The sequence below is a fragment of the Hemitrygon akajei genome, unplaced genomic scaffold (genome assembly GCF_048418815.1).
Source record: "Hemitrygon akajei unplaced genomic scaffold, sHemAka1.3 Scf000066, whole genome shotgun sequence".
In the NCBI taxonomy this organism is placed as follows: domain Eukaryota; kingdom Metazoa; phylum Chordata; class Chondrichthyes; order Myliobatiformes; family Dasyatidae; genus Hemitrygon; species Hemitrygon akajei.
In genome coordinates, this window is record NW_027331952.1 from 3,818,407 (window position 1) to 3,890,495 (window position 72,089).

The window sequence follows — 72,089 nt, forward strand, 5'->3', positions numbered from 1 at the left end:
TGGTTAAACTGATCCTTTAACAAACCCAGCTCCTCTTTATCTCTCCCTGAAAGGTTATCTGGAAGCAATTCACATAAATTTGCAATCTTTGAGATCAATAATTGTACTTGCAATTTTCTTTTCTTTGCTATATCACTACTCTATTTCTAAAGAATTTGGCTGATTCAAATTTTAAAAGTTGCCAATTTGTAGAGAAATTATTCTCTACCATCGCTTTAGCAAAAAGTAGGTTGCCAACATTTTAATGTGCAAGGAGACAACTTCATGCCCCAAAATTGAATTATTTAATTTCCAATAAGATTTCAAATTGGATTCAGATGAAGACAATGCAGTTTATATGTGGATAGCTTTAAGATCTGTTAAAGGTGAGGGGAAAAATAAAAGTGACATTATTTTTCCTTAAGCTATCGGCTAGTAACCATTAATCTAGTCAAGACATGCATGTAATAGATTTATTAGTCCAAGTATAATTTCTAAATCCAGGAAAGCGTTCCCTCCAAATATCTATGATATTAAACTTCTGAATAAAGCTAGTAAAGTTATAAGTAGAGTACTGCCTTGGTGGCATCGATCAATATTTTCATCTAATACCAAATTAAGGTCTCCTCCCATAACAATAATTGCATCAGGAAATTTAGAGAGCCAATAATCAAAACGTTTTTCCAAAATCTCAAGTAATCCATCATTATCATTTCTAATATTATGACCATAAATATTAGCAATAAGAAACATTTTACCACAATATTGAACAATCTGAAACAAAAAAAAATGTCCATTCTTATCCGCCTCAGAGTGCAAATCCTCCCCTTTCAAATTAAACATCAGAATAAGAACCCCTGCAGAATGTTCAGAACCATATGAAAACCAAACATCATACCCCCACTGGGATTTCCATAGTTTGTCTCCAGTCAGAGAGTGTGACTCTTGGATTAAAAAGTTCACATGTTTATGCTGTGTTAAGAAAAAAGACTAAAGCCTTACGTTTAACAGTGTGTTCAAGTTCCCTGGTATTAAGAGAAAAAAGTGAAAAAGATAGTCTTATGAGAGACTATCTATATACACAAAAAGAATTCTTCATCTCTAATAATTAAAGTAAAGAACTATCCCAGTCCTATATAAACAAAGACCAGACTCAAATATTAGTAGAGATAGTAGACCAGCCGCCAGGCCAACATGTTCTGCTCGCATCTCTTTTCCATCAATGAAAGCTCGGGTCCCAGCAACGAAAGCACGCTTCCCATCTTTTCCAGCCGCCTCCAGCAGCGGCCACAGCTTCTGTCGGGCCAGCTGCTCAGCTGCAGTCAGGTCCTCGGCAATCTGCAGGCTCTGCGAGAACAAGTATTCATATTTCTGGCATATTTCCATTCCAGATCCTCATGGTTCTGTTTGAAAATCGAATAATGGTCACCCGAGGATTCTTATCCCCTCTTCTCCTACTGAGACGATGTACAACATCCACATGTAGTAGAATCTCCTCCTTGGCCTCTGGTGCTACTGCTTGGCATATATGTTACTTTATTTTTAATATCTTATCCGTTTGCTCTGGAATGCCATGGATTCTCAGATTGCAACTTCTCTGATAACGCTTGGCCTCATTCAGTCTCAGCTCCAAAGTCTCAATTCTCTTCTCGTGGTCCGTGCAAGTCCCTTTAATCTGCATGACATCAGACTTCAGTGTACTCACCTCTTCACGGATAAAGTCAAGGGATTTCTTAACGTCATCAATGGTGTCCCAGACTGAAAGCCGCCATCCCCGCGTAATTCCCCGGGTCAGGTGCAGGAGTCTCGAACGTGAACATCCGGCGGCAGCAGCGCCGCCAGACAGGAGGCAGAAATACGTCACGGGACTGGGATCACGCGATGTTGCGGGGAGTGGGACTGCAACCAGTTCTGTAAAGATAGTTGGGTATTAAACCTGGCGCGTGGCTATTAAAGGTAAGAGTGGGAACTAAAGGGGAGAGTGGGAGTTAAAGGGGAGGGTAGGGAATCAGCAGAATGTCCCCATCCTGTGGGCACGGATGTTCACACATTCATTTGTTCACAAGATCACAGTCAGTTCAGGTCTGGGTTCCTGCAGAGATCTCAGTTCCTTCTGCCCAGTACAAGTGAACCGATTGTACGCCAGCCTGAAACAGATGGAGGAATAAAGATGAAATAAACAGATTACACAACAGTGTCAGTAACAGGGGACCGGGGTTAATGCTTCAACAACAGTCACAGACAAATATCACCAGAAAACCCGCGGATCCGCTGATATTTTAATCACATTGAACATTAACACAAACACTCACCCGATCTGCTTCAGACTCGGGAGAGTCAGTATGAGGCACCGGAGTGCGGGGACAGATCGGTCTGTGAGCGAGTTTCTTCCCAGGTCCAGCTCTGTCAGTGATGTGTTTTGGCTGAGAGCGGAGATGAGATCCTTGGCACCAGAATCTGTGAGTCCGACATCGATCAGCCTGGAGATGAGAGAGAGTGAGGGTGAAGGACACAGAGAGACAGGAGACAGTACAAATCCCCAGTGTTTATCTGTAACACAATTACTGATCACATTAATGACACCCAGTGACTGTAAACACAATCTCCCACAGTCTGTTACTTACACCAGTTTCTGTATTTTACACCCCTGGTCCCTCAAAGCCGCAGAAACCAGTTTCACTCCTGAATCTCCCAGTTCATTAGCACTCAGGATCAGCTCCGTCAGTATTGGATTTGTACTGAGAGCGGAGGCGAAATCTTTGGCACCAGAATCTGTGAGACCGACCTCACTCAGCCTGGAGATGAGAGAGAGTGAGGGTGAAGGACACAGAGAGACAGGAGATGGTACAAATCCCCAGTGTTTATCATTAACACAATTACTGATCACATTAATGTTCAGTGTCAAACACCCAGTGACTGTAAACACAATCTCCGACAGTCTGGTACTTACCACAGTTTCTGTATTTTACACTCCGGGTTCCTCAGAGCCTCAGACACCAGTTTCACTCCTGAATCTCCCAATTTATTGCCCCCAAATCTAAACACAAACAGACAAATTGATGAACAAAGTAATTCAAACCGTGGGTCTGAAGTAATATCTCCCACTCATATATTTCAGGAAACATTAAACCCTTCAGTAAATCACTGATCGGAGTTCCTATCACTATCAATGTCCCTCACTGCCCAGCTCCAGGGTATTCACCGAATGTCAGTAATTTAGTCTGTTGGTGTGACCATGTAAACTTCACATATTTCGTCTCATTCCCCGATGGTTAGAAAAGTGTTCCTGACGTAACAGGGTCGGAAGGGGCAAGGCAGAAGGATGGGAGGAAGTCCCACGGTGAAGAAGATTTGTGAACGGGAAAGGGTCGATAGGAGATGGTGAATGAGATCCCACCTGAAGAAAAAGTGTAGGAAGACTGAACCTGCAGAAGGAAGGGAGATGGGGAAGAGAGATCCCTCAGGAGGAAGGGGAATGGGGAAGAGAGATCCGACAGGAGGAAGGGGGGATGGGGAAGTGAGATCCCACAGGGAAAGATCCCAATGGGAAAAGATAATCACACAAGAATGCAGAAATAGATTGCACGGGAGGGGTGTGTCTGAACTGAGGCCCACAATCGGGATCTGGGTATCTGGTAGTGAGCAAAGTCAAACAGGTTGAGTGATGGTGAAAGTCACACACAGGGAAGGGCAGGGGAGGACAATCTCACAATGGTATTTCTTTCCTTATCACTGATAAGGTGATGGTCTGCTGATGGTCTCTTGTCCCTCACCGGGAAGGGGGTGTGAAGTTCTGACCCACGTGCTGCAGTCAGTGACGGTCTGGGTGTCAGTAACAGTGAGAAGGAACATTGTCAATGCATGTGTCACACGTGACTTACTACCATTAAACCAATGGTCGTTGTTTCACTGATCTGATGAAATCTCCAACATCCCTTCACAAGAAACCACAGACCCTCCCATCCTTGGGGAATTACTGACCGATACCCTGGTCATTTGTCACAAATCTTTGCAATCTGATTTAAGACAGTTTAACCGAAATTCCTTTACATTGAAACAACACAATGGAACAGTTTCTCTGTTCAGAGTGAGAAGTAAATCAAGTTACCTCAACTCCTGGCACTTGTGCAGCCCGGGTCCCAGCCGCTGGATTCCTTCACACTGAATGCGGCAGCCCCACAGGTCGAGGAGTTTTATTCTATCACAGAGTCCAATAACATGACACAGGACCGCACAATCAATCGGGGTCAGGGTCATTTCACAGAATTTAAGTGTTTTCATGGATCCCAGTGTGGCCTTAGCCAGCCCACGATTCTGAGACTCAAACAGGTAGTGCAATGTGTTCAGGAGCCTCCTTTTACCAGATTGACTTCTCGTGTTTCCACTCTGGCGTTTAATCTCCTCCTTCACCCAGTCAATCACCCGGCAGGTTGTTTCATGAGGAAATCGACCCAGAAACTCCTCCAGGCCCCGAGCTGTCATTGGGTTGGAGAGACCAGCAACAAAACGGAGAAATACCTCAAATCGCCCATCTGTAGTGTTGTGGGCTTCAGTGAGGAATTTCAGGATATCCCCGGGATGTGGATTCAGGAATTGTGCGACTGCAGCTACAAACTCCTGGATGGTGAGGTGTGGGAATGTGTACACCACACACTGAGCAGAATCTTCTCTCTCCAAAAGCTCCATCAGGAACCCGGACAGGAACTGGGAAGGCTGCAGATTGTAGTTGATCAAATCTCCATCTGTAAATATTATCTTCTTATCGAACACTCCTCTGAAGGCCATCTGACCAACCCTGAGTAACACATCACGGGGATTCTCAATCTCACGGCCGTGGTTTTTCAGGATGTTGTAAATATAGTAGGAGTACAGTTGGGTGATGGTCTTGGGAACTCGCTGTGGGTCCCTGACTCTTTGTCTGAAGAAGGGACCCAGTGTCAGAGCGAGGATCCAGCAGTAGGAGGGGTTGTAGCTCATGGTATACAGGATCTCGTTCTCCTGCATGTATTTGAAAACAGCTGCAGCCACTGTCTGATCTTCAAAATGCCTGAAGAAGTATTCCTTCCGTTCCTCACCAACAAATCCCAGGATTTCAGCCCGGACACTGATCTCTGCTTTTTCCAATAAATGCAATGCAGTGGGACGGGTGGTCACCAGCACTGAACACCCTGGGAGCAGCCTGTGCTGGATTAAACTGTACACAATGTCAGACACCTTGCACTTGAATTCAGGATCTGTGCATGTGTACTGAGGTTCTGTGTCTCTCCGACTGCCAGCAAAATTGATTTTGTCATTGAATTCATCCAAACCATCAAATATAAACAACAATCCCTCTGGATTCTTCCAGACCTCTCTTAGGATATTCCCAAAGTAAGAATATTGATCCAGAATCAGTTCCTTCAGGTTTATTCGACAGTTAATGGCATTTAAATCCCGGAATTTGAAACTGAAGATGAACTGGAATTGTTGGTATATTTTCCCTGTGGCCCAATCATAAACAATCTTTTGAACCATTGTTGTTTTTCCGATTCCTGGGACTCCAGCCACTGCTGCCGAACTCCCAGATTTGGATTTACTCCGGGAAAAGCTGCTCTGGAACAACTGATTAGTCCTGATTTTTTCCAGCTTTCTGCAGAGATGTTTCTCTCTCAATTCTTCATGGTGTCTGCCTCTTGCCAGCAGTTCATGTTCCACCAGTGTCCGATCTCGAACAGTAGAAATGACCGTGAGCTCAGCGTATCGATCAACCAGCTGGAAAACCTTCACCTTCTCCCTCATCAGGATCGTGTTCACTCTCAGTGTTTCAGTTTGTGACCGCAGAGTCTCCTTGTGCTTCTGTTGAACATCTTCCATGGGAACAAAAACATGGTCAAAGTGTTAAATGGCTCAACTGACAAAGTACTTTATAACTTTATAGCGATTCAATATTCAGTGTTTGAGATTACATGAATCAATTCAATGCTTCCATGGATATTAGGACAAAAAGTAAAATTCTGTTCACAGAGACCAGAACTGACAATGGTGAATGTCCCAGAAAATGTCCAATCCTCATGTTCTGGTACTAATGACTTATGAAGGTGGACATACCCCTGATATCCGATTGCAATTCTGACTGCACTCCCGTTACAACATTTCACTATATTTAAAGCATAGCTTGCATCATTATCAGATGAGGTTAATGTTGATCTGGTATGGACATGTGGAGAGAAGGTCACTGCATTTTGGCAAGGCTGGGGAATCACAGGTGTCTACTGCTCTTGCATCAAAACAGGAGCAGAATAAACGTAAAATACTCAAGTTGGGTAGCATCTGTAGAGAGAATCATGGATCGATAACTCATCGGAATGACAGGAGGGCAGTGAAGTCTCGGCAACTGCTACTGATCAGTCTGGCAGTATTATAAGGTCCCTGTCAGTGAGGGTCGACCATGGATTTGTGTCCCAGCTGACTTGATCCACAAGCCAGGACACGATGATATGGAATGCAAGCTGTTGCCCATGAAGCATGCTCCCTCTCCACGTATCCGAGAAACACAATGGAACGGCAGAGACCGATGCCAATCACGGCTGCCGAGACCCATCTGCCCTGCGGCTAGTGTAAGGCGTCAGTATTCTACCTTTCTCCCTTTCTGCTGTCGGAAGACACGCTTCCGCAGGGGTTAGTACCTAAACTACACTTGAAGGCCAGGAGCTGGACTTGGTTGTCAGAGGCTATTTGAGTTGCATGCCACTAGGAGCATTTAATAGGTCGTGGGAGCCTATCCCTCCTGCCACCCCTGGGTAAAACAATCATAAGCAACCAAGGGGCTCTATTATTGACAACAACAAATCTGTTAATTAGTCTATTATCGTCACATGTACCGAGGTACAATGGAAAACTTTTCTGCATTTGATCCAAATGGATCATTTCATCACATCAGTACAAGGGAAAACAGAACAGAACAGTACAGGGAAACAGTGTCGCAGTTACCAAGAAAATGCAGTGCAGGCAGACAATAAGGTAGAAGGCCAAAGGATCATTGGCAGGTCAGGGTTTTTGTTTTTGAACTATGCTCCTAAACTATAGAATTCAACATCTAAAGCTACAGCACTGTGTAAATGTCTGACTTATGAGACTAAGCCTTTCGCAAGTACTGTGTAAGTGATGCAGACTCTGGTGTCACTTTTAAACACCAGCTCAAAACATTTTTATTGAACGTTGCTTAAAACTGACAACATTTTGTCTTTTATTTTCCATTATGATGCAGTTTGAATGAGATTGTCTGGATGAAAATTCTTTATAAATAACTATTATTATTTGTAATTTTTGTCAGCCTGAACTGGTAAAACCTAAGGCATGGGACTAGCCAGGCATACTCATTTCTTAATTGATAGGAACATTCGAACTATTCTAGAGTTGTTTAATATTGTGGCTTTCGGAAGATGTATTTATTTTCTGCTGTGTGGTCCTAATTGCTTAGTACTATTCTGTAGTGATTTTGTGATTACCCCAGTTGTCGATATAGCCATTGGGATAATGCATACCTTGTTCATGTTCCACATTCTTTCTATTTCCTCTTTTAATTCAACTTATTTCTGGTGTTTTTCACTTATTGATTTCTGTACGTTACACATATGAAATGGCTGTATCTATTAAATATGGTGTTTTTCTTGTTTATCCTGCAAAATTATATCCAGACAGTGATTATGGATTGTCCTGTCTGTGGTAATGAATCAGACACAGTATGATTTGTAGGACTCTGACTTTAAGTGTGCGGCAGGCTTATATTTATGGAATGGTATGTTGTCTTTCATCAGTTTGTATATTAAAGCAATATTTTTTTGAAACACCAGACCTATTACCGTGCCCCTCGTAACTAATTACCACTAACTTAGATAACCACAATATACTTACAGAAGAGCAGAAAGAATACTTTTAGGGTATGAAAGGATTTGAAGAACAACTGATCAGAAGTTATGATATTGTATATCTTGCCCAGAGGAATAGCAGAAATCTTTCATATTGCAAGATTAACTATCAACTATTTTTGTGAACAATCTTTGCCACTTGATTTTGCCTGTGTAAGTATATAAACATGTAACAATTACAGGACAGAAACAATCCATCTCGGCCCTCCTAGTCCGTGCCGAACGCTTACTCTCACCTAATCCCATTGACCTGCACTCAACCCATAACCCTCCATTCCTTTCCTGTCCATATACCTATCTAATTTTGCTTTAAATGAAATTCCCCCTCATGTTACCCTTAAACTTTTGCCCCCTAAGTCTCAACTCATGTCCTCTTGTTTGAATCTCTCCTACTCTCAATGGAAAAAGTCTATCCACGTCAACTCTATCTATCCCCTCATAATTTTAAATACCTCTATCAAGTCCCCCTCAACCTTCTACGCTCCAAAGAATAAATACCTAACTTATTTAATCTTTCCCTGTAACTTAGGTGCTGAAACCCAGTTACATTCTAGTAAATCTTCTCTGCACTCTCTCTATTTTGTTGACATCTTTCCTATAATTCGGTGACCAGAACTGTACACAATACTCCAAATTTGGCCTTACCAATGACTGGTACAATTTTAACATTACATCCCAACTCCTATACTCAATGCTCTGATTTATAAAGGCCAACGTACCAAAAGCTTTCTTCACCACCCTATCCAAATGAGATTCCACCTTCAGGGAACTATGCACCATTATTCCTAGGTCACCCTGTTCTACTGCATTCTTCAATGCCCTACCATTTACCATGTATGTCCTATTTGGATTATTCCTACCAGATCCTACCAATCTGATCAGTAATCAGATTGTGGTAAACTACTGCAGGATCCCATAATGTGTTAGATTGCCTCTGGTCTCTCTTGGCATTTATCATCTTGAATTTGTTTGTATTTTATTCTGTCTTGTTGATAACTGTATGTATCAACTACCTGGTCCTGTATTGCTACAAGGATCCCCTCTGTTTCGATGAGTGAGGGACAGAATCAAATGTTCTTTGCAAATTAATCTTACAATATGAAAAAGTCTGCTTTTCCTCTGGGCTAGATATACAATTTCATAATCTCTTAGCAATTCTTTGAATTATTTCATACCATAAAAGGACTCCTTCTGCTCTTCTGTAAGTATATTGTGATCATCTAAATGAGTGGTCATTAGTTATGAGATGCACAATAATGCAATTTTATATACAAAGTTTGTATAAAATTGTTTTATTATTATTTAGAACCAATAATAACAAAGTGGGTGACCATACAATAGTCTTATTAATACAGCATTAAAGCTGTCCTTGAGCCTGGTGATACATACCTTCAGCCTTTTGTATCTTCTACCCCAACGGAGTACAAGAACAGAGAACATCAGTTAGGGTTGAGCAGCAAGGCTTTGAGCAGGGTTAGCATCTTGCTAACTTGATGGAGTTCTTCAAGGATGTGACAAAGGTGATAGAGTAGATGAAGTTACTCATGGATATTGTCTACTTGAATATTGGCAGAGTGTTTGACAACGTCCCACATGAAAGGCTCATATAGAAAATTAACATGTTTGGGAACTGTGGTGAATTGGCCTTTTCGATTCATTTCCTTCAACACAGCAGACAGATGGTAATGAGACTGAACCTCATTGCTGGTGATCTTTGTCCAGTGATGTTCCATGGTGAACCACACCAGTGTCTGCCATGTATATACATTTTTATTTATAAATTACCCAAAATCAAATGATTATGGGACGGTCAGTAAGGTTGAAGATGATACAAAGATTGGTGGTATTGTGGATACGGCAGAAGACTAGCAAAGGCAACAGTGGGAAATAGATTACTTGCAGACATGGGCGTAGAAAAGACATCTGGTGTTTAAACCAGCCACAAGTAAAGAGTTGCAACTTCAAATGTAAAGACTCAGTGCACTGTTAAAGACAAGACCGTTAGCAGCATTACTGAACGGAGATATCTATGGGCCCAAGCTCACAGATCCCCAAAAATGGATTCAAGGGCTGGTATGGAGTGTCTAGACCAACGCCTTAGCCAAATCGCAGGACAATTCAAGTTGTAAACAATGAATGTCACAGGCTTGTCTTTATTAGTTCAGGAGCTGAGTTCAGAGTTGGAAACTTATATTACAGGTTTACATAACTTAAGTTAGGCTCAGAATTCACCCTCCAAAGTGATGCCTTTGTGGCCAAGTTTGCAGATTAGTCTGTCCCAGTACATAGAGAGGTTTGGAGAATGGGCAAAGATGTGGTTGATGCAATAGAGTGTAGGGTACTTTGGTAGAAGGCTAAAGGGTTAGACCATTTTCTAAACTGGGACCAAACTCAGAAATCAGAGGTGAAAAATTACTTATGAGCTCCCGGGAAGGATTTCCCAAATGTTAATTTGCAGATCGAGCTGGTGGTAAGGGAGGCATGTACAATTTTAGCATTCTTTTCAAGAGGACAATAATCTAACGGCAAGGAAGTAAAGCTGAATCTTGATAAGGTATTGGTTTTGACCCTATTTCCAAAAACGATGTGCTGGCATTGGAGAGGAGATTAACGAGAATGATCCAGGAATGAAATTCGAAAGGAAGTTCACCGGAATGATCCTGGGAATGACAGTGTGAACACATGAGAAGTAGATTATTAATGGAGATTACAGAATAACGGGGGATCTCATTAAACCCATGTAGGAAATTGAAAGGCCCCGTGTAGGCCCCGTGTACACCCTGTGTAGGGTGGATGTGGGGAGTATGTTTACTATCATAGATGAGTCTAGGATCAGAGGACACAGCCTCAATAGATGTACATTGATTTTGCACAGAGATGAAGAGAAATTTATTTCACTGGCAGGTGGTGAATCTGAGAAAATATTGCCATAGACACCTGTGGAAGACAAGTCATTGGGTATATTTAAAGCTCAGGTTGATAGGATACTGATTAGTAAGAGTGACAGAGTTTACAGGGATAAGACAGGTGCATATTGGAACCAAATGGCCTAATTCTGCTCCTAGCAATTCTGGCCTTAGGCTGAATCTGGAGTATTGTATTTACTTCTGATCGCCCAACACTTGGAATGATTAGAGAGGATGCAGAATAGATTCACCAGGATGTTGCCTGGATTTAGAAACATAGAACACCTACAGCAGAATACAGGCCCTTCATCCCACAAAATTGTGCCGAACAAGTCATTACCTTAGAACTACCTAGGCTTACACATAGCCCTCTATATTTCCAAGCTCCATGTACCCATCCAGGAGTCTCTTAAAAGACCCTTTTGTTTTCAACTCTACCACCGCCAACCCATTCCACGCACTCACCACTCTCTGCCTTAAAAATAACTTAGCCCTGACATCTTCTTTGTATCTACTTCCAAACACCTTAAAAATATGCCCTCTCGTGTTAGCCATTTCAGCCCTGGGAAAAATCCTCTGACTAGCCCCACGATCCATGCCTCTCATCACCTTGTACACCTCTATCAAATCCCCTCTCATCCTTCACCGCTCCAAGGAGAAAAGGGCGAGTTCACTCAACCTATTCTCATAAGGCATGCTCCCCAATCCAGGCAACAATCCTGTTATGTACCCCTAGGGTTCATATTTTCTGTGGACAATCACTCTAAAATGTCGGGAGAATAAGATTGGCTTTTGGACACTGTTTGAACTGCGCTGCTATTAAGAGAGAGAGAGTCGTCCAGCGCAATGAGAGAGAGAGAGACAGACAGAAACTGCTCAAAAGATTGATGTTATGGTTTCTCTGCAAATTGTTTACCTTTCCGCAAGGACACTTGCCTGCTTGTAAAGTTCTTACAGAGAGAGGAGGGCAGAGCAGGTAGATGGACAGCTGGTGTCCAACATGTGGGGAGAAACACCAGGCCCACCGGGACACAGACAGACACACAATTTCGGACACTGAACGAGCTTTGTTGCACCCACAGGCAGGTGGGGTTTTTGGAGGATTGATTTGGGGAAAACGATCAGTGGCTCACAGTGTGAAAAGGTGCGACTGGTGGGGAATTATTTGTGTGTCCATCCTTGCCTGGGTGATAATTCCACCATGGTCATACGCATTATGGTCATAGTCGGTGACTTTAAAGGAAGAGAAGAGGGGAGAGGAAGGTTTGAACCAGAAGAAACCTAGTGACAAAGAGGTCACTGTTTGGACTCTCTCCTCTGTAGCCCGTAAGGGTGAGTCTGAGTTCCATTTGTTATGACCCCAGCCCCCTCCTTTGTGAGAATCACAAGAGCCCTAGTGAAGGGGGGGTCAATAACCCAAGAGAAGAGAAAGATACGTGCGGTGTCCCTCATTTCACGGCGAGGCAAAAGCTGGCGACTGTGGTCATTGTCTCATGGAGACACCTTTGTGAATTGGGAACTGTACTACGTGTATACCCTCAGGGCAACGTGGGTGGAGAGACGGAGAGAGATTGCATCATCCCAACCTGATTGACATCTGAGACCCCGTGAGTTCAGATAAAAGAGGGGTTGTAAAGACGGCCCCCCAGACGCACCAGAAGACACGCTAGAAATCCTGTGACAGCGTTTAATAGCGACAGCCGGTGGGGGGGTTCGTGTGCGTCTTTTCCTTGCCTCGGATTGGCGACCTCACCACGGAAGAACGGCTTTAGCTACAGGAGAGGCCACAAGTGAGCGGCCATTCCCCAACGAGACTCCGACGGATTGAACTCATAAAGGTTGGAAAAACCCGCCGGGTAACTGTTCCATTCTATCTCTATCTCTCCAACAAAGTGTACCACCGCGACACCCAAAAGACGGCAGCTGGTGGAACTGCAGTGACCGCAAGAGACTTTTAGATATACATCGGACAATATATATATTACCCCTAGACAACGATAGAGCTTATTTCTTATTGATTATTACTATACCTGCGCTTTAGATGAGTATTGACGACGTATGTTATCTGAATGTTTGTATTAACCTTACTTTTGTGCCCCTTTATAAATAAAAACGTTTAAAAATGGTACCATCAGACTTCAGCGGACCTCTCTATCTTTGCTGGTAAGTGATCCAGTTACAGGATACGTAACAACTTGGGGCCTCGTCTCGAGATTTGATACCAAATTGGGAGGTCAGTGAATTGGGTTTGTAAGTCAAAAAATTTGGATCTGGTACGCGGGTAGCCAGACGGGAAACCAGCAAAGATGGACGTGGATGAATTTATGAAAAACCCGACTCTGGGGGCGCTAGAGGGGGCTACAAAATTAGACTTGGTAAACCTGGCGAAGGGGTTAAGCCTCACAGAGGTGAGGTCATCAATGAAAAAGCGGGAAGTGCGAAGGGTCATAACTCAGTATTACTTTGGGAAGAAGGTGTTTGCAGCTAAGGAGTTGGAAAATATCCCTGAAAAAGTACCAGCTAGTGGGATGGATCAGATAGAGTTGGAGAAATTAAGGTTGGAACATGAATTTAAAATAAAGCAGCTGGAAGCAGCTGAGAAGGAGAAAGAACGGGCTGAGAGAGAGAAAGAAAGGGCTGAGAAAGAGAAAGAAAGGGCCGACAAACAAAGGGAGCAGGCGTTCCACATAAAGGAGTTAGAGGTGAAACGGGACCAGGAGCTCCAACTAAAGGGTTTAGAGGTGAAAAAAGAGCAGGACCAAGCTGAAAAGCAAAGACAGCATGAAATTCAGCTAAAAGGGCTAGAAGTAGCCCAGAAAGAGAAGGAACGAGCCGAGAGAGAGCAGGACCGAGCTGAAAAGCAAAAAGAGTATGAGGAGAAACAGAAACAGAGGGAACATGACTTGGAGATGGAGAAGTTAAAGAAAGAGCGAAGAGATCTAGGGTTAGATCGAGAGGAGAGGTTTAATGTTAGTCGGGAGTTGAGGGTAGTGCCTCCATTCGAAGAGTCGGATGTTGATAGTTATTTCTTGCTTTTTGAAAAGGTGGCAGTAAATCAGAAGTGGCCCAAAGAGCAGTGGGTGGCGTTGTTACAAAGTGTGTTAAAAGGGAAGGCACAACGAGCATATGCGGCATTGGCCATCGAGGGAGGGGAAGCGGAGAATTATGCCAAAGTAAAGGAGGCCATTCTCCGGAGTTACAAGCTAGTACCTGAAGCTTATAGACAAAGGTTCAGAAATTTACGGAAAGGGTGGAATCAAACGTATACCGAGCTAGCCTATGAAAAGGGTGTGCTCTTGGACCATTGGTGCACCGCGGAACAGGTGGACGGGGATTATGGGCGTATCAGGGAGCTATTTTTGATTGAGGAATTAAAAGGGTGTGTTCCGGAGGAGATCCGGATATGTTTGAATGAGAAGCCGAATAAGTCCATCTCGGAAATTGCTAGGTTCGCAGATGAATATGCCCTAACCCACAGGACAAAGTTTTCCTCGCCAAAAGGTTACCCGAGAGATCGTGGGAACGACCGAGGAAGTCCGCCGGCTGAGGCAGAGGTCTCGCCGGGAGCTAGTGGTAAGGTTGAGGGGGAAAGGCCAGGCAGCCCGAGATTTCCGGGCTTGACTTGTTTTAATTGTGGGAAGGGAGGACATATTGCCTCTAGGTGCTTTGCTCCGAGAAAGGAGCCAGAAAAAGGGAAAGCAGCGGTCCCTATCGGGTGTGCCGTGAAAAATCAGTAAATCGACGAGAGAGCCCCGGGTAGAGAGAGTACGAGAGGGGTCAGAGACTTGGCTGTCACCCAGAACCGTGTCCGTGAAGGGGGGAGACCCACCCATTCCCGTCCGAATCTGGCGAGACACCGGCGAGACAGATCAACATCTGTCATTGATCTGCCGTGAGATACTAGATTTCGGTCAGAGAAGGGGAATGGTCGCCGTGAAGGGGATAGGTACAAGAATAGAAATGGTGCCCCTACATCAGGTAATTATGGATTGTGAGCTAGTATCGGGACCAGTCGAAATAGGGGTGCCATCAGAATTCCCGAGAACTGACGTGGACGTCCTCCTCGGAAATGATTTAGCCGGGGGGCAGGTTTGGTCAAGGGTGACACGGCCCAAATAGCCTGTGAGGATTGCAGCCCCACCCCTCGCATCTCCAGTCTGTACCACAGGCGCGAGCATTCGCAGCCTGTCGAGAAAGGCAGCTGAGTAAGCGAGCAGTTTAAATCTGGCCAGTATTGATTTGGCCGAGACGGTCCTACCGACCCTGTACCACGAGGGTTCTGAGGGAGGTAAACCGAAGAGTAGTAAAGTGAAAGGGGTTAAGGGAGAGGAGCGAGATCTGCCCTTAGCGAAGAGAAAGGTCCTAGAGGTAGGAAATAAAGATGAGAAACGGAAAAAGCTGTTAAAAGGTCCAGAGTTGGACATGGATGATCTGTCAGGGGTGGCAGCCCTGTTTGAAGAAGTTGAGAGTTATCAAGGTGTTCCCGATAATGAGATGAAGGCAGTCCTAGATGTAAAGGATGCCATTACCTTGGAGAGGTCTGCTGGGTTGGCAGACGAGGTTGTTTCAGCCCGCGGGGTTGAGTTTGCTCCGGAAGGGAGTTGCCCAGAGAGGAACTGGGAGGATCAGGGGAATTTAGAATTTGAAAAGGGTACGGGTACTGAAAGCCTGGAAGAGGCAGATGTCCCGTTTGAGTGTGTCCAAGATGTGGATGCACGTGGTACTGAACCTAGTAATGGAGCTCAGAAAAAGTCTGAGGTATTTGATTCAGTTGAAAAAGAATGCAGTCCCTGTGGGTCAGATGGACTGGGTTCAGTGAAGACAGGGTTAACCCTGGTAATTGGGGGAAGGGAGGGTTCCCAGGTGTTTGTACACGAAGGGGTGGTGAACCTTAAAGTGGAACTCGACCATGGGGGGATAAACATTATTATTGAAGGGAACGGAAAGTTTGTAGTTCCCAAATCGAATGAAGAAAATTTAAAGTTTAGATTGGTGTCAGAAGAAGCAACCGGGCTACAGAAACGAGGGTTTGGTAATGCGGTGCCTGCGCATCGATTACAGGTGGATTTGGAATGTAAAGGTGCCCCACACGCTGTTGTTATTCAAGAGAGCGCTGTGAAAAGGCCAAAATTTAAATGCGGCCTGAGGGAAAGGTTCGAACTGAAACCTATCAGCCTGCATGGTCTTGACAAAAGGGTTAGCTACCTGTGTAACATTAAAGAATTGGGTGGAAATTCACACGATGATTTAAGTTATGGGCACGGGGTTGAGAGAATAACCCTTATGGAACGGAAAGGCGGGAGAGTACCTCGCCAAATTACCCAGGTCCCCCACGTAGGAACTCACCGGAAAAGAGGTGACGGCTAATGGGGGCGGCATTTTTAAATAGAAAAACCGGCTGTACGGGATTTTGACAAAGCATGTGAATAACAAAGACAACCCCCTTGGAACCCTGCCTGTTGAAATCTGATGCTACCAGCCTTTAGTCAGGGACAAGATGTTACCATATTAAAGGAAGTGCCACTGTAATCGTTAACTGTTTAGACGCTGAAAAATGTATGACGGTACAGCTCTGTAGTTAAAAGAAAAGTTTTTGTACTACGTTAGATCCTAAAACCCTGTAAGACTCTGTACCACTCCGTTTTAACCACTGGTAAAAACATTTTTAAGAGGGGAGGTGTTATGACCCCAGCCCCCCGCTTTGTGAGAATCGTAAGAGCCCTAGTGAAGGGGGGGTCAATGACCCAAGAGAAGAGAAAGATACGTGCGGTGTCCCTCATTTCACGGCGAGGCAAAAGCTGGCAACTGTGGTCATTGTCTCATGGAGACACCTTTGTGAATTGGGAACTGTACTACGTGTATACCCTCAGGGCAACGTGGGTGGAGAGATGGAGAGAGATTGCATCATCCCAACCTGATTGACATCTGAGACCCCGAGTTCAGATAAAAGACAGGTTGTAAAGACGGCCCCCCCCAGACGCACCAGAAGACACGCTAGAAATCCTGTGACAGCGTTTAATAGCGACAGCCGGTGGGGGGGTTCGTGTGCGTCTTTTCCTTGCCTGGGATTGGCGACCTCACCACGGAAGAACGGCTTTAGCTACAGGAGAGGCCACAAGTGAGCGGCCATTCCCCAACGAGACTCCGACGGATCGAACTCATAAAGGTTGGAAAAACCCACCGGGTAACTGTTCCATTCTATCCCTATCTCTCCAACAAAGTGTACCACCGCGACACCCAAAAGACGGCAGCTGGTGGAACTGCAGTGACCGCAAGAGACTTTTAGATATACATCGGACAACATATATATTACCCCTAGACAACGATAGAGCTTATTTCTTATTGATTATTACTATACCCGCGCTTTAGATTGAGTATTGACGACGTATGTTATCTGAATGTTTGTATTAACCTTACTTTTGTGCCCCTTTATAAATAAAAACGTTTAAAAATGGTACCATCAGACTTCAGCGGACCTCTCTATCTTTGCTGGTAAGTGATCCAGTTACGGGATACGTAACACATTCGAATATGAAAGTGTGACTGTCACGTAGTTAATCCACAGGAGTGGGTTCTCTGGTGAGGGGGAAACCTTTCTGATTACCACTTCTGTGTTACCCTTGTCTGGGTGTGGTAGTTCACTGAAGAAAGGCACTCCTGTGGCAAATCACTGTAGGAGTTATTTCGTATGTCGTGGAACTGGATAAGTGGCTATCACAATTGTGTGTTTGAGGTAACCTTGTGGAAACTACCTGTGTGTGATAATCCTGGCCTGGGTTGGTAGTTTTACCACTTGAAGATGGTACCTCAGTGATAAGCTACTGTTGGTGATAATCCATACGTGGATTCTGTTTGAGTATCCTGTGGCCACCTCTTTGGGATGACCCGTAGCTGAATTCGGGTGGTACCACTTATGTTGAAAAGATATTTGTTGAAGATCACAGTCAGTGATTCTTTGTGTGTGGAGTGGAACAACTTTGGAGATAAAACCTACTGCTATTGTTATTTTGGGATATCAGCATAATTGCCTTCTCACAACATATGCCTTTGGATTACAAATCTGTATCTCTTACCAACAACTGCAATCTCGTGCACTGAACAGACCTTTCTGACATATCATCGTAAGACTGGATTCATTTACCCCTGGACTTGAAGAACCTTGGTTTTCCTATTTCCACACTTTTGTATATATATATATATCATTGCTAACCTGTTTAAGATATCTGCATTTATACTACCGTATTATGTAGTTTACTAATAAACACTATTAGTTTAGAGCAATACCAGACTCCAAGGTGGTTTGAATTTCTGCTGTTTCTTTAACCCAGTCACGGGGTATGTGACAATCCTTGTAAATCTCCTCTGCACCCTTTCCATGGTTTCCATGTCCTTCCTGCAGTGAGGCGACCAGAACTAAGCACAGTACTCCAAGTGGGGTCTGACCAGGGTCCTATATAGCTGCAACATTATCTCTCGGCTCTTGAACTCAATCCCACGTTTGATGAAGGCCAATGCACCATATGCCTTCTTTACTACAAAGTCAACCTGCATAGCAGCTTTGAGTGTCCTAGGGACACGGACCCCAAGATCCCTCTGATCCTCCACACTGCCAAGAGTCTTACCATTAATACTATATTCTCCCATCATATTTGACTTAACAAAATGAACCACCTCACACTTATCTGGGTTGAACTCCATCTGCAACTTCTCAGCCCAGTTTTGCATCCTATCAATGTCCCACCGTAACCTCTGACAGCCCTCCACACTATCCACAAGACCCTCAACCTTTGTGTCATCAGCAAATTTACTAACCCATCCCTCCACTTCCTCATCAGAGGACACAGCCTCAGAATAGATGTACGTCCATTTTGAACAGAGATGAAGTGAAATTTATTTCACTGGCGGGTGGTGAATCTGAGAAAATATTGCCATAGACAGCTGTAGAAGACAAGTCATTGGGTATACTTAAAGCTCAGGTCGATATGTTCCTGATTAGTAATGGTGACAGAGTTTACTGGGATTTGAGAGCATGTTCTACAAGGAGACGTTTGTTTAATCTGGAGGTGGAGGAGAGATTTGACAGAAGTGTATAAGATTCAGAGAGGCAAAGTTAGGGTAGATGGTGATATTTTGCTTTTTTTTTTAGCCAGGATTAAATTGTCTAATACCACAGGGCATTTGGTTGTGGTGAGATGGGGGTACATGTGAGTAGTTGTTGGGTGCCTGGGTCGTGTCAGAGGCAATGGTTATAGATGTACATGAATGTGCAGGAAATGGTCAACAGTAAGAGAGGAGACCATTTTTTTCTTTCCCACAAATATAAAGAATAAAAGAACGGAGAAGGTGGATATCGGGCAACTTGAAAATAATGCTGGAGTTGTAGTCATGGGTGAAAAAGAAATGACAGACAAACTTGGTGGAAGACACCAGCAGTGTGCCAAAAATGTCAAAGCGTATCAATGGGCAGAAATTAGTGCAGTGCAATTAGGAAGAAGAAGGAGCTTTTGAAGCTGAAAGGTCTGAAGATAGAGAGGGCACTGGGACAGGAAGAGGCAGTGTATCAGGAGCCTGCCTGGGGTGTGTGAGAATTCCCAGAGTGTTCGGACCAGGAGTGAATGCTTCAGCTGAACCAACAGCTGGATTAATAGAAAAATGCATTTTAGAATATTCAACTGCAATGAGAGATTCTCTGAATTGTTATTTAATCCAGAGGTCAGCAAATGATTAATGGTGAATTTTGATTCCCAGATTCTGACAAGTCAGAGTCTAACATGTGAGATGTGGTTTGAACTGTGCATTTCATCACTCACCTATCAGTTTAGTGGGTAGCTCAGATAACCCTTGGGCAATGTTCATGTATTCCTGTGGATCGGGACCTGTTTAAATAAAACAAAACAATCATGAAAACAGAGCTAATCTAATCAAACTGTTTCTTTCAATGTGCGTATATGTTCAGTGCGTGTTTTTAACATACCGAGCTCCTGTATTTCCTTCAGTATTCTGTCCAACTTCGGTAACTCAGTTCTCCACGTCACAAAGGATTCCCACATCGCCCTCCGGGCCCGGGAGCCTTTGCCATTCACCAAACTGAGGAAGAGTCTGGAACTCTCTGTCCGGTTTCCCCTCTCTGTCAGTTCAGTGACTTTCTATAAAAGGAAAACATTGAATTAATCGTGGAGCAGATGGACAGACATGGAGAATGTGCAGGAAAATATCTGTTCATGATCCCGGTAGCTTCAGAACAGATGCAGTCACTGGGCTGCTACCTGGTCCTCCCTGGGTTCAGTCATTAAGAGGAATAGACAGAGTGGACAGCCAGCGCCTCTTCCCCAGGGCACCACTGCTCAGTACAAGAGGACATGGCTTTAAGGTGAGGGGAGGGAAGTTCAAGGGGGATATTAGAGGAAGGTTTTTCACTCAGAAAGTGGTTGATGCGTGGAATGCACTGCCTGGGTCAGTGGTGGAGGCAGATACACTAGTGAAGTTTAAGAGACGACTAGACAGGTATATTGAGGAATTTAAGGTGGGGGGTTATATGGGAGGCAGGGTTTGAGGGTTGGCACAACATTGTGGGCCGAAGGGCCTGTAATGTGCTGTACTATTCTATGTGTATGTATATACACAGGGAAACAGTAACTGAAGGAAATTCTAAATCAATATTGTGTAAGAATAAGGATTCACTGACACTCTGCAATAGACGCAACGTGATTAATTTCCTTGTTCAGTCAATGTGCAACATTACTTCAAAATGATGTGACACCAAGAACGGAAGAGAGGGGAGAGCGAGAGAGCAAAAAAAATGGATGGTGGGCTGAAAGAATCATGGCTGAAAGAAGATCATAGTTGGTGCTTACATCCAAGGATACAATTTGAATCGAAATGATAGGGCAGGTGGGTGTAAGGGTTGGGTTGACTCTGTTCTTGTAGTAAAATAAAAGTCATTAGAAAGAGGTGATATCGGATTGGACGATGCAGATGTTAAGAAACTGGATAGGGAAAATGACTGTAATGGAAATTATATACTGGCCCCTTAACAGTAGCCAGGATGTGGGCTACAAATTCCAGTGGGAGAGAGAAGAGGCATGTGAAAAGGTCAATGTTAAAATAGTCATGGGGAATTCCAATATGCAAGTAGCTTTGGAAAATCAGGTCAGTGCTGAATCCTGAGTCTGGGAATTTATAGAATGCCGATGACATGGCTTTAGAAAGAAGCTTATGGTTGAGCCCACTATAGGAAAGGCAGATCTGGATTCGGTGTTGTGTATTGCACCAGATTTGATGAGGGAGCTTAAGGTAAATAAACCCTAAAGAGGCAGTGATCGTCAAATAACAGAAGTAACTCTGCAGTTTGAGAGTGAGAAGGTAAAATTAGATGTACCTGTATTACAGTGGTATAAAGGAATTACTGAGACGTGAGGGAGGAGCTGGGCAAAAATAAATTCAAAAGTGACACTAGCAGGGACAATGGCAGAGCAGGAATGGCTGAAGTTTCTGGAAACAATTAGGAAGGGGCAAGATAGATAATCCCAATGATGAAAAATTATGCAAAGGGAGAATGATCAACCGTGGCTGCTGAGGAAGTCAATGCAGCACAAAAGCAAAGGAGAGGGTATAGAATACAGCAAAATATAGTGGAAAGCTGGAGGACAGGGAAGCTTTTACTATCCAACAGAAGGCAACTAAAAAGCCGCAAGTAGAGAAAATTTGAAATCTGAAGGCAAGCTCTCTAATACAGTCGGCTCTCCTTATCCGCGGATTCCTCATTCACGGATTGCGAAAACCCGGAAGTTCTCTTTCCAGCACTCATTGTTTGAGCATATACAGACTATTTTTTCTTGTCATTATTCCCTAAACAATACAGTATAACAACTATTTGCATAGAATTTACATTGTATTAGGTACTGTAAGTAATCTAGAGATGATTTAAAAGTACAGGCAGTCCCCGGGTTATGAAGGAGTTCCGTTCCTGTGTCCGTCTTTTAAGTCGGATTTGAAGTAGGAAAAGGTACATCCGGTATTATTTAGCGTCAGTTAGTCAAATGTTTTTCTTAGTATATAGTACATATTTTACTTTTCTCTGCATATAAAACACTTAAGAAAAATACGTATTTCAATAATTAAACCACTGCATTGCTTAGTAATAATTGTAGCTTTCATCAGGGCAGGGCCTCTCACATTCTCCATTAAAATTGTTCCGATCATTGATCGACTGTAGTCTAACGCTTTTCCAATGACCGTTTGCATTTCACCTCTTTCTGATCGCTTTATTACTTCCACCTTATTTTAACTTTTTTTCAAATCTTTTTATTATTATTATTATTCAAAAATAGCACAAGTACATTGAAGTAACAACACTTACAATGCCTCAAAACAGAAAAAATTATCTTAAGGATTGAACATTATTGTGAATTAAAAAAACCCTACTAAGCAAGAAATGTGAAGGAAAAAAAGAAACCTATTGGAGGTACAACCCCACAGCCATGTGTCATATAATCATCAAACCGCCAACAAGAAAAAAATAAATATCAAAAAAAATTACACTTAGATTGTGGAGGAAATCTATCAATTAACAAATAACGAGCAAATGAGCCCCATCTCTTCTCAAAATAAAATAAAGGTTCAAAGGTTTGAATTCTAATTTTCTCCAAGTTAAGACACAGCATCACTTGAGAGAACCATTGTGACAAAGTAGGAGTTCCATTTCAACAAGTTGGCCCTCCTAGCTATCAATGTAACAAACGCAATAACATGTTGGTCAGACACAGAAATACCATGGATATTTTGCGGAATTATTCCAAAAAGCACAGTCAATTTATTAGGTTGTAAATTGATTCTGAGTGCTTTAGAAATTGTCAAAAAGACTGACTTCCAAAACTGTTTTAATATAGAACATGACCGGAACATATGTGTCAGTGTAGCTATCTCAGTTTTACATCTATCACAATACCTGTCAACTTTGGGAAATGTTTTAGAAAGTCTCTCCTTCATCAAATGGTAACGATGTACAATTTTAAACTGAATTACTGAATGACTAGCACAGATAGAAGAAGAGTTAACCAGCTTCAGAATCCTTCCATATAAAAGTCAAATTGAGTTCCTTCTCCCAATTCTGTTTAATCTTAAGTAAAGAACGCTTATCCCCTTGTAATGATAAATTAGAAATTCTTCCAATACAACCTTTCAATGAGGGTTCATATTCATAATAGTATCTAACAAGTCAGCCTCCAATATGTAAGGAAAATTACTGAAATATTTTTGTAAAAAATGTCTAACTTGAAGATGTTGTAAAAGGTTGGAATATGAGAGAGAATACTTATTGACTAATTGTTCAAAAGACATCAATCTGCCTTCTTTAAATAAATCTAAAAAAGAATTAATACCTTTATTTTTCCAAATTAAAAAAATTGGATCACTCCAAGAAGGTTTAAAAAAGTAATTACGATAAATTATACTACAAAGTTTAAATTTTTTAAGATTAAAAAAATTGCGGAACTGGAGCCAAATTTGTAAAGAGTGCCTAACCACAGGATATAGGTTTCAATTAGCAACTTTAGTTAACTGTATAGGTAGATCAACTCCTAACCATGAAGTTAAATAAAACTGTTTCACAGCTGTCAGTTCCAGGTCTACCCAAATTGGCCGATCATTCCTATCACCCCAGTATAATCAAAAGGATATATACCGCAAATCAATAGCCCAATAATACAATCTTAGATTAGGCAAGGCGAGACCTCCGTCCTTTTTCAACTTTTGCAAATGACATTTACCAATTTTTGGTCTTTTATTATCCCAAATAAAAGATAGAATAATAGAATTAATCCAATCAAAAAACTTCTTAGTCAAAAAATCAGAAATATTCTGAAGTAAATATAAAAATTTTGGTAAAATCATCATTTTAACTACATGAATACGACCAACAAGTGAAAATGTAAGTGTGCTCCATCTACTAAAGGAATACTTCATAGAGTCCACTAAAGGAGGAAAATTGGCTTTATAAAGATCCTTATATTTTTTAGTAATTATAACACCTAAATATCTAAAAGAATCTGTAACTTTAAAAGGAACAGTATCATATATAGAGAGATTCATTTAAAGGAAGTAATTCACTTTTACTAAAATTTATTTTATATCCTGAAAAGTCTCCAAATTTGTCAAATAATTTTAGGAAAGCAGGAATAGATCCTTCAGGCTTAGAGAGAGAGATATATATATACCAATAAATCATCAGCGTAAAGAGAGATCTTGTGCATGGTCTCATTCGTAAAAATCCCATGAATATTTTCAGCTGCACGAAGAGTAATAGCAAGGGGTTCTAATATTAAGTTAAATAACAAAGGACTTAATGGACAACCTTCTCTTGTCCCCCGCGATAGCTGAAAAAAGGAGACCTACAGTTATTAGTGACAACAGTTGCAATAGGAGCTTTATATATCATTTTAATTCAATCATTAAAATTAATACCAAAACCAAATTTTTCTAAAACATTAAATAAATATTTCCATTCAACTCGATCAAATGCTTTCTCAGCATCCAAAGATATAATGCATTGTGGAGTTTTAGAAGAGGATGAATATATAATATTAAATAATCTCCAAACATTTGAGAAAGAATAATGACCCTTTATAAAGCCTGTTTGATCTTTAAAAATGATTTTACCCGAAATACTCTCCAACCGATTGGCCATTATCTTTGACAGAATCTTAGCATCAACATTCAGTAATGAAATAGGTCTGTATGAGGCACAATCAGTAGGATCCTTATCCTTTTTGAGAATTAAAGAAATAGAAGCTTCATAAAAAGTAGAGGGTAAATCATTTTCACAAAAGAATCTTTAACATCTCTAACATATATGGAGAAAGCAATTTTCCAAATTTTTTTATAAAATTATACAGGATAACCATCAAGTCCCAGGGCCTTACCAGATTGCACTGAAAAAATAGCTTTATGAATTTCAGATTCAGTATTTTGGGCATCAAAAGTTTTTTGATCCTCAGCAGAAATTTTAGGAAAAGCAATCTTTCCTAAGAAAACATTCATATCAGAAGGGTCTACTGGACATTGAGATTTATAAAGTTCAGTATAAAAATCCTGAAATATCTTATTAATTTCTTTATAATCCCAAGCCAGGGTACCTTCTTTTCTACGAATTTTCAAAATTTGCCTCTTGGCTCCAGCCGATTTTAATTGAGATGCAAGTAGTTTATTATTTTTATCTCCAAACATATAAAATTGGCTCTTTAACTTAAGTAGATAACCTTCAATTGGATGAGTTAACAATAGGTTATATTGTAATTGAAGTTCCACCTTTTTTAAAAAAATAAGTCAATATTAGGGGAAGTCACATAGATATTGTCTAAATCTTTAATTTGTTTTGAAATTTTATCTAATTTTGCCTTAGTCTGTTTTTTAAGTTTAGCTGAATAAGAAATAATCTGACCACATAAAAATGCTTTGAATGTATCCCGTATAATTAATGTAGGCATACCTCCTATATCATTAAAAAGAAAAAAAAAATCTTTTATCTGGCTTTCAATAAAACTGATAAAGTCAGAATTTTGCAAAAAAGTCTGAGACATGCGCCATGGTGGATGGCCAAAAATAACATCGTCAAATTCAAAGGACAAACTCAAAGGCGCATGATTAGATAAAGCAATAGCGTTATATTCACCATTTTTAACATTAAGCAAAAGATGGGGATCAACTATAATATAATCAATCCTCGAATATTTTTTATAAACATGTGAAAAAAAGGAATATGCTCTGTTATCAGGGTGTAAATCCCTCAATAATTCAATCAACCCAAAATCGGTCAAAAAAGAGTTAATAACTGATGCAGAACGATTTGGAAGTTGCTGATTAGTTGAGCTCTTGTCAATCATAGGATTTAAACAACAGTTAAAATCCCCACCCATTATCAACATATACTCATTTAAATCTGGCAGTAAAGCAAATATTTTTTTTAAAAAAAGGATCATCTAAATTAGGACCATACCAATTAACCAAAACAACCTTTCTATTACAAATCACTCCTTTAACAATTAAAAATCTACCATTAGAATCTGATTCAATATCCTCTTGAGTAAATATATCAGATTTAATAAAGATAGAAACGCCCTTAGTTTTGCTCTGAGAAGTAGCATGGAGCTGTATTCCATTCCAGCAGCGAAAAAATCTATTTTGATCTCCTGCCTTGATATGCGTCTCCTGAGCAAAAATTATCAGGTTGGAATCGATTAATAACTTTAAAAGTCTTTTTTCGTTTAATAGGATGATTCCAACTTATTTTGGAGTAAGTTTTTTCCAATTTATTTATTCCAACGTACATTCCAACTTATTACATTAATCCGTCTAACTGCCATAATGTAATTTTATTCCAATATACTTTATACATGCGCAGGACACATACCAATACGGGATTATCAAATGTGACGGTGATGAAGAATACAGCCATATAGAAAACACGCATGCTCCGGAACCACCCAGTGGGAAAAACTCCTAACTCTAAACCCACCCACCCTCCCAAAAGCCCGGAAAAAAGGCAAGCGAGCTAAGATAGATGCGAAGCCATGGGCCGCTCTGTCGGTCTCGTCTCTCCCTCCCACCAGCCAATACACAAAAAATATGACCTTGCAAGAAAGACAATAACGTCTCGACAAAGGAGAGTATTTACATTCCATCATGTATTAAACAGAAAAAGAACCAAAATAATATAATCTCTGAGAGAGAAAAACCAGCACCATCTTAAGTTTAGCTTTAAATCCCTAAGAAAACTTTAAATTCATTTATATGTTATAATAAAACAGATTAAAAAGGTTAATAGTATATTTAACTGAACTAAATTTATGAGAATATTAATTAATAATATCATAAGAACTAAACCCTCCCAGATATATATATATATATAAAAAGAAATCCTATTGGTAAGAAAAAAAACTACCAATTAGTAAGTTAAGAAACAACAACAAAAAACATCAAACCAAATATTAGATAAAAGGAACAAATCTTTTTATCCTCTTTTCTAAGTCAAATATGTAATTAACCATTTAAACAGTCAGACTTGAACTGTAAATCTTATTTCCAAAGAAAAATCCAATAGGATGTAATGATGAGAAGGTTTTCTTTTCTTCTTTCATTAATCTGTCAATGAAATATCCAAATGGCCTTCATATACCTTCTTTTCGAAATGTGAGTAATATACAGATAATCAAACAGCCTTTCAGCTAGTTCATTCGGTAGTAATGTCAGTGGCGGTAACAGGTATAGCCTGGACAAAATCCAGCACGACTTTTGGGTCAAAGAAAGTATGTGGGGAAGAATTAGGAGGAAAAACTTTCATTCTTGTCGGGTATCTCAAAGACGGAAATAGTTCCTTATCATATGCTTGTTACATTACCAAAGCAAATCTTGCTCTTTGTTCCATTTCTTTTTTCAGATAATCTATATAAAAACGGAGTTCAGACTCATTGAATCTGAAAACTCTCTGTTTTCTTGCCTGTCGCATTATTTAATCTTTAATTTTAAAAAGATGAAAACAAACCAAACTAAATCTTGGTCTGGTTGAGTCTTTCGAAGTAGACAGCCTTTGCGCTGTTCAATAGCAGACGACTGTGATAAAATAGTCGGAAATAAATCATGAAAGAGCTTACCAAAGTAAACCGTTAAGTCTCCATTTTCAGCTCCTTCTTGCAATCCAATGATTCGTATGTTGTTTCGGCGAGACTGACTTTCCAAATCAATAATCTTATTACGATATTTTTCCAAAAGGGTTGTAGTTTCAGACAGTTTTTGTTTAGCTGACTTCAATTCCTCTTCATGTTAAACAACTTAAGTTTCCACATCTTTAAGTTTTCCAAGAAATAACTTTATTTTATTATTATTCTTTTCCAGTTGATCTTTAATTGCCTTATTCTGATCTTGAATTGATTTCAGTGTCCGAACGATATCTTCAGCCCATGCTGGCATTTCATCAGATCTTTCCTTTGGCATCTTTCCTTTTCCATTACCTTTGTCAGTAGGTTCATGCGGATTCTTCCCACTTCTCATATTACTCCCCTTCAAGAATCAGCAATTAAAAATTCTAAATTCAAAATTTAAGGTGGGGGAAGGAAAGAAAGCTAAGAGCAGCACAGAATTAGTGCTACTCCATCGACAGACAGAGGCGGTCTTTCCACCTTATTTTCAATCGTGATCATGATTATTTCCGTGAACAGAAACATTGCCGATCACAGTTGTGCCAGGTCCTAATGCCCAACGCACTGAGACAGGTTAAATAAACTCCAGGGTTCTGCTGGGTCCTAAAGACCACCGTATTCAGACAGGTTAAATAAGGGACGAGCATCTGCGATTTTTGGTATCCGTGGGGATCCCGGAACCTATTTCCCGTGGATAAGGAGGGCCGACTGTAATGCAAAATAGCTTACCAAAAGGTTCGTCTGATATATTTGCCCTTTTAGGACCTATTGAGTTTTGGGGTCATGAGATAGCAGCTTTGTGCATGGTAGTTCATGTCTAACCATTTTTAATGCTTTCCCAGGAAGTTACCCGGAAATTCAAGGTAAAGTGGTAAACTGGCAATGGTTTTTGGAAGAAGACAGAGAGTGGTTATAGACTGTTGCAACTCTGACTGGGAGTTTGTAACACATGCAGTGCCACAGGGATCAGTGCTGGGTCCATTGTTGTTTGTGATCTATATCAATGATCTGGACAAAAATGAGGTTAATTGGATAAGCAAATTTGCGGATGAGACCAAGAGTGCAGACGTGTAGTGGAGAGTGAGGAAGTCTACCAAAGCTTGCAGTGGTGTCTAAGCCAGCCAAGAAATGGGCTGAAAATTGGCAGAAGCAATTTAATGCAGATAAGTGTGATGTGTTCAACTTTGGAAAGAGCAAGCAGGGTTGATCTTATACAGCGAATGGAAGGCACAGAGGAGTTTGGTAGAACAAAGTGATCTGGAATACAGGTCCATAATTCATTAAAAGTGGCAGCAAAGGTAAATAGATCGGAAAGAAATTATTTGGCACACTAGCCTTCATAAATGACAATATTCAGTACTGGAGATGAAATATGATGTTGAATGTGTATAAGACATCGGTGAGGCCTAATTTTGAGTGTTGTGTGCAGTTCCGATCACCTACTTAGAGGATAGATGGAAAGAAGATTGAAAGAGTACCGAGAAAATCTACAAGGATGTTGCCGGGATTGGAGGTCCTGAGTTTTAAGAAAAGATTGAACAGGTTAGGACTATATGCCTTGGAACGCAGAAGATTGAGGGGATTATTTCATAGAAGTACACAAAATTACGTGGGGTATAGATAGGGTAAATGCAAGCAGGCATTTTGCACTGAGGTAAAGAGGTACTGCAACGAGGTCTTCAGTAAAGCGTGAAAGGTGAAAAGTTTAAGAGCCACAGGAGAGTATTTATGCAGAGAAGTCTGGATAGATACATGAATGATAAGGGTATAGAGCAACATGGCCCGGTGCAGGTCAATGAGAATACGCAATTTAAGTATGCTGGCATGGAATAGATGGCTAAAGGGCCTGTTTCTGAGCTGTTCTTTTCTGTGACTATGACAAGTCAAGTCAAGTCAACTTTTATTGTCATTTCGACCATAACTGCTGGTACAGTGCATAGTAAAAATGAGACGACGTTTCTCAGGACCATGGTTTACATAACACAGTACAAAAAACTAGACTGAACTACGTAATAAAAAAAAACACAGAGAAAGGTATACTAGACTACAGACCTACACTGGACTGCATAAAGTGCACAAAAACAGTGCAGGCATTACAAAAAATAATAAACAGGACAGTAGGGCAAGGTGTCAGTCCAGGCTTCGGGTATTGAGGAGTCTGATAGCTTGGGGGAAAGAAACTGTTATGTAGTCTGGTCGTAAGAGCCCGAATGTTTCGGAGCCTTGTCCCAGACAGCAGGAGGGAGAAGAGATTGTATGAGGGGTGCATGGGGTCCTTCATAATGTTGTTTCCTTTGCGGATGCAGCGTGTAGTGTAAATGTCCGTGATGGCGGGAAGAGAGACCCCGATGATCTCAGCTGACCTCACTATCCACTGCAAGGTCTTGCGATCCAAGATGGTGCAATTTCCGAACCAGGCGGTTATACAGTTGCTCAGGACGCTCTCAATACAACCACTATAGAATGTGATGAGGATGGGGGGTGGGAGATGGACTTTCTTCAGCCTTCGCAAAAAGTAGAGACGCTGCTGGGCTTTCTTTGCTATGGAACTGGTGTTGAGGGACCAGGTGAGATTCTCCGTCAGGTGAACACCAAGAAATTTGGTGCTCTTTACAATCTCTACCGAGGAGCTGTCGATGTTCAGCGGGGAATGGTCGCTCCGTGCCCTCCTAAAGTCAACAACCATCTCTTTTGTTTTGTTCACATTAAGAGACAGGTTGTTGGCTCTGCACCAGTCCATTAGCCGCTGCAGCTCCTCTCTGTAAGCTGACATCGTTCTTGCTGATGATACCCACTACGGTGGTGTCATCGGCGAACTTGATGATGTGGTTCGAACTGTGTGTTGCAGCACAGTCGTGGGTCAGCAGAGTGAACAGCAGTGGACTGAGCACGCAGCCCTGGGGGGCCCCCGTGCTCAGTGTGATGGTGTTGGAGATGCTGCTCCTGATCCGGACTGACTGAGGTCTCCCAGTCAGGAAGTCTAGGATCCAGTTGCAGAGGGAGGTGTTCAGGCCCAGTAGGCTCAGCTTTCCAATCAGTTTCTGAGGGATGATTATGCTGAATGCCGAACTGAAGTCTATGAACAGCATCCGAACATATGTGTCTTTTTTGTTCCAGGTGGGTTAGAGCCAGGGTGGTGGCAATGGCGGTTGGGATGGTACGCAAACTACAGGTGGTACAGTGAGGGGGGGCAGCACGGTCTTGATATGCCTTATGACGAGCCTCTCGAAACACTTCATGATGATGGATATAAGTGCAACGGGACTGTAGTCATTTAGGAAGGACACTGAGACTTCTTCGGCACGGGGACGATGGTGGCGGCCTTGAAATACGTTGGAACGGTGGCGCTGCTCAGGGAGATGCTGAAGATGTCAGTGAGAACATCTGCTAGCTGGTCTGCACATCCTCTGAGCACTCAGACACTCAGACGGAGACTAGACGAGTTGTGGTTAGCAGGTTTCCCTCCCTCAAGTATGGCAGTGAAGCCAGTTGGCCCAATTTACAAACTGACTGTTTGATATTCATCCTGGACTAATGAACTCAAGGGAATTTGACCGACAATCCTGATAAGATGCAAAATTAGTATTAAACTGAATGCCTGTTCAACTAATAAATACAGCAAGTGAAGCCAGTTGGCCCAATTTAGTTTAATATTCATCCTGGATTAATGATAAGGTGAATCTGACCGACGGTTCAGACAAGATGCAAAACTAATTTTATACCAAATGCCTCTTCAATAGTCCAGATACAGAGCCACTCCTCTTATACTCCACCAAACAATACAGCAGGTGTGAGAGGAAAAGGTGACGCTGAACCTGCAGTTCCTAGTACTCCCCACCTAAACAACTGAGACCAGATCTGCTGGAGACAAGTCAGAGATCAAAGTCTCTATTGCCATGTAGAACTCCTAGAATGCGCAGGAGATTAATATTGATCACTATTCCCTCAGATACCAGCAGTTTGGTGATAATATACTAAATAAACTCACCTCATTTTCTTCTCTACTGAAATGTCGCTCCTTTGTCAACATCCAACCGAGTCTCTCAACCTTTTCTTCAATTGCTTGTTCCAGTCTGTCCTTGTAGAACTTTGTCAGTTGGTACAGTCGATACTCCCCCCCCTGTGCCAGGAGGTCAGAGATTGTAAATTCTGGCTCTGTGAATATAAAAAGAGAATGTGTACATAAATTCAAATATCCCTTGTCTCCATCACTCTCACCCAACTCAGCAAACTGAACCTGCCTTCAGACATAAAAATAGACTTATTCCCAATCTCCAACACTGGTCTTAAAACCTACCCAACAATGTTCTGTGCATTACATTATCAGAAGGACCACATTTAATACAAACCAGTCCATCCTCCATACTACCCACTCACTTATTTCAGTTTAAGATGGGCAATAAATACTGGGGCTGTCAATAATAGTCACTTCCCAGATTTGCTCTCTCCATCCTGGCGAATACACTTCCCTTAATTAAGGTCCCGGAAATACTTTATTATCTGGGCAGCTGCATTACTTCCAATACTGGAAATCATCGGACCAGTTTGTACATTTCCTGTAGTGGGTTAACGGGTGCCTCACTACAACACATGAAGCATACCCACACATTCCCCTCTCTTCTGTCCAACCTTTCAACAAGGCCTCACATTTTCCCTCCTCTCTGCCACATTCTGCGAATCCATCACCCTCATATTTCACCCACCTGCTCTTTGTTGGGGACTTGACAATTCCGTGTTCAGTGAGATTTCGAGCTGACAAGCAGTCACCTCACTTGTGCTGGATCCAGGGTCCTGATCAGTGTCTCTGACACCACTGTCTGTGGGTTGACTTTGTTCCAGTTCCTCTGCGTCCGGACTGCATTCAATTGGGACATTGCTCTCAATGTAACCCTGCTTTGGTACCTTGCTTCCCGTGTCCCGATCATTTTCCCTGGATGGGTTGCCTGGTAAAAATCTCTTGAGTCCCTTCCATACTCGATTTAAATTCCCACCTGAAATAAATGATGAATTGCAGTTTATACTGGAGTGATTTATAGCTGAGCAGAATAAGATTTCACAATGGATCCGAGACTCTAGATGACCAGATTTGGAGTGGGACTGCGCAGGTGAATGTGAACTGCTGCTGAATGTAAGCTGCTGACTGGAAATTTTCTTTGTTGACAGGTTGGATTTATGTAATGATATGGGAAAACCATGCGCAGGAAATGCAATTCTTTCCCTCATCCATGTTGTGGAGGCAGCGGTACTTCCCATGTCTGGTTTGGCGCAACAGTTTGTGCTCTTTGCACTCGCAAGACTTGTGCACTTGTTAGGGGCCAGACTGTCAGCATTTATACTGACTCATGGAGTAGTGCATGATGAAGGACAAATGAGGAAATTAGTGGGAATTTTGACCTCGGTGGGGGGAGGGGTTAATATCCCTATTAAATGTCTAATGTCACTACTAAAAATTCAGTGCATATACAAAATTTATTGGCAGCATTGCAGGAGCCTAACCAGGTTACGATTGTCAAATGCACAGCACATACCAGACTAATGGATAAGGTCTCCAAGGACAATGAAGTGGCAGCAGATTGTACTGCAAAAGAGGCAGCAATCATGTTTGCCCTTGTGCCAGAAGCCAGCAGCCTCACACAACTGGTCCTGATGACATCTTCCTCTCTGGCGTACATACAAGCTTCCAGAGTTCAGCGTGTAGTTCTACTTGCTAAACAATAGGAACGATGTGATTAAGTTGAAAGAGTGTAGTGGAGATTGACAAGCATGTTCTGGACGGGGGTGTTTGATTTTCTGTTGTATGGTTCAGTTTGCCCTGGAGCATGGAGCTTGAAGGTTGACCTTACACACACACACACACATATAATAAGCAGGGGCATAGATAGGGTAGGTGGCCACAGTCTTTTTCCCGGGGTAGAGGAGTCTTAGACTTGAGTGCAGAGAGTTAAAAGCGAGCGAAAGGGACAATATTTCACATGCTACAAATTACGTGATTGATAAATTACATCCAGTCCGAGGAGGCTACAAACACAAATAAAATTACAATTCTGAGTAAAAAGATAGAAGTCAACTATGAGGGAAATTTGGGGAAAAGTTGCAGGAAAATGGGGCAAGCTCAAAAGACATTCAGATCAGCCACACTCAGGTTGGAGGAAGAACACCTTATATTCCACCTGGGTAGCGTCCAACCTGATGGCATGAACATTAATATATATTCCTCTCACAATCACTCCTTCCCTGCTCTCCATCTTCCTCTGGTGCTCCCCTCCCTTTTCCTTTCTTCCTAGGCCTTCTGTCCCATGATCCTCCCCCTTCTCCAGCTCTGTATCCCTTTTGCCAATCATCCTTCCAGCTCTCAGCTTCATCCCTCCCCTTCCTGTCTTCTCTCATTTCAGATCTCCCCCTCCCTCTTTCAAACCTCTTAGTCCTGACGAAGGGTCTCGGCCCGAAACGTCGACAGTACTTCTTCCTATAGATGCTGCCTGGCCTGCTGTCTTCCACCAGCATTTTGTGTGTGTTGCTTGAACTTCCAGCATCTGCAGATTTCCTCGTGTTTGCGTAAATCATCGGCTGTAACCTCTGTTTTATTCCACCTAGAATCTTAGACTTGAGCACAATCACAATGTCTACAGGAGACAGAGACAGTTGGTCTCTAATTATACCGGGTTTCCCATCAGGGATCCTGGGAATTTAAATTCAGGACCCAGATCATCTCAAGAGAAATAATGAGTAACTCAGGTTCACCATTTGGCCACAGCCCAGACATTGATTGGGGTATTAAAACACCGAAGTAGACCGCAAATCTATCTACAACGAGCTGTCTCCCGATCCTCAGCCATTCTTAACACTGATAATGTTCTTGGCTCAGCTACAGAAAACAGGTTTTGGAAACTCCCCTCACCTCCTTTGTACAGCAGCCAAGAAAACCAGGGAGTGGGGGTGGGGGGAGGTGGTTAATAGCTGCCCTTCGAAAACCTGAAATGTTCTGTTATCACACAATCTCTGAAATCCCAGAAATTCCCTGGCTTTCAATTGATATAAAAGGAAGCTGGAGATTTCTTACTAGACGTGAAACAGTCCCTGACTCTGCATATTTACATAAACCACAAGACCGCTGTTGCATTCACTCACAACCATCTGATTCAGGACCTGCTGCTCCTTTCACTCAGGTAAAGCACTGTATCGTGCCCCTTGATTCATTACAAGGCCTCTTTACCAGTGGGATTAATGGCCCTGCTTGATGAAACTTTTCTGTGCTGTTAACATCTGTGTAAATTTCTTCATTTGAACTATTGTGCAGAAAGGAGACAGGAGATTAATTATAAAGATGCCAGTGATCATACCTGTGTCCATTCTGATTCTGACTGATGATTGTTGATTGTCGTATTTTTGTATACACTTTGGTCCCGGTGCAGGAAAACTCCCCCTGCTGGTGATGCCCTGAATTGCACACAACAAGCAGATTGAGACAGAGAGTATGATTACTTTGTAAATATGACAATATCTCCATCCCCTGTATCAGAGCAGCAGTTGGCTTAGGGACCAAATATTCCCCGTTATTATCAACTTCCACACCCTGACTCTCTACCCAGTGATACCTGACGTATCCCACAGATAAATGCACAGAACAATAGAGTGCAGATACAGATCCTTCAGTCCAACGAGACAATGCCCACAGAGATGGTCCCATTTCCCTCCTGGCCTCTTCACTCCATCTACGCATCCCAACTGCTTCTGGAATTATATAATTGTGCCTGCCTCATCCACTTCCTCTGGCTGTTCCGTCCACATAATCACCAACCTCTGCATGAAACCGTTGCTCGGTTTGCAATCTGTTTATTACCCCCATGCCCATTTATGTTCCCTATAAACTACGATAATATTCACCGTGAGCACCATCTACTAATTTTGTGTCATCCGCATACTCACTAGTCAAGACTTGCGCATTCGCATCCAAATTATTGCACGAAAATAACAACTAACAAACGTAGCCTTTGGACACACCACTAGCTACCCGCCTCCATTCTGAGCAGAAGCTTTCAACCACCACTTAGAAGTCTGCTATCTTCAAAGTAAATTTGAATCCTTCTAACTTTCTCTCTCTGGACCGCATGCGACCTTATCTTCCAGACCAAGCTGTCATAAGGCACCTTGTCAAAGGCATTTCTGAATTAACATTCACTGATGTAACACTCACTGGTCTATAATCCAGAAGATTATCCCTATTACCTTTATTGAATTATGGGAATACTTTTGCCATTCTTCAATCCTGTGTTACTACTCCTGGGGCCAGACAGGACACAAGAATCTTTGTCAATGTCTCTGTGAGCTCCCCCCTTACTTCCTATAGTAACATGGTATATATTGGAGGCTCCATCAGCACTTCTTTCTTAACATTGCCGTGATCCTATGCTAAATCATAATCTCAGTCCATCTCATTGTTAACTTTCAAGCAAAGCATTCATTAAGCACCATGCCTGTTACCTCATCCTCCATGCACCTTTCAAGCTTTGCTCACGAGCAGTCCTACTGTGTCAGGGATCGATCGCCAATCAGTGATCGCTGACACTGTGTAGAGATTGTGCTAACCCCTGTGCTGCAATGGCAACATTATATACACATTACTTCCAGCTGAACAGCATCCACTCTGCAATTTGGGTCCTAACTGCTCCTCATTAGTTTGATCGAGGGATGTAGATCTAGGCAGTTGTTGGCCACATTGGATTTGTCCTGGGTTTTGCAGACTAACCACCCTGGTCAGTCTTCCACATTGCTTGTGGATTATCCACTCAACACCGCTAGTTGAAGATGTTGCATACTTGGTGTTGTATTTGAAAAAAATCACTGGAGAGACACAGCTGGTAGATCTAAAGTAGTCTTTTATTCAACAAAATGAGACAAACTCGAGAGGAAGAGGCCTGTCGACCCAATATTACATGGCAATTTATATGCCAAAGATCAAAAGATAATTCTATATTTACAATGGATCTACAATGCTTCCTTTGAATTTGATATAATTTCCATACCTTTTTTGCACCCACACTCCAGACAGCCAAAATGAATGTTAACGAGCATCATCTGTTTTTTTTTAAATTAACTGCTGTCCACAGCTCTGGGAACTTATTTTCAGGGCTGCATTTTAAGTTAATGTTTTGCTATATGTCTTAACACTTAGTCCTTGGCATTTGTACAGTGGGCATTATCACCATGAAGAACTCCCTATCCCTGTGTGGTCCTGGCTGAGACTTTTCATGGTTGGCAGCTCACTTTTAATTGCCTCTGGTGGTACTCCTGGGGTGCTCCTCCCCATTTCCCAAAGCTGGTGCTGGTTCTACACGGTGCTAGGCCATTTGGTTGCAGTCTGATTCCTGTAGTTAAAGAGTTTAAAACCACTACAGCACAAAACAGGCCAGTTGGTCCATCTAGACCACGCTAGCCTGTGTTTTTTTTTTACCTAGTCCTGGACCAAGACCATTGTTCTCCAGGATTGGAGGGTTGCAGATGTTGTTCCGTTATTCAAGAAAGGGAGTGGCGATAATCCAGGAAATTATAGACCAGAGAGTCTAACCTCAGTGGTTGGTAAGTTGATGGAGAAGATGCTGAGAGGCAGGATTTATGAACATTTGGAGAGGTATACTATGAATAGGAATAGTCACCATGGCTTTGTCAAAGGCAATTCGTGCTTTAGGAGCCTGATTGAGTCTTTTGAGGATGTGATAAACACATTGATGAAGGAAGAGCAGAAGATGTAGTGTATATGGATTTCATCATGGCATTTGATAAGGTACCCCATGCAAAGCTTATTGAGAAAGTAAGGAGGCATGGTATCCAAGGGTCTGCTTTGTGGATCCAGAACTGGCTTGCCACAGAAGTTAAAGAGTGGTTGCAGACAGGTCATGTTGTGCATGGAGGTCGGTCATCAGTGGTTTGACTCAGGGATCTGTTCTGGGACCCTTAGTCTTTGTGATTTTTATAAATGACCTGGATGAGGAAGTGGAGGGATGGGTTAGTAAGTTTACTGATGACACGAAATTTGGAGGTGTTGTGGATAGTGCGGAGACCTGTCAGAGGTTACAATGGGACTTTGATAGAATGCAAAACTGGGCTGAGAAGTGGCAGATGGAGTTCAACCCAGATAAGTGTGAGGTGGTTCATTTTGCTAGGTCAAACAGAATATAGTATTAATGTTAAGACTCTTGGCAGTGTGGAGGATCAGAGGGATCTTAGGGTCCGAGTCCATAGGACACTCAAAGCTGCTGCACAGGTTGACTTTCAGTTAGTCCTGACAAAACGTCTCGGCCCAAAACGTCGACAGCGGTTCTCCCTATAGATGCTGCCTGGCTTGCTGTGTTCCACCAGCATTTTGTGTGTGTTGCACAGGTTGACTCTGTGGTTAAGAAAGCATACGGTTGATTGGCCTTCAGCAGTCGTGGAATTGAGTTTATGAGCAGAGAGGTAATGTTGCAGCTATTTAGAACTCTGGTCAGACCCCACTTGGAGTACTGTGCTTAGTTCTGGTCACCTCACTACAGGAAGGATGTGGAAGCCATAGAAAGGGTGCAGAGGAGATTTACAAGGATGTTGCCTGGATTGGGGAGCATGCCTTATTAAAATAGGTCGAGTGAACTTGGCCTTTTTTCCTTGGAGCGACGGAGGATGAGAGGTGACCTGATGGAGGTGTATAAGATGATAAGAGGCATTAATCGTGTGGATAGTCAGAGGCTTTTCCTCAGGGCTGAAATGGCTGGCACGAGAGGGCACTGTTTTAAGGTGCTTGGAAGTAGGTACAGGAGAGATGTCAGGGGTAAGTATTTTTTTGTTAAAACAAAGATAGCGGTGAGTGTGTGGAATGTGCCACCAGCGATGTTGGTGGAGGCGGATACAATAGGGTCTTTTAAGAGACTCCTGGACAGGTACGTGAAGTTTAGAAAAATAGAGGGCTATGGGTAACCCTAGGTAATTTCTAAGGTAGGGAAATGTTCGGCACAGATTTGTGGGTCAAAGGGCCTGTATTGTGCTGTAGGTTTTCTATGTTTCTACCCTCAAACTATTCATCCTCCTCTTCTTCACCTATGCGTAAAATGCCATGGGGCTTTCCTTAATCTTACTCGCCAAGAATGTCATCCCCTTTGAACTGTCAATCCCTTCTTAATCTCCTTCCTGGCTACCTTATAATTCTCTGGAGCATTGCCTGAATGTTGCTTCCTAAACCTGAATAATGTTTCCTTACTCCTCTTGCCTAAATGTTCATTTCTTGTGAACCACGTTTCATTCATCATTCTTTCCCTATCTAGGCAACAAATCTATTCAGAACTGCATATGTGCTCCTTAAACAACCTCCAGTGTTCCGTTGTAAATTTCCATGAGAAAAATGTTTTCCTAATTTACGTTCCCAAGCTGCGAGTAATTATTCATCCACTAATTAAATTCTGTCTCATATCATCTGCTCCTCACCTTTTCCATCACCATAATAAAAGTTGGGGTGTTGTGGTCACAATCTCAAGAACGTCACCCATCGAGACGTCTGACACCTGACCAACTAGTACACGATTTAGTATGGCATCTCCTCCAATACACATACTATGTCAAGAATTCTTCCTGAACACACAACATATTCTGCCCCATTGACACATTTTGGAATAAGGAGGTGGGAACTAATATCAGGAAAGTTGAGGTCACCAGTGTTGGCAACCCTGTTGTATTTGCACCTTTCCAAAAACTGCCTAGTTATCTGCTCCACGTTGTCCCGGTGGACATTGAGAGAGGCATTTGGACAACTCGCAGAATGATAGCTCCCTTACTGGTTTCTGACTTTCACCCACACTGTCTGTAGTTGATCCCTCCATGATGCATCTGTGATAATCATCCCTGATTAGCAAGGACACTGTCCCCCTTTCACCTCCCTCCATGTGCATTCTGAAACAACAGAACCCTGGAACATCGAAGAGCCAATCCTGCCCTTGTAACAGTTAAGTCTGTGTAATGGTGATAAGACATACCATCCATGTACTGAACCATATTATAAGTTACGCTGATTCTTTATACCTCTTGGATTGAGGCGAACACATATGAACCCATCCACTTGACCACATGTTGCCTTGTCCACAGACAATCCTTCCACAGTCTCTCTGAGAATTGCATCTAACCTTTATATCGACTGCTCCATCATCTGACCTAACACTTTGGTTCCCATCCCCCTAATATCTGAGTTTAAACCTTCTACAGCAGCTCCAGACTTGCATGCAAGGTCATTCGTTCCTTTCAAGTACAGGAATAACTCGTTCCTTCGGTACGGGGTCGTGTTGGATCATAACTACATTCCAATACTTATTTCTGCTTCATCACAAATTCATAGGTCCTGAATATTTAATTAGTAGAAATATAATTGATGAGGGCAGGGTATGTAAATATAAATTTTTCATTGATATTTGCTAATTAGTTTTCAAGGAAATGTGGTGCTGGGACATTTTGCTGCAAAATGTTCCATTCTTAGCAGATGCTTACACAACGATACACTAGAGGGCAAGTATATAATCGCACCCTCCAACAGCCAGAGGCATCACTGACATGTTTCTGTAGTTCACGGTAATTCCACATTTCACCAATCACTACAGCACAAAGCACTTGGGCATCTAATAAAGCGACTAAATTGTCAACCGATTTAAAGATGATCTTGATGTAACAAAGCCAAGAAAGGAAACAACTGAACTGACCGAAAGCTACTTCAGAAGGTGCAAGACCTTGAAATGAGCAAACTCTGTGAGGGAATGTGCATGACTTTAAAGAGTCATTAGCAGTTATTAATGTGTCTGGGTCTGGGAGAGGCATAACTAGTAACTTTAGCCTCATTCTCCCTTACTCCAGTTATTTCCTGCCTTCCTTTGTATAGAAATGTAATGTATAAAAGGCCAGTGTTTCATTAACTGAGACTCACCAAACTCTCCCTGAGAGAATCAATGTAAACTGAGTCAGAAGGCTTCTCTCCAGTTGGTGCTCTCAGTCCTCGGGCTGGTTCACATGTTGCTGTTCCTTTGTCTTCAGTTGTGGGTTTTTCTTCTAATAAATCTCTTGCTGCACGTTTACAGAGAGATAATGAAGCACATTAACAATACGAGGATAACAAAACATTTCTGCGGAATGTTCCTGAAAACAAACGCACTAAAATTTAAATTTTGAACACAAATATAATGATCCGAGTGAAGAAATGCATAATAATCCCTCATATGTCATAAAACCTGGCATGGGATACAAAGGATCACATACAAAATGCTGGACTGTACTCTTTTCCATAGATGCTGCCTTGCCTGCTGAGTTCCTTCAGCATTTAATGTAGGTTGCTTGGATTTCCAGCATCTGCAGAGTTTCTGCTGTTTGTTGTGGTATACAAAGGAGTCATCGTTCAGTGATGGTAGAAGATATAAGACATAACATACTGTATAGGAGTAGAGTTAGGGCCATCGAGTCTGCTCCACAATCAATCATGGTTAATTTATTCCAACGTCATATTCCAGCCTTCCTGCTATAAGTCAACGTATTTAGCAATGAAAAACATGAATATACCCAATGATAGTCTGCATCACCCTCTGTGGCATTAAATTCCTCAGACCAAACAACATCTGGCTGAAGTCATTTTTCTCATCCCAGTTTTAAAGGGAAATTTCCTGACTCTGAGACTGCACCCTCACATCCCAGTCTCTCCAGCTAATGGGAACATCCTCTCCATGTCCGCTACATCCAGGCTTGTCGGTATTCAGCTGGTGTAAATAATCACTCCAGCCTCCCCCAACTGCCACCATTACCACCATCCCTCTGAACACAGGCCCAGGGCCATCAAACGCTCCTCATGCTTAAAGCTTATCGTCCCTGCGATTATTCCTGTGAACCGTGTTTACAAAAATTATACTGAACACATTTGCAGGAATAACAGGCAAATTGGTACCAGGATAATTGCAAGGTTGTCAAGCCAAGGAGTGGTAGTGGGGACCAGCTCCCACTACCTAAAAGTGCTGCTCACGGCATGCGACTCAAATAACCTCTGACAATCAAGTCCAACTCCGAGCCTCATGTGGTTTAGCCTCTAAGCCCAGCGGAACTGTTTTTACTGACAGGAGAAGGGGCGAAGGATCTTGGCGCCTTAAAACCAGTGCTTCGGGTAGATGGAGCTCGTCAGCCTGGGAAGGCAGTCCATCTAAGAGAGGGAAAACTCTGATTTCAAACCTCCGCTGCCTTGCGGCCATACCCACTCACGGGAAAGGCTTCGGGAGTAAACCCTGAGGACAAATCCGGAGCTGGAGTCCCTAAGGCAGTCCCACGTTGCCTTCAACCTCACTCTGACAACTCCTGTGACGTCACCGGTGCCAAGCTGTATCGGCACTTGCCCTTCCCTTGGACAATATCAGTGTCGTGGAGAGGGGAGACTCGCTACTTAGGCAAATGGCGGTCTCCCATACATCCTTGCCCAGGCCTGTGCGCTGGAGAGGCTGAAGCATGACTTTCCAGGCGCAGATCCATGGTCTTCCTGATAGACTTAACTCCTTCCAAGGCAATGTACAAAAAAGCTGCAAATGAAATGAACTCTCAACAGATAAAGATAATTGGTGGTAAGATGATTTTTCAGGTCCAACACCCAGTGTTGTAATGGCTTTGAACATTTTCTGATTTGACTTCAGGTCTCCAGCACCTTGAGTGATTTTTTTTTTAATATACAGCTGCTCACAGACAGGCGACAGTGAGTGGGAATTTCCAAACATGGAGAGGATATTGGTAGAGGTAGAAAACCAACGATGCAGACACAGAACAGCTCATTCCAGGTACTCACTGCCTCTGTGTATTGAGATTACCTCTCCAGTGTCTCCCACCTCTCCACTCTATTGTATCTGTGCCTTTTGGTTCAGACTCACTAACCCTGGGAAATGAACCCTGGTGTATGTGGCTGGGCATCAAGACTACGCAAGGCTTGACTGTACCAATGACGCCCCCCTCCCTGGCGCTCCAAACAATGCTTCAAAGCATGCAACACAAGCCAGCCAGGAAAGCTATTCCCCTCACAGCTGAGCATCCGATGTCTGTAACAGCAAAGGTAATGAGGGCTCTGGCCAGAAAGCATCCAGGCTGAGCTCGCAGAAAGAGTGGACATACGTGCATTGATGTCTTCAGAGCCATCGTCAACACTTCACTCATCCAGGCTGCTGTTCCCAAACACAAGGAAATCTGCAGATGCTGGAAATTCAAACAACCACACACAAAATGCTGCTGGAACACAGCAGGCCAGGCAGCATCTATAGGGAGAAACGCTGTCGACGTATCGGGCCGAGACCCTTCGTCAGGACTGCTGTTCCCATGAGCTTTAAATCTACCTCCAGCATCCCTGCACCAAAGAACTCTACATATTCGGAACAAAGTGACTACTGCCCAGTGGAGCTGTCACCAATCCGTATTAAGTACTTCGAACAGCTGCTAATGGTACAGATCTAAAACTCCAATTCTTGCTCACTGGACACTCAGCAGTATGCTTACCGACTGAATCGCTAAATGGCAGATGACATCGTATCTGTCATTCTCCTTGTCCTGACACGCCTAAAAAAAGACAATTAGGTCAAAATGTTGTTCCTGGATTTCATTTCGGCATTCAACACCATTGCCCCACATACCCTGGTGAACAAATTCCCATGCCTCCGTCTGAACACACCAGTGTACAACTGGGTGGTGGACATCCTAACCAATCGACAGACAGTCAGGGTGTACAACTGGTCCTCCCCTCCCGTCATCGTCAACCTGTGTGACCCTCAGCCTTGTCCTCAGACCAGTACTCTACACTCTGCTCATACACGATAGCAAATCCAAACATCCAAGCAAGGACTACCCGCCATCAAGCAGATATACACATAAAGCTGCTGGAAAAGTGGCATAATGTCATTAAAGGTCCCACACACCCTGGTCAGGGACTGTTTGTCCCACTCACATCAGCCCATCAGGGAAGATTCTACATAACATCCACGCCAGGACAATCAGCCTCGAAACAGTTATTTTCCCTGAACAGTAAACCTGATCAACACCTCCACTCTCACTAACCCACCCCTCCACACCCTCATCACTAATCTAACATTCCCTATCAGTCACCATATGTCCAGACACTCCTGTGCCTAACGTCACTTTATGGACATAGAATCAATGTTTTTTAAGCTATCATACTGTATGTATTATGTTTTTTAATTATTGTGGTCTCTATCATTTTGTTTTGTTCCTGACCTACTTCGGACCCGGAGTAATAATTATAACTATGAAAATTAACAATTATTTTGTTCTCCTTGTTATGAGTGATGAACAGACCTGATGGAAAAGGGGTACAGAGTTAACCATTTCCCCCCCCCCCCCCCAAGAACCACGAACTATTACTGTTGCTATGCTGCTCATGAGAGACAGAGATGAAACACAGAGACAGGAACATCTGCTACAGATAAGAGGGAGAGAGAGGCTGTTGATTTATTGTATTTTGACTCTTCCTGGATTATTTACTTTCACTACAAGGACTTTACTTTGCTCGTTAACATTCCTCAGGAGACAGCAGAAGTGGCCTGATTTGATGGACACAGTCATTCAGAGTTGATGGACAGCTGAGACCCCGTTAGTAGGGATAAAAGACAGATCTTGGGAGACACCCTTCAGACACACCAGTGGACACTGACTGAGGGTTGTGAACCCACAGGAAAGGTGAGGGCTTCGGAGACCGAATCAGGATATCGGTCAATAAAGCTCACAGTGTTATAGCAGGGCTGGTGGGGACTTGTGTGTGTGTCCACTCATGCCAGAGTGACGAGTCCACCACAGAAGAACGGTCTAGCTGAAGGACGGAGGGGTCATAGCTGAATGACCACACCGACACGACGGATTAAGAAAGCAACAGAAGGTTTGCCCGCTGCAGCTGCTAGTCTCTTACTCGCTCTCCCTCTCCAACGATTACAAGACAATTCATTTACCCCAAGACATTGATAGAGCTTGTTTATTATTGTCTATTATTTTTCCTGCAATTTTAGGTTTATTACTGCTAACGTGTTATATGTATATTTGCATTATTGGTATTGTTTTGCTTATTTTACTAATAAACACCTTTGAATATAGTATCACCAGACTCCAACGGATATTTCTTTCTCTGCTGGTCTGATGCCCAGTTACGGGGTATGTAACATCCTATACACTTCAGTACTGGAATGACATTAAACAATCTTGAATCTTGAACCCTGGGGAAAATACCACGACCAACCACATTATCTATAATCCCTCGATTTTATAAACTCCTACAATGTCACCCTCATTCTCCTCTGGAATGAAGATCCAGCTTGGCCAACCACTCCTTATAACTCGGCCCTCTAGTCCAGGCAGCATCTTCAGCAATCTCTCCAGATGGATAATAGCTTTCCTACAGTAGTGTGAACACAACTGTACATAATACTCTGTGTAGCCTCACCAATTATTTATATGACTACAATATATTGTCCATAATCCAAAAAGCAATGCCCTAATTGATGAAGGCCAGAAAAATTAAAGACTTCGTTTCCAGCCTCTATACTTGCACGTCCGCTTCCAGTGAACTGTACACTTGTACTCCCAGGTTGCTCTGTTCCACAATACTCCATGACCTCCAATTCACTATACCAGTCCCACCCTGGTCTGACTGTCCAAAATGCACCATCTTTCACTTGCCCACGTTGAAAACCATTTGTCATTCCTCAGCCCATTTCCATAACAGACCCAAGGTCTGCTGGCACTTATCCTTGTAAGCGGAACAAGTGCTACACCTGCCCTTACACTTCCACCCTCACCGCCATTTAGGGCCCCAGACAGCCCTACCAGGTGAGGCAACACTTCACCTGCGAGTCTGCTGGTGTGGTGCTCCCGGTGTGGCCTTTTATATATTGGCGAGACCCGATGCAGACTGAGAGACCGTTTCGCTGAACACCTACGCTCTGTCCGCCAGAGAAAGCAGGATCTTCCAGTGGCCACACATTTTAATTCCACGTCCCATTCCCATTCTGATATGTCTATCCATGGCCTCCTGTACTGTCAAGATGCATCCACACTCAGGTTGGAGGAACAACACCTTATATACCGGCTGGGTAGCCTCCAACCTGATGGCATGAACATTAACTTCTCTAACTTCCGTTAATGCCCCTCCTCCACTTCTTACCCCACCCCTGATATATTTAGTTTTTTCCCCCCTCCTCTTTTTCTCTCTCTCTGCCCATCACTCTGCCTGTTCTCCATCTCCCTCTGGTGCTCCTCTCCCCTTTTCTTTCTCCCTAGGCCGCCCGTCCCAAGATCCTTTCCCTTCTCCAGCTCTGTATCGCTTTTGCCAATCACCTTTCCAGCTCTCAGCTTCACCCCACCCCCTCCAGTCTTCTGATATCATTTCGCATTTCCCCCTCCCCCTCTTACTATCTTTCCTTTCAGTTAGTCCTGACGAAGGGTCTCGGCCTGAAACGTCGCCAGTGCTTCTCCCTATAGATGCTGCCTGACCTGCTGTGTTCCACCAGCATTTTGTGTGTGTTGTTAGAAGAAAGATTGCTGACCTTGAGGTGGTGGGATACAGCGTGGACCGAGGTTGACCTAGATGTTTGATGTGTATCACTGAAGTGGGGGGGGGGGGGGGTTAGCAGATACTGAATGAATAGTACGTACCACTGCATAAAATATCCTAAAATGACAAAATTAGAACAAACAATAAGAACTTTGGCATATGCCCTTTGACCCTCACCAAATTTTTATCAACACATCAGAGAAAGTTTCCCATCCGGATACTTCACGCCTTTGCATGGTAACTGAGATGTTACAGGGAAATGATTTTCGGGTTCTTGTAAAATTGCTGCAAACTTCTGTTTATTCTGCTCTGAGTAATCCGCCTGAGGCTGGTTTCAGACTGACAACCTTGAAAATGTTATGTTTTGTGGATTGAGTTCTGCTTATCTGTTACACACCTCCTGCGACATGGTGTCCTAGGAATTGAGCTAAGTGCTAGTTCTATAAACATTGATGCGTCTGTATGTTAGACAAAGGTTCGATACGAGCCCGCAGTCATTGTCTCACATGCAGGTGTCAGGATGTTGGAATCTAATTTTACTCTGCTCTCTGAAAATGCTGAGCCAAGTCTAAAAATAAGATACTTTGGTTGAAAAATAAGGAACTATCCAATCGCGCACATTGTTCTTGGGTGGCTGACCTTTACATCCGTTTTAGGTGATTAAGTGTCCAATTGGCTTTGTTGCTAAGCATGTGACCTCGGATGTGGCAAAACTGTACCTTGTGTATGTGACTGAGCTGTTTTGCAAATAGTATATAAAAGAAAGAATTGTCCCCATGTTCAGGGAGCATTGCTTGCTTGAACTCTGCACGTGCTACAGAGTTTAGTTGAGCAGTTCTCCAGGGCAAGCTTGCACTGATTTAAATAAACCTTTATAAGTTACAGATTTCAGTGTCTTGCATTTGTATCAAGTGTATAAGGGACTCGGAAAAACAAACTTGACATAACTACTCTGTCCATGATTGCGAGAAACTTCAGAGACCTTTGGATACAGATCAACACATCACAGAAACCATTTCCCCCCCCCCCCCCCAGACTTCCCAGTCCCTCGGTAAAGCAGGCAGTGAAATCAATAATCCCCACAACTTGGGACATTCTCCTTTCTCACCCACCCCAATCCGGGAGAGAACACAACAGCCATAAATGTGAACAAATGTGAAGAGCCTCAGGAAGCGAGGCAAGTTGGGGGAAGTTAACGGGCTCAGGGGCCAACATCAGATCTCCCCATTTCTTCCATGGAGGAAGCATACACGAGGAAATCTGCAGATGCTGGAAATCAAGCAACACACACAAAATTTTGGTGGGACGCAGCAGGCCAGGCAGCATCTATAGGAAGTACTGTCGACGTTTAGAGCCGAGACCCTTCGTCAGGACTAACTGAAAGAAGAGGTAGTGTAGTAAGAGATTTGAAAGTCGGAGGGGGAGACCCGAAATGATAGGAGGAGGGGGTGGGGTGAAGCTAAGAGCTGGAAAGATTGGCAAAAGGGATACAGAGCTGGAGACGGGAAGCCTAGGGGGAAAGAAATGCAGGTTGAGAACAGACTACAAATCCTCACCATCGATCCGGGGACTATGCGTATACACCACGTGATCGTGCGTCACTAAGCGGAGGGCGGAGCAGATCTGTGGCACAGCCTCACGTGACCTTTTGGCGGGATTTCCATTTCAATTCTGCGGAAATAGACAGCCTGGGCTCCTGGTTTGGATCGCTCAATGCAGATTCAGTGAAGCCGACACATTTCTGACGAGCCCAGATAACTGGGTACTAAATGAGAAATTGGCCCTCGGTTCGGAGCTCACGGCCAATATCGGATCTCCCCACTCGGGATCGGACTCAATACTTACCGGTGGGAAAGTGATATCTTCGGCCCGCAGACAGCGATCCCGATCCCCGATCCCCGGCCCCCCGACCTTTTTTCGATCCCAACCCGGGAGGCAACGATCCTTTACCGACCCCGCAGATAATTGCTTCAGCAGCACTGAGCGGAAAGGAAAACACAGCCCATGTAAAGACACTGAGCATGCGCGAAGTTAGTGTCGCGTCATCCAGAGGGCGGGGCCTCTGAAACAGAATGGCAGTTGCTGCCCATCTGCGGTTAAATGGGAGGGGCAAACGGGATTACGTGCCTGCTGGGGTCTCCCGCCCCAGCTAGAGACATCAGCTACCCTCTACCCTGTGTAAAGAAACTTGCCACTCACATCTTCTCTCACCTTCAACGTATTAGACATTTCAACCCCCAGGAAAAATATATCGTCTGTCCAATCTATCTACTCCTCTCGTAATCTTATAAACGTCCATCCAGTCTCACCCCAGTCTGCGCCGCTCTGGAGAAAACAACACAAGTTTGTCCAACCTCTCGTTATAGCTCATGCCTCTAATCCAGGCTATATCCTGGTAAACCTCTTCTGCACCCTCTCCAAAACCCCGACATCCTTCCGAGAATGGGGGTGAACCAGAACTTTATGAAACACTCCAGATGTGGTCTAACTAGTTTTATAAAGCTGTGTTACGAACTGTAACGTTTGCGAAACGAACCAGCAGCAATAGAGTTAACACTGGAGTCTGGTTTTGATGTTAAAACCACTTTCTTCATTAGAATTTATTTATAGTAACAGTCCCCCCAAGCTATCAAACTCCTCAATATCTATCTATCTATCTATCTAATACCCAGAGCCTGGACTGACACCTTGCCCTACTGTCCTGTTTATTATTTATTGTAATGCCTGCACAGTTTTGTGCACTTTATTCAGTCCAGTGTAGGTCTGTAGTCTAGTGTAGCTTTCTCTGTGTGTTTTTTAATGTAGTTCAGTCTAGTTTTTGCACTGTGTCATGTAACACCATGGTCCTGAAAAACGTTCTCATTTTTACTATGTACTGTACCAGCAGTTATGGTCGAAATGACAATAAAATTGATTTGACTTGATAATATAGTAACTTAACGAAATAAAGGAAAGTTAACAGTGTTATTTGTAAATATGTGTAAATATAACTCCCAAACTATCGAGCCTGAGGTAACAAAGCTTACCTCTTGAGATGTAAGATGTAAGATGCCTTGAGATGGTAAAGTAGGAAAGTTCAGTAATCCACGGAATAAATGATGGGAGAGAGATATTTGTAATCCAGGGTGAAACGTAGAGAAAAGGCCGTTACTTCAAAATAACCGTCGACGAAGTTCTTATCCGTTGAATCCGTCCACTTACGAGTTATCAGCGAAAGTGACCTGTCACAGGAATACCGTCTACCAGGGGTTACCACACAACATAACCAGGCAAGGGTTAACACAAGTGACAGCCACACACATTCGTTGTTGTTCCGTGTACCGATGATCAACCCACTCTTGTGGGCACAGGAGAGTTCCAAGCCTCAGCTGCGACAAACTGAAGCGATCAGCTTTTCCAGTCTCTCTCTCTCTCTTTAGATTGGCCGACTGCCTGTCTGCAGATCGCTCTCTCTCTCTCATGATTAATCCACAGTTAGCGCTGGCAGCCTGTGACTGACGTCATAGTCCCGCCTCCTCCCGCCGGCGCTCTTAAAGAAACAGTCACAGTACGACCGCAGGCTCGTAACAGCTGCAACACAACTTCCCGACTTTTGAACTCAATGCTTCAACTAATAAAGACAGCCATGCCATTTGCCTTCTTAACCACCCGATCAATCTGTGCAGTCTCTTTCAGGGAGCGATGAACTTGGAGTCTGAGATCCCTCTGACCATCAACACTGTTCAGGGTTTTGCATTTAACAGTGTTCTGTCTCATACATTCGACCTACCGAGCTGCCAAGATGATCATCACTGATCAAATCTCACTGAGATTTCTCGGGTCCTGTTGAATCTATTGCCAAGTTCACAAGTACGGGAAGGTACAGGTACAGAGTAACACTGACTTGTGGCAGCATCACAGGCAAGTACATTCGGATAACACGCGGATCACCAATTATATGATTCTCTGTCAGTAACAATCCATAATCTATAAATATGTCATTAACCGTATATAAAATACAGTACGTTCTGTCATGATCTACATTAAAATGTGCAATAACAGACTTGGAAATGTTGAATTTGGCCCCTGTCTCTATTCCTCCTGTAATCCACAACCAGCTCCTTTGTTTTTGTCACAATGACGGAGAGGTTGTTTTCTTGACACCACTGTGTCGGGGTGATGACTTATTCTCTGTCGGCTGTCTCGTTATTATTTGAGATTAGGACAGTCAGTGCAGTGTCGTCAGCAAATTTAATTAGCAGATTGGAGCTGTGGGTGGCGACACAAGTCATGGATATACAGAGAGTAAAGGAGGGGGCAAGGAGACACCCCTGTAGGGTATGTATGCTGGGGGTCTGAGAGACAGAGGTGAGGGAGCCCACTCTCGCGGTCTGACAGGAAGTCCAGGATCCAGCTACACAAGACACGGTGAAGGCCGAGGTCTCTGAGATTCTTGTCGATACTTCTCGCCTTCGTATGGCTGCTACTCTGCCCATGACTGCAAGGAACTGCAGAGAACTTTGGAGAGCGGAGAACATCAGAGAAACAAGCCTCCCCTCCATGGACTCTTCCTACACTTCCCCTGCCTTAAAGCGTGAACCACCAGGCTCAAGGACATTCAATAATGGGCTGTTCCAATTCTTCCTGTCATCTCCACTCCCCTGACTTGGTCCCATACCCTTTGATGCGCTGGCTAATCAAGAAGCTATCTATCTCTACCTTAAATACACCCAATGACTTGGCTCCACAGCCACTCATGGCAACAAATTCCACAGATTTACCACCCACTGACTGAAGTAATTTATCCGCATCTCCATTCCAAAATGGACGTCCTTCAGTTCTGAAGACATGCCCTCTTGTCCTAGCATCCCCTACCATTGGAAATTTACTTTGCCATATCTAATCTGTAATGGTCTTTTAACATTTAGAATGTTTCTATGAGGTCCCTATTATTCTCCTGAACTCCAGGGGACACAGCCCATGAGCTGTCAGACCCTCCTCATATGGTAAACCTTTCATTGCTGGAATAATTCTAGTGAATCTTCTCTAAACCCTCTACAATGCCAGTATATCATTTCTAAAATAAGGATCCCAAAACTGCACACAATAATCTGTGTGATCTCACGAGTGCCTTACAGAGTCGCACCATCGCATCCTTGCTCTTAATTCAACCCATAGAGACTCTACACCTTCCAGTCATATGTCATCTCCTTCCAATGATTTAATATTGTACACAGGGCCACACCACTTCCTGTGCCTACCCACCTCTCTTTCAGATACACCGTACATCGTTGGACTTCCAGCTGTCAATGGCCGCCATTCTTTAGCCAAGTTTCACAGATAGCCACAGCGTCATGTTTGCCAATCTGTAGCTGGATTTCAAGATTGTTCATTTTATTCCTTATGCTGCGTGCATTCAAATACAACACTCTCAGTCCAGTATGTGCTGCTTTCTGTTTTAATCGCACAATGACTCTATTGCCCTGTAACTCATGCCACTGGCTTTGATTAAGCTTCATCTCCTGCCTGTTCTTTCTATAATCTCCGTTGCACACAATCTTTGATTTATTTCTGTTTTCCCCTTCCTCAGCCCAATCACTCCGGGTCCCATCTTTGTATACCTGTCTGGACACGCCCCTCTGCTGACTGCTCCTCCTCCTCCCTCAGTCACCTACTCCTGAGGTTCAATAACATTGCTGACTCTGAGTTTACCACCGTCAAATGCCAGGAGGGATATAATAATAATAATAATAATAATAATAATAATAATAATAATAATAATAATAATAATAATAATAATAATAAGAAGAAGAAGAAGAAGAAGAAGAAGAAGAAGAAGAAGAAGAACAACAACAACAACAACAACAACAACAACAACAACAACAACAACAACAACAAGAAAGTTTCTGGTGGCAGCCGTGTAAATAAAATGTGATCTAGCGTGTCCAATCCGTTAATAATCTTACCTGTTTCATTCAGATCCCCTCTCATCCTTCTAAGAATGCGAAGGAGACAGACAAACTGAGCCAGGTCACAGACTGATGAAGGGGAGGAATGATCCATTTTGATACAGAGAGGGAAGCAGAGAGTTTGATATTGTGCCTGACACCGGAACTGTAGCCAGTTAGAAGATGAAGTGTTGTTCCTCCAAATTGTTTTGAGCTGTGAAAGTGTTTTTTTTATCAGAAGACACAATGGAGACTAAAATTATCTGAGTTGAAATGTTGTCCTTCTCCCAGTGACGTGCTTTGTAAACTTTCAACAGTGTAGAAAGATCCAGGGATTTGTGTATGGGAATCTCAAACGTTGTTTCCGCTGTATCTGTCAGTTCACCAGCGCTTGAATGTCGCCGATCCTTGAATGTGGGGGCGGAGATACGGGAGAAGACAGCGCCCCACTCGCTGCAAGACAGCCCGATCACGTGTCCGTGTTCGTGATCTGATTGGATACATTGCCACGACGTTGATAGCAGTGTGATGTCATTCACTGACGAAGTGTCTCGGCCCGAAAAGTTGACAGCTCGTTTCAACGGATGCTGAGTTCATGCAGCTTGTTTGTACGTGTTGATGTCATTCACTGGCACTCATTTTGGAAGGGATTCAATCGGCCATCGCAGATACACCAACAGCTTCGCACTGGGAAGTGACCGTTCACCTGCTCCGTGTGTGCAAAGAGACACATTCAGTTAACCCACCTTGTGATGCTCCGGTGAGTTCACAATAAATAGAGGCCACATTTCTGTCCGGAGTGAGCAAAGAGTTTTACTCAATCATCCCAGCTGCTGCAACACCAGCAACTTCACATCAGGGAGGAAGTTCAAATCAGCTCTGTGTTAAATGTTTAACCATCACGGTGACTGAAGGCAGCTGCAGGTTCATGAGGGACTGTTACTGTCAGATTCTGCAGTTCTTTCAGCTGCTCATCGCACCCAGGACTGAACCCTGGTCACTGAGCATTGGAAGAGTCTGTTCTGCTGATGTTAACCTTAAACTGGACTGATGTTTAATATTGTGGATCTGTGAAAGATAAACCAGTTCTGTTTCAAATCCCGTGTCTCAGGTACTGACTGTCTCTGCCAGACTCAGAATGTACACTAGAGAGGCCCATGTTTCTGTTCCATATCAGTATTTAGAAATATATCCCTGCCACTCCCCATTCAATCTCCCTGTGATTACCGGTTGCAGCTAGTCGCCACTCTAGGAGATTTCCCTTGAATTTCATAAAATCATAGAAATCTACAGCACATTACAGACGCTTTGGCCCACAATGTTGTGCCGACCATGTAACTTACTCTAACTCTGCCTGGAATCACCCTACCGCATAGCCACCTATTTTCCTAAGCTCCATGTACTTATCTAAGAGTCTCTTAAAAGACCCTATTCTATCCGCCTCTACAACCGTCGCTCGCAGTCCATTCCACACGCACACACACCACTCTTTGCTTTAAAAAACTTTGCTCTGACATCTCCTCTGCACGTACTTCTAAGCAGCTTAAACCTCTGCCCCTCGTGTTAGCCGTTTCAGCCCTGGGAAACAGCCTCTGCCTATCCACACGACCAATGCCTCTCATCATCTTATACACCTGCATGAATTCCCTGCATGATTTTCTCCGGGCTGAATAAGACGATGAGCTCACTGTGGTTTTGACTTTCTTCAGGGCTCTGGACAAAGTTGGTTAAACTCCTTCTTCCCCGCTCTTTTCAACGTTTTGGGTCATTTTCACCAATTTTAAAGGACTGTGCCTCAGACAGCTGGGTTGTTGCAATTGGTACGTACCAGCAGCAACAGATCACTAATGGAGTCTGGTTTCGATGTGAAAACCACTATCTTTATTAGTATCTACTCCAAATATAAAAGATTAAACAAAATAAACAGAAGTTAACAGTGTAATGCGTATATGTAGCTCCTAAACTATCAAGCTTGGGAAACAATGTTTAAAGTCTTAAGATGGTAAAGTAGAAAAGTTCAGTAATCCACGGAATAAGTGAGTGAAAGGAGAGATTTGTAAATCCACACGAACATGTAGAGAGAAGGCAATTACGAAGAATTCCACACACATTTTACGCTGGGTAAACGAAATAACAGTCGCCGAAGATCTTAGCCGTCGATTCGTTCCGAAATTCACTTCAAAATATCACCAGGTGACAGTGACAGGAATATCGTCTTCAAGTGGTTACCACAGAACACCCCGATTCCAGGTAATGGCCAACAGAAGTGATAGCACGGGATACTCCAACAAATCCACACGTATGAAATATACGAAGTGACAGTCACACATACGTTGTGCACTGCGTGCTGATGATCAACCCAGTCTTTTGGGCATGGAAGAGTTCCAACTCGTAGCAGTGAGAAGCTGAAGTTCCAACAGCTGCTCTCTCTCTCTCTCTCTCTCTCTCTCTCTCTCTCTCTCTCTCTCTCTCTCTCTCTCTCTCGCTCTCGCTCTCTCTGACGTCACAGTCCCGCCTTACTCTGGCACTTAAAGCGACACTCAAGTAAACGAACCCGCGGTTTCGTAAAACAATGCACCTCTAAAGTCTGACAGCAGACTAGTGAATGAATCTTCGATGGAGCAGAGTCAGAAACCAGAGAGTTGCCAGCCTGAGCCAGGGCTTTGGGGCTCCGGAGAAGGATGCAGTCCAGAGTTTACGAGGAGGAGGAGGAGGAGGAATCAGACCAGCAGCATGCGGCTACAAAAGAAAGATCAGAAACATTTGGAAACTGGCTGACCGAAAAAGAAGGTGGTTAAGTTCTGCAAAATACTGGTGAAAATCAACAGATGAGGCAGCAAATATGGAGAGGAATAAACAGTCTACGTTTAGGCCGAGCCCCTTCAGTATGCCTAGACTGTGTACTCCTCTGCTTAGTTGCTGGCTGAACTGCAGAGCTCCTTCAGCATTTTGTGTGTGTACGTCTCTGTATTTCCAGTAACTGCAGAATCTCTCGTGTTTCACATCTGCATTTTACCTTGGCATGAGATACACGTTGATATTGAGTATATTGTATATGGGAGCCGCTTTCTGCGTTAAAACAGCTGCTGATTTTTCTATACACACGAAAAAAAATGAGGTATGGACATTGAACCAGTGCTTGCAGAAATGTTTAATGGCGTCGTGATTACCCATAAGGACTTGCGTCACAGTTTTTGGCCGGCGCTGATGCACCGATCGAATGAGCAGGCGTCAGGGCTGTTGACGTCACTGTGTACACGTATGCGCGCAGTACAGAAAAGGCCTTGGAAAATTTCAATGCAGGTGAGAGTTATTCTCCATTCAGCTAATTTAAACTCCAACTTCGGGACAATGCCCTTGAGGTGCGGCCATTATGGCCCGCAATCCCGGGACAGTCCTGTCTTTTTTTTCCCTATCTGTCATCCCCACGATCCGTGCACGGGCCCCGGGGAGCTTAGGGCTGATGAGGGAATGGGAGCCAATACATCTCTCAGACAGAGCTGAGCTCCAACTATCTGAATGCAAGGATTAGGAACTCGGAGAAAGGGGACTTTTTTTTACATCAGCTGTGAGAAAGCCACCTTTGTTCTACCTCCAATCCTTAATAAGAGAAAATCCACAGATGTTGGAAATCCAAACAACAAACACAAAATGCCGGCGGAATTCATCATTAGTACACTTTTCGATGGTTGCTGCCTGGTCTGCTGAGTTCCTCCTGCATTTTGTGTGTGTGTGTTGCTTGTTCAAACTCCTCTTGTTCTGGACTTTTCTACCGGTGAGAAGATATTTTGTCCCATTCTCTCTGGGTACATAATGATATCAAACAAGTAGCTTTCACATCTGGAATGTGCCAGACTCCAATGAGACGGACTACATTGCCATCAATGAGTTCACCACCATCTGTCACCTGGGAGAGGATTCAGGGGAAATATTTATGTACACTACAGAAACTGGTGATACATGTGTGCATTGTGATGATGCAAAAGTTGCTGGAGAATTTGCAAGTGAGAAGAAATGGCTTGATATTTGGAAATCTGACTTTTTAAAGCATATATGTCAAACTCAAGGCCCGTGAGATAATATCTAATTACTATTAAAGCTGGCCCCAGTAATCGAAGAGCCTATGGCGTATGATATGGCTAATGCTGAGTTTATTCAGGTACCAGGTTTTCAGGGTTTTTAGTGTTTATTCGGCAGTCTTGCTCGACAGTCTTCTTCATAAGAAACCGAATTTGTAAAGAAAAACACTTTGTAGTTATAGCAGAGACTGAGACACATGAGAGCAGGCTGAAAAAACGGAGGCAACGAAAGCTGCGTTCGCACGCGTCCGACTGATCCGGCCCGTATGAAGCTGCATTTTGCTCAATCCGGCCCGTGACCTAAAATGAGTTTGACACCCCTGTTTTAAAGCATCATTTAGCAAGCCAACCAGATATTGACAATATGCAAAGGCTTTGGTGAGAAAATCCTTCATTACCCATTCCAGGCCTGCTACATAGGTTGTGTGAGAGTGCAGATGAACTGGATCAAACCCAGAAGAGGTCAAATTTCCTATCGACAGTGATTTGCCAGCTGTCAAAATGAATTCCTCTCTATATTAAATTCACTGTGCGCATGTTGTCACTGGGTAAAAAAATGCACAGTACAAGGTTTATGTGCACAAGGGTCATTACAAATTAGAGGGGACATTGGTGGGAAGTTGGGGAGACCTCCAGTGTCCCTGATGCCCTCACCTACAAGATGTGCATCCAGCTGCAGCTTGTAACCCTGCACTTCAAGGAGCTGGAATTTGAAATGGGTGAATTCCAGGTCATCCAGCAGTTGGAGGGGGTGATAGATATGACATGAATATGGGTAAGTTACACCCAAGGTTCAGGACACAGGACACTGGGTGAGAGCCAGGAAGGGGAATAAGGCTAAATAGCAGAGTACTCTTGTTGATATCCCACACAACAACAGTAGACCACTTTATTGGGGGGAATTACCTGGCAAAGGAAAGTCAAATAGCTGATAGGGGATTCGTTAGTTAGTGGAACAGAACAACAGGGGATGAATATCCTAGTGGTAAGGCTTGCTGGTGGGGGGGAGAGGTGATGTGGTTACAATAAGCTGTAGAAGGTATGGGAGTCAGAATGATAGAACAGATAGTGGAGAGGGTGAATTGAGTTGACTTTATCACATACATACTTCATAAACATGAGGAAAATGCAATTGTATCAGCATGAATTAATCAGTCTGATGGCCTGGTGGAAGATGATGTCCCGGAGCCTGTAGGTCCTTTTGCTGTGGTACTATTACCTCGATGGTCACAGCAGGAATAGTTTGTGGTGGTGGTGAATTTGGCCTGTTGTTCCCTGATATCCTTTGGGCCCTTTTTACACACCTGTCTCTGTAAGTGTACTGAATTGTGGAAAGTAGATTGTGCAATGTATAATTTCCTTGTTTATATTTAGAGCCTTTTTTAGGTGTATAAAATGATGAGGGGTATTGAGCGTGTGGGTGGCCAGAAGATTTTTCTCCAGGGTTGAAATGGTTAACACGAGGGGGCATAGTTTTAAGGTGCTTTGAAATAGTTACCGAGGGGATGTCATGGGGTAAGTTCTTTATACGGAGAGTGGTGGGTGGGTGGAATGCACTGCCAGTAGCAGTGGTCCAGGCAGGTACAATGGGGTCTTTTAACAGACTCTTAGATAGGTACATGGAACTTAGAAAATTAGAGGGCTATGCAGTTTCTACCTTGTCATGCCCTGGAGATGTATCCACCCTAATCTGCCACAGAATAGCAAACAGCTCCTCTTCTTTAATCTGTACAGGGTCCATGATTTTTTAAAAATCTAGGCAGTTACTAGAGTAAGTTACATTGTTAGCGCAACATTTTAGGCTGAATGGCATGGAATACGCTGTAGATTTCGATGTTCTATTTTGAACAGCAAAATAACTTCTCTTCTTTAAACTGTAGAGGGTCCACGATTTTAATGCCTCTTTTCCACACTCCCATAGACCCTGTGTCCATCTCCTGAGTAAATAGAGATGAAAACATATTTAACATCTCCCCCATCTGCTTTGGTTCCACACGTGGATTGCCATTCCAGTCTTCCAGAGGATCAACTTTGTGCCTTGCAATCCTTTTGCTCTTAATCTATCTCTGGAATCCCTGAGGATTATCCTTCATCTTTTCTGCGACAGCAACCTCATGCCTTCTTTTAGTCATCCTGATTTATTTCTTATACTCCGTAAGAACCTGCCTGCCTATCCCTGTTATGCAATTCCATTTTGTCCTTCACTAGGGTCTCAATATCTCTTAAAAACCAAGGTTCCCTACAGTTTCTACCTTTTCCTTTTATTCTGACAAGCACATACCCACTTTGTACTATCAATATTTAGATTTGAAGGCCTCCCATTTACCAAGCACACCTTTTCCATAAAGCAGCCTGTCACAGTTGCCAGATCCTGGTGTCATAATTCCAGGTGTTGATCCATCCCTGAACACATCTGCCTGTCCTACACTGCTCCTTGTATTGAAATATACAGGGGTCAGCATAGTCACTGCACTATTCCTGACTTTGTCTGAGGACAGAACAACAACTGTCTCCAAATCCCCTCCACCCTCTGTTCCATTATTCAGGCCCCCTGCAACTTTAGTTTAACCCCCCCCCCCCACCTACACCCTCCTCCCACCATGCAGCTCTATCACCCCTTTGACTTTCAGCACCCAAATCTATAAATAGGAGGTGCATACCAGGTACAGGCAGATAAGAACAAATGGGGTACTTATGAAGTACAGGAAATTCAAGTGAACACTTATGAAAGAAATAAAAGAAGGCATGAGGTTGCCCCAGCAGACAAGGTGAAGGAGAATCCTCAGGGATTCTGCAGATAGGTTAAGAGCAAAAAGATTGCAAGGGAAAAAATTAAACCTCTGGAAGATCAGAATGGTAATCCACATGAGGTAACAAAATAGATCGGTGTGATTTTTTGCACATGTGCAGGAACCGGATATATAAGTATTTGGATAGTTGTGGATTGATTAAGGATAGACAGCATGGCTTTGTGCATGGTAGGTCATGTCGAACCAACCTTACAGAGTCTCCCGAGGAAGTTATCAGGAAATTGGATGAAGGCAAGGCAGTGGATGTTGTCTGCATGAACTTTGGCAAGGCACTTGGCAAAGTCTCATATGGGAGGTTGGTCAAGAAGGTTCAGTTACTCAGCATTCAAGATGAGACAGTAAATTGGATGAGACAGTTTCTTTGGGAGAAGCCAGAGTGTGGTAGCAGATGGTTGCCTCTCTGACTGGAAGCCTGTGACTATTGGTGTGCCAGAGGGATCAGTGATGGATCTGTTGTTGTTTGTCATCTGTATCAGTAATCTGGATGATAACATGTTTAGCTGGATCAGCAAATTTGTGGATGACACCAAGACTGGGGGTGTAGTGGACTGTGAGGAAGACTATCATGGTTTACAGTGTGAACTGGACCAGCTCGGAAAATGGCTTGAGAAATGGAAAATGGAATTTAATGCAGACAAGTGTGAGGTGTTGCACTTTGGTAGGACCTACCAGGGTAGGTCTTACACAGTGACTGGTCGGGCTCTGAGGAGTGTTGTAGAAGAAAGGAATCTAGAAATACAGGTTTTCTCTGAAAGTGGTGTCACAGTTCGATAGGGATGGAATGAAAGATTTTGGCACATTGGCCTTTGTGAACCGAAGTACTGCGTACTGGAGATAGATGTTATGTTGACTTTGTACAAGATATTGGTGATGCAGAATTTGGAGTATTTTGTGTAGTTTTAGACACCAACCTGCAGGAAAGATGTAAAAGAGTTTGAAGGAGTTCAGAGAAAATTCACAAGGATGTTGTCAGGTCTGGAGGATGGGTTATAAGGAGAAATTGAACAGGTCTGGGCTTTATTCCTTGGAATGTAGAAGATTAAGGGGAAATTTTGATGGAGGTGTACCACAATTGTGAGGGCTATAGATGAGGTAAATGCAAGCTGGCTTTTACCACTAAGATGGGGTGGGACTACAACCAGAGGCCATGTGTTAAAGGTGAAAGGTGAAACTTTAAGGGCAATATGAGGGGAAACTTCTTCACACAGATGGTCATCCGGGTGTGGAATGAGCAGCCAGCACAAGTGGTGCATGCGAGCTCATTTTCAACATCTAAAAGGTTTGTATATGTACCTGGATGGTAGGGGTATGTGAGTAGACAATTTAAATAGTTCAACACAAACTAGATGGGCCAAAGGGCCTGCGTCTGTGTTGTACTTTTCCATGACTGACAAGAACCTTAAATAATACTAACATTCACTTGAATTCCTTTTAACAGCTGTGCATACCAACCATACATCTGAGTAGGAGATATTTACATGGCATTAAAACTGGCACTTTAAATTAACTGTACTGAAAGGAAAATCACAGATGCATGTCAACAAAGCCTATTTGCATGAGAGTGTTTCAGTTACTGTGGGGCCAGGCACCCATGCAGCTCAATGGAACAGGGAATAATACCAATGGAGAGAGTCAAACTGATCCAAGTAACAGTTTGAAGATGGAAAAAATGCCCCCTTCATACAGAGACAGGAAGAGCATCAGAGAGTTTGATTTCAGATACCAGCACTGTGCCCAGTTAGAAGATAATTTCTCTCTCCAACTTGGGTTGTACCTCGCTGTAACAGTGTGATGACAGATTTAAGAAGTGGAGCAAGGGATTCACTCGATCATCTTTCCTGCTCAGACTGTGGGGAGGGATTCACTTGATCATCTGACTAACTGGCATGTCTGTCATTTTACACAGGGGATCCCATTCATCTGCTCAGAAAGTGGGAATGAATTCAGTCTGTCATTTCAACTGAAGGTACATCAGCAAGTTCATACTGGGCAAGGCCATTCACCTGTTCTGTGTGTAAGAAAGCATTTAGTCTGTCATCCCACCTGTGGACACACCAGTCAGTTCACACTGGGCAGAGGCTGTTCATCTGAATTTGTGGGGAAGGATTCACTCGGTCATCTGACCTAATGGCTCACCAGCGAGTTCACACCGGGGAGCGGCCGTTCACCTGCTCGGACTGTGGGAAAGGATTCACTTACTCATCTAAGCTGAAGGTACATCAGCGAGTTCACACTGGAGAGAGGCCGTTCATCTGCTCGGACTGTGGGAAGGGATTCACTCAGTCATCCACCCTACAGAGTCACCAACGAGTTCACACTGGGGAGAAGCCATTCACCTGCTCAGACTGTGGGAAGGGATTCACTCAGTCATCCACCCTACAGAGTCATCAACGGGTTCACACTGGGGAGAAACCATTCACCTGCCCAGACTGTGGGAAGGGATTCACTTTATTATCTCACCTACAGAGACACCAATCAGTACACACTGGAAAGAGGCCATTCACTTGCTTAGTCTGTGGGAAGACATTCACTCAGTCATCCCACCTACAGAGTCACCAGCGAGTTCACACTGGGGAGAAGCCGTTCACCTGCTCAGACTGTGGGAAAAGATTCACTTGGTCATCTGATCTACTGAGACACCAGCGATTTCACACTGGGGAGAAGCCATTCACCTGCCCAGACTGTGGGAAAGGATTCACTTTATTGTCTCACCTACAGAGACACCAGTTAGTACACACTGGAAAGAGGCCATTCACCTGCTCAGTCTGTGGGAAGGCATTTACTCAGTCATCCCACCTACAGAGTCACCAACGAGTTCACACCGGGGAGAGGCCATTCTCCTGCTCAGACTGTGGGAAGGGATTCACTCATTTATCCGAACTACAGAGTCACCAACGAGTTCACACTAGGGAGAAGCCGTACACCTGCTCAGACTGTGGAAAGCATTTCACTAGATCATCCACCCTATTGGCACACCAGTCAGTTCACACTGGGGAGTGGCCGTTCACCTGCTGTGAATGTGGGAAGGGATTCACTCGGTCATCTCATCTACTGAAACACCAGCGAGTTCACTCTGGGTAGCGGCCAATCACCTGCTCAAACATTGGAAAGAGATTCTCTCAGCCATCTCCACCAAATGAGCATCAGTGAATTCACATTGGGGAGAGGCTGTTCACCTGCTGTGAATGTGGGAAGGAATTCACTCAGTTATCTAACCTTGTGACACACTACTGGGTTCACACTGGGGAGAAAGTTTCAATAAGCTGCATGCTGGATATTTGTCCATCACCGTTGCTGAATGTAATTTCGAGAGTGACTGTCGGTGCTGAACTCTGCAATTATTGCTGCTGCTCACTACACCCAGTTCTGCACCCTGGTCACTGGGCACGGGAGGAGTTTCATATAACCATATAACAATTACAGCACAGAAACAGGCCATCTTGGCCCTTCTAATCCGTGCCGAACACTTACTCTCACCTAGTCCCACTGGCACACACTCAGCCCATAACCCTCCATTCCTATCCTGTCCATATACCTATCCAATTTTACTTTAAATGACAATACCAAACTTGTTTCTACCAGTTCTACTGGAAGCTCGTTCCACACAGCTACCACTCTCTGAGTATAGAAATTCCCCCTCGTGTTACCCTTAAATTTTTGCCCCCTAACTCTCAACTCATGTACTTTTGTTTGAATCTCCCATGCTCTCAATGGCAATAGCTTATCCACGTCAACTCTTATCTATCCCCCTCATAATTTTAAATACCTCTATCAAGTTCAGCCTCAACCTTCTACGCTCCACAGAATAAAGACCTAACTTGTTCAACCTTTCCCTGTAACTTAGATGCTGAAACCCAGGTAACATTATAGTAAATCTTCTCTGTACTCTCTCTATTTTGTTGACATCTTTCCTATAATTCTGTGAACAGAACTGCACACAATACTCCAAATTCGGCCTTGCCGATGCCCTGTACAATTTTAACTTTGCATCCCAACTCCTATACCAATGCTCTGATTTATAAAGCCCAACATACCAAAAGCTTTCTTCACCACCCTATCCGCATGAGATTCCACCTTCAGGGAACTATGCACAATTATTCCCAGATCACTCTATTCTACTGCATTCTTCAATCCCCTACCATTTACCTTGTATGTCCTATTTGGATTTTTCATTCCCAAAATGTAGCACTTCACACTTCTCAGCATTAAACTCCATCTGCCATCGTTCAGCCGACTCTTCTAACTGGCCTAGATCTCTCTGCAAGCTTTGAAAACCTACTTTATTATCCAGAACGCCACCTACCTTAGTATCATCTGCATACATACTAATCCAATTTACCACCCCATCATCCAGATCATTAATGTATATGACAAACAACATCGGACACAGTACAGATCCCTGAGGCACAGCACTAGTCACCGGCCTCCAACCTGACAAACAGTTATCCACCACTACTCTCTGGCATCTCCCATCCAGCCACTGTTGAATCCATTTTACTACTTCAATAATAATACCTAACAATTGAACCTTCTAAACTAACCTTCCATGTCAAAGGCCTTACTCAAGTCCATATAGACAACATCAACTGCTTTACCCTCGTCAACTTTCCTCGTAACCTCTTCAAAAAAATTCAATAAGATTTGTCAAACATAACCTTCCATGCACAAATCCATGTTGACTGTTCCTAATTAGACCCTGTCTATCCAGATAATTATATATATATACCATATCTAAGAATACTTTTCATTAATTTACCCACCACTAACATCAAACTGACAGGCCTATAATTGCTAGGTTTACTCTTAGAACACTTTTTAAACAACGGAACCACATGAGCGATACGCCAATCCTCCGACACCATCCCTATTTCTAATGACATTTGAAATATTTTTGTCCCCTGCTATTTCTACACTAACTTCCCTCAAGTTCCTAGGGAATATCCTGTCAGGACCCGGAGATGTATCCACTTATAGATTCCTTAAAAGCGCCAGTATTTCCTCCTCTTTAATCATCATAGTTGCCATAAATTCCCTACTTGTTCCCCTTACCTTACACAATTCAATATCTTTCTCCTTAGTGAATACCGAAGAAAAAAAATTGTTCAAAATCTCCCCCATCTCTTTTGGCTCCACACATAGCTGTCCACTCTGATTCTGTAAGGGACCAATTTTATCCCTCACTATCATTTTGCTATTAATATAACTGTAGAAACCCTTTGGATTTATTTTCACCTTACTTGCCAAAGCAACCTTGTATCTTCTTTTAGCTTTTCTAATTTTTTTCGTACATTCTTTATATTCCTCGAGCACTTTATTTACCCCATGCTGCCTATATTTATTGTAGATATCTCTCTTTTTCCTAACCAAGTTTCCGATATCCTGTAGCGGGGTGCTACGCGCAGCGCTGAAATTACGACACGGAGTCGATAAACTGCAGCCACAGAATAAGTTTATTTCAAAAACACAGTCTTGCTTTAAAGCCTGTCTCCCCCACTCGATACTTCGAGAGGCACGTAACTGAAACCCCTTGAGGCTATCTCCCTTTGTCTCTGGCTCTGGCTAATTGTCAGCCGGTTCGAGTGAGCTAGTAATTGGGTCACCACAATCCTTTAAAAACTATGGCTCTCTCAAATTTCTAACCTTTACTTTCAACCTAACAGGAACATAAAGATTCTGTACCCTTAAAATTTCACCTTTAAATGACCTCCATTTCTCTATTACATCCTTCCCATAAAACAAATTGTCCCAATCCATTCTTTCTAAATCCTTTAACATCTCCTGAAAGTAGGGCCTTTCTCCAATCAAAAATCTCAACCCTGGGTCCAGTCCTATCTTTCTCCATTATTATATTGAAACTAATGGCATTGTAGTCACTAGACCCGAAGTGCTCCCCAACATATACCTCTGTCACCAGGCCTATTTCATTCCCTAACAGAAGATCCAACACTTCCCCTTCTCTAGTCAGTACCTCTATGTATTGCTGCAAAAAACTATCCTGCACACATTTTACAAACCCTAAACCATCCATCCCTTTTACAGTATGGGCTTCCCAGTCTATGTGGAGAAATAAAATCTCCCACAATCACAACCCTGTGCTTACTACAAATGTCTGCTATCTCCTTGCAAATTTGTTCCTCCAATTCTGGCTCCCCATTAGGTGGTCTATAATACACCCTTATGTATCACTACACCTTTCCCATTCCTCAATTCCACCCAACTAGTCTCTCTAGATGAGCCCTCTAATCTATCCTGCCAGAGCACTGCTGTAATATTTTCTCTGACAAGCAAAGCAACACCAGCCCCTCTTGTCCTTCTGATTCGATCACACCTGAAGCAACGAAATCCAGGAAAATTTACTTTTCAATCACACCCCTCCTGCAACCATGTTTCACTGATAGCAACAACATCATATTTCCAGGTATCAATCCATGCTCTAAGCTTATCCACCTTTCTTACAATGCCCCTAGCATTAAAATAAATGCATTAAAGAAATTCTCCACTTCTTCCTCTCTTTTTATCTCTAACAGTACAAAGAACTTTAGTCTTATTTTTCTTCCTTCTCCCATACATCTGTTCCTAATCTCTGGTTCCCCTCCACCCCCCCCCCCCCCCCCAGTATCTAGCTTAAATCCACTGGAGCCTCTCTAGCAAACCTGCCTGCAAGAATATTTGTCCCCCTCCAGTTCAGATGTAAAACGTCCCGCTGGAACAGGTCCCACCTTCACTGGAAAACTGCCCAAGTATCTACAATTCTGAAGCCCTCCCTCCTGCACCATGTCTTCAGCCACGTGTTGATCTGCAGTATCTTACTATTTCTAAACCCACCTGCACGTGGCACTGGTAGCAATCCTGAGATTGCTATCCTGGAGGTCCTGTCCTTTAACTTAGCACCTAGCTCCCTAACTCACCTTTCAGGACCTCCTCACTCTTCCTACTCATGTCATTGGTCCCTACATAGACCACGACATCCGGCTGCTCTCCCTCCCTCTTGAGAATACTGAGAACTCGATCCGAGATATCACGGACCCTGGCACCAGGAAGGCAACAGACCATCCGGGACTCTCGATCTCTTCCACAGAACCTCTTATCTGTCCCCCCTAACTATCGAATCCCCTATCACTACTGTTCTCCTCTTTTCCTTCCTTCCCTTCTGAGCTGAGGGTCCAGTCTCGGTGCCAGAGACACAATCACTGCAACTTGTCCCTGGTAGGTCATTGCCACCAACAGTATCCAAAACGGTATACTTGTTGCGAATGGGAACAGCCACAGGGGTGCTTTGCTCTTCCTGTCTCTTCCCCTTCCCTCTCCTGATAGTCACCCAACTACCAGTCTGCTGACGCCTAGGGGTGACTATCTCCCTGAAACTCCTTTCTGTTTCTGCCTCTGCCTCCCGAATGATCCGAAGTTCATCCAGCTCCAGCTCCAGTTCCCTAACACGGTTTGTCAGGAGCTGCAGCTGGATGCACCTTTTGCAGACAACAGTGCTCGCCCTGACTTCCCACATGCTGCAATCGGAGCACTCAACTGCCCTAACTGCTGCCTCCATTACCTACTCCTAAGCTAATTAGATTAGTTAAAGGAGCTTACCCGGCCTTACCTCACCTGGAGTTAAGCTCGTTCTCAGCCTCTGCTCACTATTTAAATTCTCCCGTTGCCACACGGGCCGACGTTTTATGCGCTTGCGCAGTTGTGCCCCGTTCAAACCTCGCCAAAGCCTGACTGAGCCAAAGCCGTCCCACTCTGCCTCAGTCCACTCCGACGATGGCCACTGTTTATGGCGGTCTTTCTTTTTAAACCTTTGGCGCGCTGCGTCACGCGCCTGTGCAGTCTAGCGTCTTTGCCCCGATCAGTTAAAAAAAACAGCTTCTCTCCGAGCTTCTTTTACCTCTTCCCTCTCCGCCTCTTGCCGTGATTTAAATAACCGTTGAAAACTTCCTCTCCTTTTTATACCTTTGGCGTGCTACGTTTCTTCTGCAGACTGAAGAAGCCGAGCTGACTGAAATTCTGTCTGCGATGTCCTTCGCCCCTCTAATCTCTGGGCTGAGGAAGAATGACATTGGTAGTTGACCTCCTTAATCTTGACTCATTTCCATATTATGGGTTATTTTCTCTCCTGAGAAAGCAGTCCTGTCCTCTGAAGACTGAAAGCAGAATGGGAAACCATCAGTTGGATATTCCAACGAAGCAGGGACAGAAACCAGAGGCAGGTCTGCACAGGGCAGAGTTTGGGGCTCCGAACGATGGTCGGGGTAAGTTCGTATGATGAGCAGAAGGGAATCATCAGCTGGGTGTGGCAACGAATGACAGAGTAGCAACATTTGGAAGCTGATTGACAGAGAAAATCTTTTGGTTGTCTGACTGATAACATAAACAATACCCGTGGTGAGGTGCTCCACTGGTTGAGGAAGATGTGTGTGTTGGGAATGGTTTTATCTATTCAGGGAGTTGTTCCTGCTTGTTATCCTGTAATATTATTAATGGCCTCCTAGGTTCCCCAGCGTTTTGTGTATGTGTTGCTTGGATATGTAGAGTCCACTGATTTTCTCCTGTTTTTGAAAAGAGCAAAAGCGGGGTTATATAATATAGCAAGAAAATAGTAGGAAGTCAGAGGATTGGAAAGCTTTGACATAACCAACAGAAGACAACTAAAAACACACACAGGAGAGGCAAGATGAAAAATTGAGGTAAGTGAGCCAATAATATCAAGTATCAAAAGTTTTTCAGATATATAAAGAGTACAAGAGAGGCAAGAGTTGATATTGTACCACTGGAAGATGATGCTGGCGAGTTAGTAATAAAGGAAAGAACCAGCGGCCGAATGTAATAAGTATTTTGTGCCAATCTTCACTGTGTAAGACACTCGCAGTATAAGACCATAAGACATTGGGGCAGAATTAGGCCATTCAGCCCCATCGAGTCTGCTCCAGCGTTCTATCATGGCTGATCCCGGTTCTCACTCAACCCCACGCACCTTCCTCCTCGACATATCCTGCAATGCCCTGAGTGATCAACAAACTATTAGCTTCTGCCTTAAATGTACCCACAGACTTGGCCCCCACCGCTGTCTGTGTCAGAGAATTCCACAGCTTCACCGCTCTCGGACTAATTAAAATCCTCCTTAACTGCTCTAAAAGGTCGCTCCTCAGTTTTGAGGCTGTGCCCTCTGTTATGGCTACCCCCACCATACAAACTGTCCTCTCCTCATCCACCCTATCTAGAGCTTTCCGCATTCGGTAGGTTTCAGTGAGATTTACCCCCTACCACCTGCATTTATTAAACATAGGTCAGTGCAGGAGTACAGGCCCAAGGCTGGCAAACGCTCCTCATATCTTAACCCCTTCATTCCCGGAAACATCTTCTTGAACATCCTCTGAACTCTCTCCAACGACAACACTCCTTTTCTGAGATTTGGGTCCCACATCCTCCAAGTGCAGCCTAAGTAGTGTCTTCTAAAATATCCACATTATCTCCTTGTTTATATATTCTGATTCACTTTAAGTAAATGCCAGAATTGCATTTGCCTTCTTTTCCACAGGCTCAACCTGTAAATTAACCTTCTGGGAGTCTCGCCCGAAGACTCATATTTCCCGCTGTACTTCTGATGTTTGAAACTTCTCCCCAATCAGATAATAGTTCACTATTGTTCCTTTTACCAAAATGCATTATCATACATTTCCTAATATTGTATTCTATCTGCCACTTTTTTGCCCGGTCTTCAAATTTGTCTGTGTCCTGCTGCAATCGTATTGCTTCCTCAGCCGGACCAACACCTCCACCTATCTTTGAATCATCCGTAAACCTTGCCACAAAGCCATCAGTTCCATTATCCAACTCATTGACAAGCAATGTGAATAGTACCGGACCGAATACTGACCCTTGTAGACCACAAGTCACTGCTAGCCAAACAGAAAAGGCTCCTTTTATTCCCACTTGCTGCCTCTTGGCTGTTAGCCATTTCTCTATCCATGCCAGTATTTCTTCTGATTTTTATCCTGTTCAGCATTCTCATGTGTGACACCTTCTCAGAAGCCTTCTGAAAGTTTAATTAAATTATATCCACTGCCTCTCGTTTCTCCATCCTGCTTATGACTTCCTGAAGAACTCTTAACAGGCAAGATTGCCCTGTACAGAAGCTATGCTGGCATTGACTTTTTTTCTCATTAGTCTCCTGGTACCTCAAAACCTCATCTGTTATAATAGACTCAAACGCTTTCCCAGCCACTGAGGTTAGGCTAACTGGACTATAATTTGTTTTAATTGCCTGGTGTTGAATTTTAAAAGATACCCAATTATCTAACTTCCTTCTCACTTTTGCTTCCTTATATGCACTTTTCTTGGCTTTTATGCAGTCCTTAACTTCCTTTGTCAGCCACGGTAGCCTAGCCCCGATCTTTGAGAACTGCTTCTGCGGGACATAACTATCCTGTACATTATGAACTATTCTCAGAAATGGGGAATTCTCACCTGGGGAATCACCTCTCCCATGCTCTGTAATTCCCTTTATTCCATTGCGATACTACGCATGTGACCTATGATTCTCCCTCACAAATTGCAGTAGGAATTCAATCATTTTATGATCCCTACCTTCTATTGGTTCCTTTACATTAACGTCCCGAATAAGATCTGAGTTGTTACACAACACCAGAACTGAGATAGCAGTTCCCCGATTAGGCTCAACCATCAGCTGCTCTAAAAAATCTATTTCGTAAGCATTCACTCTCTTGCGATTGGACACAAATCTGTCTTTCCCAATTTTCCTGCAGATTGAGTTCACCCACTACAATTGTGTCATTAAATTTATTACATAAATGCCAAACATTCAGAAGTATCTGGGGCAGAATTGAGGATAAATGCTTCTACCAAGGAGAGAAGGTGTTTTTGAAGCTGAAAGGTTTTTATTAATAATTACTGGGTTCAGGACTGTAAGGATGGAATTTGCTATCATCAGGCACAGAAATGTCTAAGAAGGATTTTGATATTTGAAACGGATGCTTCCCAGAATAACTGATGCCAAGATGAAGGAAATCATTTTTGTTGGTCCACAAATCAAGCAGCTCATCACTGACAGCCAACTTGAAGAATTTCTAGTGGGACCAGAGAAAATAACATGCAAGGCATTCAAGGAAGTTTTTGAAATTTTTTCTCGGTATCAACAGAGCACCAAATTTCATGCAGCTGGTTGAAAGTATGCGTCAAACATATAAAACCACAAAATGCAACATGTCACTAAAGATTCATTTTCTGCATTCATATTTAGACTTCTTCCCTGCAAATCTTGGTGCTGTTAGTGACGAGCATGGTGAAAGGTTTCACTAAGATGTTGTGGTCATGGAGAAAAGATACAAGGGCAACTGAATCCAGCAATGCTGCAATTTATTATTGGACACTTAAGCGAGCAACCTCAGATACTGAGTACAAAGGAAAAATCATTAACAAAATATTTTTAACTTAGTTGAGCTATTGCAAAGCATTAGCACCATTATGCAATTAAACACATTATATTCAATAAAAGTTAATTTGTCGTTTTTCCCAAATTCCTACGTGATACAAGTAGTCTGAAATTCTATTTGTGTTAATCTTCAAGCAGTCTATCATAAACAAAAAAAAAATGAAGAAGCAACACTTTTGAAAAAGATTGTTGTCCAGTGAAATTACAGGACAGTTAGTCTGACCTCAGTGGTCAGGAAGATGTTCGAGTGTATTAAGGGTGAGTATTTTGGGTACTGTAATTGGGGAGGCATGATGAAGTAGGACAAAGTTAGCAGGATTCCTTTACAGGAAATAGTGCCTCATAAATACCTTGGAATATTTTGAGGAAATAACAGGCAAGATAGATAAAGCAGAGGCAATGGATGTTGTTTGCTTTGATTTTCAGATGATTTTAACAAGGTACACCATGCAAGGCTGATTGAGAAAGTAAGGAGGCATGGAATCCAAGAGGACATTGCTTTGTGGATCCAGAACTGGCTTGCCACAGAAGGCAATGAGTGGTTGTAGACGGGTCATATTCTGAATGGAGGTCGGTGACCAGTGGTGTGCCTCAGTGATTTGTTCTGGGACTCCTACTCTTCGTGATTTTTATAAATGACCTGGATGAGGAAGCGGAGGAATTACTAAGTTTGCTGATGACACAAATGTTGGGTGCGTTGTGGATAGTGTGGAGGGCTGTCAGAGGTTACAGCAGGATATTGATAGAATGCAAAACCGGGCTGAGAATTGGCAGATGGAGTTCAACCCAGACAAGTGTGAGGTGGTTCATTTTAGTAGGTCAAATATGATGGCAGAATATAGCGTTGATGGTATGACTCTTGGCAGTGTGGATGATTGGAGGGATTTTGAGGTCCGAGAGCATAGGATGTGGAAACCATAGAACGGGTGCAGATGGGATATAGAAGAATGTTGCCTGGATTGGGCAGCATGCCTTATGAGAGAAGGTTCAGTGAACTCGGCCTTTTCTCCTTGGAGTGACGGAGGATGAGAAGTGACCTGATAGAGGTGTATATCATGATGAGAGGCATCGATCTTGTGGTGAGTCAGAGGCCTTTTCGCAGGGCTGAAATGGCTAACACGAGAGGGCACAGTTTTAAAGTGCGTGGAAGTAGGTACAGAGGAGATATCAGGGGTAAGTTTTTTATGCAGAGAGTAGTGGGTGCATGGAATGGGCAGCCAGCGACGGTGGTCGAGGCAGAAATGATAGGGTCTTTTAAGAGTCTCCTGGATAGGTATATGGAGATTAGGAATTTAGAGGATTCTTGGTAAGCCTAGGTAGTTCTAGGGTAAGGGCATTTTCTGCACAGCTTTGTGGGCAGAAGTGCCTGTATTTTGTTGCAGGTTTTCTATGTTTCTAAGGTGCTGCACGTGAGGCTGCTTAACAAGATCACAGCTCACGGAATTACAGGAAAGATACTTGTATGGATCGATGATTTTCTGACTGACAGGGGAGAAAGAGTCAGAGTAATGTGGCAATTCTGTACTGCTGTCGGTGACTAATAGTGTTCCGTAGGGGGTCGGTATTGAGACCGGATCTTTTCATGTTATATCTGAATGATATGGATGACGGATTTGATACCTTGGAGACTGCTGCACCCTCGGCTTTATCACAGGCCAGAGAAGCAGTGTCAGAGCTATGGAATGAGCAATATATTATTCCTTTGTTTAAAAAGAGAAGTGGAGATAACTCTGAAAATTATAGTCTAGTGAGTCTTACGTTTGTGTGCAA

The 72,089-nt window shown here is 43.2% G+C and overlaps 2 protein-coding genes and 1 long non-coding RNA gene across 3 annotated transcripts; 1 reads left to right on the forward strand and 2 right to left on the reverse strand.

The window, feature by feature from the left end:
* Positions 1–1,312: 1,312 nt before the first annotated feature.
* On the reverse strand, positions 1,313–3,021 carry LOC140721977 (uncharacterized). Its single transcript, XR_012097517.1, has 4 exons — positions 2,930–3,021; positions 2,604–2,774; positions 2,292–2,459; positions 1,313–2,126 (listed from the first exon to the last, which is right to left on the reverse strand). It is a non-coding gene; the product is annotated as an uncharacterized lncRNA (long non-coding RNA).
* A 957-nt stretch (positions 3,022–3,978) lies between these two features.
* On the reverse strand, positions 3,979–52,024 carry LOC140721984 (NACHT, LRR and PYD domains-containing protein 3-like). Its single transcript, XM_073036805.1, has 10 exons — positions 52,000–52,024; positions 47,900–48,033; positions 42,997–43,056; positions 41,906–42,038; positions 32,187–32,474; positions 31,472–31,638; positions 19,767–19,938; positions 19,603–19,668; positions 4,215–5,825; positions 3,979–3,995 (listed from the first exon to the last, which is right to left on the reverse strand). Exons 1-10 carry the CDS (start codon positions 52,022–52,024, stop codon positions 3,979–3,981), a joined length of 2,673 nt encoding a protein of 890 aa, XP_072892906.1.
* A 3,195-nt stretch (positions 52,025–55,219) lies between these two features.
* LOC140721972 (uncharacterized) lies at positions 55,220–65,363 on the forward strand. The gene is made up of 2 exons (XM_073036799.1): positions 55,220–55,284; positions 60,777–65,363. Exon 2 carries the CDS (start codon positions 60,998–61,000, stop codon positions 61,949–61,951), a length of 954 nt encoding a protein of 317 aa, XP_072892900.1. The 5' UTR covers positions 55,220–55,284; positions 60,777–60,997; the 3' UTR covers positions 61,952–65,363.
* The last annotated feature ends 6,726 nt before the right edge of the window (positions 65,364–72,089 follow it).

Bases quoted from the DNA above. Each gene is read 5' to 3' on its own strand.
- LOC140721984 (XM_073036805.1), bottom strand. From the start codon at position 52,024: ATGAGAGGGGATCTGAATGAAACAG. The intron at 48,034-51,999 runs GTAAGATTATTA...CTTTCCGCTCAG, and splicing joins AGGGGATCTGAATGAAACAG to TGCTGCTGAAGCAATTATCT. The intron at 43,057-47,899 runs GTAAGTATTGAG...GTCTTTTTTTAG, and splicing joins AAGATATCACTTTCCCACCG to GCGTGTCAGGACAAGGAGAA.
- LOC140721972 (XM_073036799.1), top strand. From the start codon at position 60,998: ATGGCTCACCAGCGAGTTCACACCGGGGAGCGGCCGTTCACCTGCTCG.